The sequence below is a fragment of the Argopecten irradians genome, chromosome 7 (genome assembly GCF_041381155.1).
Source record: "Argopecten irradians isolate NY chromosome 7, Ai_NY, whole genome shotgun sequence".
NCBI classification, from domain to species: domain Eukaryota; kingdom Metazoa; phylum Mollusca; class Bivalvia; order Pectinida; family Pectinidae; genus Argopecten; species Argopecten irradians.
Window position 1 is genome coordinate 14615005 of NC_091140.1, and position 72089 is coordinate 14687093.

A 72089-nucleotide genomic window follows, 5' to 3' on the forward strand; every position below is an offset into this window, starting at 1 on the left:
AAGATTTCGGATATGCAATTCTTAGTGAATTTTGGTCAATATCGATCATTATTGAATACCAATAATGATAATCTATATGACCAAAAAATGTACCGTTGAAGATTGTTAAAATAACACATGTCGGTATACAGGTACATGTAGCTTTAAAAGGAAGAGAGACTTGTTTCAGCTATAGATGAATGAAATATCATTAATTCAATCTCTCATCTCAAGTGGTTTCCTTTTTTTTTTTTTTTAACCCCCCCCCCCCCCCCCCAATTTATGATTATGATATTTACATGTATTGAACTATGAAATACATTTCACACACATTTTCTATTCGTCATGCTGATTCTTGAAATCCATAGGCCTAGTGAATTTTTATTTATACAGAAACATATTCAAATGGATAATTATATGGCCATCATTTTTCGAATTCGTCTGTTTTTAGATCACATAACGAAAATTGAATATTCTCGAGGTCTGTTAATTTAGTAAGCTGTTAAAACAGACATAAGATTTCTAGTTAAAAGCTTGTACACAATTAAGGGCTTATACCAGAAACATATAACTTATACATGAATCCTCTAATCTACTTATGTATTTAGCCTGATTTCAGTTGCAATATTTCCTATTTTATATATAATTAAAACGTCGTCTTAACTGTATACTACATATATAATTGTAAAATTCTCGTAACCCCATTTCAGGAATACATATATGTCCACCTTTGTGCTATAAACCCCACTATCAAACACCTCACTGCCGTTGTCCCCGTGACGTCACATCCGGTTATTCCCCAAATCAGCGTGAGCGGCCGATTCCCTGATTAGCAGTCGATATACAGGTAAAAATCGGCACTTCGGAGGGCGGTATCTCGGTACTGAAATGGCCGATTTTGATGCGGTTTTCAACATTCTTGTCAGGAGATCAAAGAAAATAACATATCTAAATATTATTTTCCGTTCCGTGTACACTTTAATGGACTTAATACTAAATTTGTGCAGCGTATAGTATCAGTCGGCCACCCTAGCGACTTTGTAGTATTAAAATTGTTTAGTTAAACCAGGAAAACCATTTATCACGTAACAACAATATACTCCATAAGATGAAACAGCCATTTTGACAGTAATTAGTTACGTTACCATGTTAACACTTAGTGACGTTATAATGGTCACGTTTAACTTTTGGTTTAATTTATCCCTTTTCTTTGGCTTATTCTAGGTTTATTTTATATACTTGAATTGTGAATGTAAATGTGATAATATTCATATTATTTACAAGGATTTATTGCCCTCTACAAACAAAAGCTTTGGATTATTATCATCCAAGTTGGTACTGCTAGCTAGTTTACCTTGTACAGGATTAAATTCCTTGATAATTATCATTCTTTGTAAGCCTAAAGTAATTTAATATTTTCCAATGGACTGGTATTGCTACAGCTGCCCAATCTTAAGAATCAGGTGCTATCTGAGATGTGTTTAGAGGACAACAGTCTCACCCTGACCACAGAGCTGGCCCTATATTAGTTCTGTGTACTACAGAAATTTGACCTTAGTCATAACTGGTAAGTCATTAAGGCAAAATTGTGAGGATTTCATTAAGAATTGGAAAAAGAAGTTGAATAAGTAAGTTTCACAGTTACTTTAACTTGAACTGCAGTGGACCATATCAATAGTTTGAGGAATACTGGGTATTTGACTCAGCAGAGGTTGGTATCAATAGTCAGAAATAGACATAAATATATACTGGTCACAATATGTCAATAACATTTCAATAAAAAAAAATCCAACAATAAAAATATGACGGTGTTTTGCAATAATGTTTAATAGTTAAATGAAGTGCACATTTTAAAATGCTGACAAGAATTAAAGCAGTCTACATTCAAATTCACAACCTCCACAATCGTGCAATAGAAACATTATTTAAATGCATTTTCTGAAATACCATGGCCAGTATACAAATGAAATTATTAACAACTGGCAATTGAGTAGGTATATACTAGGTGTTGCTGATACTGTTATTCCGTAATTATCCAATGGCTTTACACTACATTTGTATAAACAAATAATGTGATCTTTATTCAATTGGTAGGTGCAGTTGTGTGTGACACTGGTAAAACAAATAGATGGTTTTGTTACTATGTATTTAATGGGAAGGAGTGTCTGTTCCAGGAATGAGGGGTATTCTATTCTGTTCCAGGAATGAGGGGTATTCTATTCTGTTCCAGGAATGAGGGGTATTCGATTAATAGCAGTTCGAGCTATTCAGGGTTTTGTTACCAAGATTATATATGGTTGGGGTATGGTCAGAACCATGAAATCAGTTATGACAAATGGGGGATATTCAGGAATGCGAATTCGAGTCAATCAGTTATGACAAATAGGGGATATTCAGGAATGCAAGTTCGAGTTAGAGGAGACTGTATAACTCATTTGATAAAATTGTTGCATCTTAAGTTGTTGGGGCTGGCTGCTGGAGGACTTATATTGCTTCAGCATTAAAGAGTTATGCTCGTTTTGTTTTGCCATGGATTACAATGGTTTGAAACAAGGGAAGACTTATATCATATGCATGGAAAAGATGGTTGAACCCTATTTTGATACTTTTGTTGAAAGTTTGTTGAAAGTTTACTTCAAAATGCTAACTTTTACTGAATTCATGAATGAATAATCAAAATGTTGCATTTGTTTTATTTCAGAAAATGAAACCACATTTCAGAAGACACCATGATGGAAGTTTGAACCTTTCAGATACCGTACAAGCTTCCATAGTGAAGAGGGAAAATAAGGAAAGAGGATGGACTGCCCCTATTTCTCCAGGAATGGTTGCAGCTGCTGCAGCAGCTGCTGTAAGAAAGCAGGGTGGTGACACAGAAAATGTCATAGATGTCCTTGGGGAATACACTCTCCAATTTGGTGCCTTGAAGTATGCATGATATGAAATCTTATAATCATTACAACTTTTGTCAGGCTAGTTATTGTGAATATAGATTCTTCCAGATCTCATAAAATTTCATTGGTTATTCAGTATTTAAAAGTATTATTCACAAACTAGCTTAACAAACTCCTGTTATATCCTTATATCTTATTAAACCTGCGGCAGAGCTGCACTTGTCTCTTATTAAACCTGCGGCAGAGCTGCAGGAGCTTTCTCTATCTTTATATATGTGTCAAAAAAGTAAAACTCGAGGACCTACCTGTAAACATTTATATTCCCGAAGAGCCATTAAGAAATGGCGAAAGTACTAGAGAAAGGTCATTGAGTTTTATTATATATGTATATAGACTAAGTAATCAATATAGTGTCTGTCTGTATGTCAACAGATGGTTAAGAGATATTAGAAAACTGATGGCATGGCCATACTTATAAAAATGATAGTTATGATGGCTGGCAGTGACAGTTTATAGATGTGCATAAGGAGGTAGAATTTTCTATGAGAAATCAAGGAAGATAAATATTTTTGTAACACTTCAATGAACATTGTAGATGCTAGAGATAAATATCTTAATGATGATTTTTTTTTATATTACAGAGGTTAGACTTTTCGGTGGGTGCTGGAGAATGCTCTCGGATATGCCGGCTACCTCGTGTCTGCATCTGAATCCGAGACATCTTCCAGCTCTCATAACAGCAAAAACAAGGAGGCCTTCATAAGGTATGTAGGCAGCTTTCCTGAGGACCGGGAGGCAACACAACAGAAGAGGCCAACACCATCAAGGTTATCTTCACTCGTGAAAGGACCTGCCCTGCCACCTCATGTGTTAGCCTCTAAAATTAAGAATGTTACAGCAGAGCGAAAGATTAAGCCTTGTAAGTCTTAATATCACTTTTATGAAAATTCTAATTTAACTTTGATATTTTTATAATTACTCTTCACAAAATTTAGGATTGCAGATATTAATTGTAATTGAATGCTTGTAGTTTTCAAGTGTGATTTAGCAGAATTTTGTTTTTGAACAACCAAAGTCAACCAAAAGATACACTGTATCATTAATGTAACTATTTGGTGTTTTTTGTTTTGCAGCAGTGATTGCTGAGATTGAGAGGAGGCAAGCTAAGAAGTTTGCAGGTAAGTGTCACTGTGAAAAGTTAATTTCATAATTTTATTTTGTTTTTAAGGTTTTAACAAGCATTTTAACAGAGTTTGATCAATAATTAAAACCTTAGTACAATAAATCCAGTAAGTCACATTATTGTTGGTAGAGACAAAGCTTATGTCAAACATTAAATGCTTATTTTTTTATAAATACTGGGTATATAAATTTCATAATTAATACAAATTACTTTCCAATGCACATGTTATGAAATCAGACTCTCAATATTAAGTAAGCAATTTCTGGGTCAAGTTCTTACTTAGCCTTTTGTTGAAAGACCAGTAAAGTTGTTTTTTTCTTTTTGGCTGAAATCCTTACTGGGTAATTATTATAATGTACAATTGTACATATAGTTACAGTATTCGCTGTAATTAGCATCCCTCCCATTTTCGGAGAAGAGGTAAGTTTTTAAGTTCAGTGGAAATGGAATTATGACAACTGATGAAGTGCATCCAATCAAACCAATATGATGCTGGAATAACATATATTTAGGAAAATTCTGTAGTCCACCAGCTAGATCTAAAATTGATTTTCATTATAGGTAATTTTTTAATTTTTTTAAAAAAAATTTTTGTGTGTGTATTTATTTGTATGATCTTTTATTTTGTCAGGCGGTTTTGTAAGTATAGATGTATGCGAAATATATGCTTACTTATGCTTATTTCATTGCTTTGTGGCTATTGAATATAATCCACTTCTTTCATAACATAATCACCTGCCTTAGCTTGCACTGTATTAAATATCAAGTGTATTCCCTGTAGTAAACATTCTTTTTTTCCATTTATTTATGCCCCTTTCCATTATAATATTCTAATTAATATATATTAGCATATTGCCAGAATATATATCTAACATGTATATAGTAATACAGATAATGTTGTCTTTTGTGGTGCTTCTTTACCACAGAAATTATTCATACATAATATATATATATATTCACATCATTCTTCACATTTCTGTGATAAGTATCAAATTTTATAATTTGGATGTGGGATTTTTGTTTTTAATGACTATATGCAATCTTTGTGGTGACTAAACCTTCCATAGCCTTTAACATTTAACTATGAATACTCTTCAGTCTTGCTAATAAATGTATAAATATCACCAGCTCTTAACCCTTTCAAGTTATATTTGCTAAATATATGGTGACAATTCAGGCTAATGCTTATAAGTTATACCTATATAACTGAAAACACTGTTTATTTAGAGTACACTCAGATTTCTGTGTTATACATGTATATCCATTACATAAAAAATCTATTCAAATTAATCCTTAAATATAGCATGATCATTTGTTAAATTAATGTGATATTGCGACAATCACAATAATATTATTGCCTATTTCAACTGTATCAATTCAAATGGGAAACATCAATGAATTTATCAATATGTTGTTTTTTTGTTTTTTTTTTTTATAAGGAATGTTGAACAATAAAGTAGTTTTATGTCCTATTTTGTGATGTTGTTATGCATCAGAAATGTTCATTTAAAAGTTGTTGCTATATTTTTTATCAGAAAACACTTGTTGGTAAAATGTTTGATTCAATACCAGATAAGACGAAATTGAAGATTGTTAATGGATAAATTTTCATATTTCTACTGCTGTTTTCAGGATCGACAGAGGGATCAAAAGGTACATCTACAGTTGAACCTCCCAAAGCATTATCAGTACCAGGTATTCTTTCTTCATCACATACTTATATTTATGTTTTACGTGTACAAATCATAAGTAAATTATTTTCGAATGTTTTCAATTTCAAAACGGAATAAAAAGAAATAAAGCAAAAACATGTTTGGCCTATGTCGTTACATGGATCTTGATCACGATCAAGCTTTGATGGCTAGCTTATGTCTCATGAAATCTCTTATGGGTGCATGTACATTGGTAGTTCAAGGGGATGAACATTCTTCTAAACAATGACTTGTCTTAAATTTCAGCACCATTTATACCTAGAATTAACGTTGGAGAAACCCAAAAGCCTCCTCACCCCAAGTCATCATCAGGTAAGAATTCCTATTTATCACAAACCAGGAAAAATTTGTTTCAGACAATACTAGATCATATGTGACATCAGAAAATTCATAGGAAACACCACATCATATAAAAAAATAAAATCTGTGTTCGACATGAAACCTTTCAATTGACATAACCTGATCCTTGCAACCTAAGACATTCATATACCGTGAATTAGGATATTTTGAATGTGGTCATATAAAAATGCATACCACCACATGGAATCAATGTTATAGAGAATTGTTTTTGTGAACACTATTTTGTCAAATGTACTGAAGTTTTTAACAAAAGAAAAGATATTAGACATATGAATGATATTAAATATGTGTGCATATATAAAAATATTTATTGTTTTTTATTTTAGCACCAGTTTCAAGGGGAATGGACTTTCAGACACCTCCACCACCAACATTAGCACCAGGTAAATATTCCTATCTAGCTTTTAATCAATTTTTAGAAATGTTATAGCATCCACACCTGCTCAGTTTTCTTGAAAGCTCACTACTTTTCAGAAGAAAAATATAAATTTTCATAGTATACATGGATTTGTTTAAATCCATGAAAGTAAAACCTATGAATATGCAAGTCAAAAATATTAGGTGAGAAGATTATTTAAAGAAAATCAAAATATTTGTAGAACCAGCACCAATACCACGGAAACTACAGCAGCTACCAAGAAAATCAACAGCACAAACATCATCATCAGGTAATCACAGCTTTGTTTGGCTCAACTGTGTGGGGAAAACACCATATTTATATTTGTACTTGCTAATCTTATATTAGTAACTCATATAAGTGAGCTTATGCCGGAATCCATCAACAATTCACAAAATTTTGAAAACTACGTGTGGTGATGTTACTGAAATTAATCTTTCTGTAGTAACATCTTCCTTAGGTACAGAAATGGTTGACCTGACACCCGACCCTCGCCATGGGGTGCTTAGGAGCCAGGCAAAAAGTGAACATATTGGTAAAGTTACCAATGGATATTGTTCATATTTTGCATATTCCATTCATAACAGTTTTCCTAAAAAAAAACACCCCAATTTAATTATTTTTGAACCAATTTTATTCCAGCTCCAGTGTCAAGGGATCATCAGTTACCTGAACCTTCCACACCTGCCTCAATATCCGGTAAATTTAAGTGCTGACTATTTAAGTATTGTTGCCCAATAATCTTCAGTTCTGTTATTTTAACTTCTAACATTGCGCTTGAGATTGTAATATTTGTTTTATCTCTTTCTGAAAAAAGTACATTTACGAACATGTCAGACTTAAGGGTAATACATTCAAGGACATGTCAGACATCAGGGTAATACATTCAAGGACATGTCAGACATCAGGGTAAAACATTCAAGGACATGTCGGACATCAGGGTAATACATTCAAGGACATGTCAGACATCAGGGTAATACATTCAAGGACATGTCAGACATCAGGGTAATACATTCAAGGACATGTCAGACATCAGGGTAATACATTAAAGGACATGTCAGACTTAATGGTAATACATTCAATGACATGTCAGACATCAGGGTAATATATTCAAGGACATGTCAGACTTAAGGGTAATACATTCAAGGACATGTCAGACATCAGGGTAATACACTCAAGGACATGTCAGACATCAGGGTAATACATTCAAGGACATGTCAGACTTAATGGTAATACATTCAATGACGTGTCAGACATCAGGGTAATATATTCAATGACATGTCAGACATCAGGGTAATATATTCAAGGACATGTCAGACTTAATGGTAATACATTCAATGACATGTCAGAAATCAGGGTAATACATTCAAGGACATGTCAGACATCAGGGTAATACATTCAAGGACATGTCAGACTTAAGTGTAAAACTTTCGAGGACATCTCAGACATCAGGGTAATACATTCAATGACATGTCAGACATCAGGGTAAAACTTTCAAGGACATGTCAGACATCAGGGTAATACATTCAAAGACATGTCAGACATCAGGGTAATACATTCAAGGACATGTCAGACATCAGGGTAAAACATTCAATGACATGTCAGACTTAATGGTAATACATTCAATGACATGTCAGACATCAGGGTAAAACATTCAAGGACATGTCAGACATCAGGGTAAAACATTCAAGGACATGTCAGACATCAGGGTAATACATTCAAGGACATGTCAGACATCAGGGTAATACATTCAAGGACATGTCAGACATCAGGGTAATACATTCAAGGACATGTCAGACATCAGGGTAATACATTCAAGGACATGTCAGACATCAGGGTAATACATTCAAGGACATGTCAGACATCAGGGTAATACATTCAAGGACATGTCAGACTTAAGGGTAAAACTTTCGAGGACATGTCAGACATCAGGGTAATACATTCAAGGACATGTCAGACATCAGGGTAATACATTCAAGGACATGTCAGGCATCAGGGTAATACATTCAAGGACATGTCAGACTTAAGGGTAAAACTTTCGAGGACATGTCAGACATCAGGTAATACACATGGCTATATAATTACCACATGGATACTTGACTACCACATGAATACTTGATTACCACATGGATACTTGATCAACACATGGATACTTGATCAGCTCATGGCTTATTGATTACCACATAACTTATTGATTTACACATGGATTCTTGATTTACACATGGATACTTGATTAACACATGGATACTTGATTACCACACAGTTACTTGATTACCACACAGTTAATTGATTACCACATTGATTCTTGATTACCACATGGATTTTTGATTTACACATGGATAACTGATTACCACACAACTACTTGATTACAAAATGGCTAATTGATTACCACATGGATACTTGATCAACACATGGATACCTGATTACCACATGGATACTTGATTACCATATGGATACTTGATTACCACATGGTTACTTGATTACCACATGGATACTTGATTACCACATGGCTCTTTGATTACCACATGGATACTTGATTACCACATGGATACTTGATCAACACAAGGATACCTGATTACCATATAGCTACTTGATTACCATATGGATACTTGATTACCACACAGTTACTTGATTATCACATGGATACTTGATTACCACATGGATACTTGATTACCACAAAACTACTTGATTACCACACGGTTACTTGATTACCACATGGATACTTGATTACCACACGGTTACTTGATTACCACATGGATACTTGATTACCACATGGCTCTTTGATTACCACATGGCTCTTTGATTACCACATGGATACTTGATTACCACATGGATACTTGATTACCACATGGATACTTGATTCCTACATGGATACTTGATTACCACATGGATACTTGATTACCACATGGATACTTGATTACCACATGGATACTTGATTACCACAAAACTACTTGATTACCACATGGATACTTGATTACCACATGGATACTTGATTACCACAAAGCTACTTGATTACCACATGGATACTTGATTCCTACATGACTCTTTGATTACCACATGGCTCTTTGATTACCACATGGATACTTGATTACCACATGAATACTTGATTACTACATGGATACTTGATTACCACAAAACTACTTGATCACCATATGGATACTTGATTACCACATGGATACTTGATTACCACATGGCTCTTTGATTACCACATGGATACTTGATTACTACATGGCTCTTTGATTACCACATGGCTCTTTGATTACCACATGGATACTTGATTACCACATGGCTCTTTGATTACCACAAAACTACTTGATTACCACATGAATACTTGATCAACACATGGCTTATTGATTACCACATGGATACTTGATTACCACATGGATACTTGATTACCACATGGCTCTTTGATTACCACATGGCTCTTTGATTACCACATGGATACTTGATCACCACATGGATACTTGATTACCACATGGATACTTGATTCCCACATGGATACTTGATTACCATACAGCTATTTGGAAATGTAAACGTATTGGGATCACTGTATTTAAAATGGCTACTCAGTAGCTATATTAGTTTTTCCATAATTTGAAAATTGTTGAAGCTATCTCATAAAACATTTTTTAACATGCAGCAAAGTTATTCACAACAAAACAAGGAGTAAAATAATTTGGGTCAAGAACCTCTCAAATCAAGGTCATAAGTTTAAAGGTCTGGTTTTAAAATTGCTTTTGTGATGAACATCTTATTGATCACTGAAGAAAATTTGTTAAGCAAAGACTTAATTGACCTTATGTCAGTGACAGTGGGAAAGAAGTTAAGGTCATCAAGTTGGAGGTCTTTTCTTTTACACATTATTCTTCTGATTTACAGTGTCTAAATCTTCACGAACCATTACTGAAGATGTACCTATTCCTCATCTTCTTGCTGGCTGGGAGCGTACCTTACCACAGGTTGATAAAGAATGGATCACCAAGGCATTGTTTAAGGAGAAAGGATATGGTTCCTTTGATGAGTCAAGAGTAGACCAGCTATGGTGGTACCCACCACAGGCAAGATTGGTCAACAATGTCCTGCCTAATGTGGATAGGTACTTTGCCCACTCTTTGTTCCTTTGGATGCCAGGGAAGCTGTGGAAGGCCAGACTCATTTGTCCATATCCTAGCTGCCACAACAAGGAGTTAGTCTCTGGAGGGATTCATCCCAGGGTTAGGAAGGTCCTTGGTGTTTCGTCTTTCTACCTCATAGCAGCAGAGGATTTACAGTGTCCTAAATGCCGGCGGAAGGTGGTGAGCTGGAGTCACAACATTGTTAACCAGTTGGACATTGGACATCGTCTCCAGTTTCCATGCATTCTTACTGGCAGAAATGGATGTGACATGCAGATTGTCCGCCTTCTTCGTAACCGCGGTCTTGGGAACAGCTGTGGCCAGATTCAGAAGAAGATTGAGGAGCAGCATAGTGATACCTGGTTACAGAAAACCATCCATTTTCTCACAGATTGCAAAGGATTCTCAGCTGCTGTGACATCAGGGTTTGTGACAACTCCATCTTTTGATGTTGTTCCATCCATGGAGCACATTCCAAAAAGTCGGTGGCTAATGAATGTGTACATTCAGGATGTGTTGCAGAGGATGGAGGAACTGAAAGCCAGCATAACCTCGCAGTTTGGCAGTATCCTGAAAATGGACTCCACTAAGAAGGTAGTTAAGAAGCTTTCTGGACCATCTGCAGGGACTGCTATGTGGTTTACCAACATCGGCAACGAATATAACCAAGTCATCATGTCTGTACTTACCACGCACGAAGGCTATGGCTTGGCAGATATGGCCGATGGTTTGGTGAAAAGATACAGTGATGCTGGGATGACACCACCTACCCTCCTGTATGTTGATCGGGACTGTTGTGGATCATCGTCGGTTAGGAGACTCTTCAGGAACTGGCCCAATCTCCAACTGAAGCTGGATATCTGGCATTTCATGAGGAGAATCTCAACTGGATGTACAACAGATTCACATATGCTGTATGCCATGTTCATGGGTCGCCTGAGTCATTGCATCTTTGAATGGGATCAGGATGATCTGGAAGCACTCAAGACTGCCAAGAGGAATGAGATGCTGGCTGAGCATATCAGCAATCCATCGGATTCAGATGTGATGAATCGCCTGAATAGAAAACAATTAGCTCTGCATTGCAGACGTACAACAAGAGGAGCTCAGGAGACCATCATCACTCTGATCACACAGCTGATTGAAGCATTCGGAGGTGACAATGGCAAAGACACACTTGGAGTCCCCCTGATCAACAGTGACCGAATGAGGGAAATATGGAGGATTCAAAAAAAGCATGTTCAGTGCATCCAGGACCCCTCTGGTTCCAGACTATATATTCAGACCGGAAAACAGCTAAAGTTTGGGGTAGAGCTACCAACCTACCGGTGTGCCAGAGGATCAACCTCCCTGGAGAACTTCCACCTGCATCTCAACAGGTTCATCCCAGGTAAGAAGTCACTAATTTCATCAGTATCTCATCAATTTGATATAAATGGAAAGCTACAATGTAATTGCAGTAGAATGAACCAACTAAGTTTGAAATAAGGTATATTGAAATACTGCTTGATTTGAATTAAGTTATACTCCCTGTTCTGATTTAGTAATGCCTTTTTTCCCATGATTATATTGGAATCCAGGTAATTTGAATACTTCAATATATTCTAGTTTAACCAAAGTGAGTGTATATTTCAAATGAGCTTTTGTGGAACCAATGTCATTGTCATTTTGCTAGCCTTGACAATGATTACATACAACACATTTATGTTACATTTTAAGCCTTATGTGGTATACAGTTGACATTTTACCTTTAAGCAACATATGATCTTTTATGTCAACAATTTGAAATGATAATTTTCCACTGCAATTTGAATTTTTTATTATGAAAAAAATGTTTTGTTGTAGGCACATTGGCTAGAGATACTTTGTACCAAGCCTACATCGTTGATGGTCTTGCAAGATGGAACCAAGATCGTGCTGAGGCGGCTACAATTAATATTGAAGAGCAGTCATCTCTGCAGCATCAACACTCCTACAGTGGATTGCTCCGCCACACTGCCAACAAGTTGTCAGAACAAATTATTGGTCGGCCCATGACTAACTACACTGGACCACGACAGTACACAGGTATTCAATCGAAACCATCAGCACATGTATATAAAGTTGAAAGTCAAACATAACATGTAATACCATTAAAGTTGGGTTGATGAATTAAAGCTGTGAAAACCATTCAAGTTCACTGACAAACAGGTATAATGCTTGATATGTGCTGTTAAAAAGTTCTTGTGTTTATGCCTTATAATGCATGTTTAGATGAAAACATACCTACATAAGTCACTTTACAAATACTAATGACACTGTAAAAATGTGAAAGGAAATTGTAGACCACAACTTCAACTTCACTGAATTGTCAGCATCTCTATATATAATGTGTAACGGTTGGCAGCTATTTGATAACTTGTATGGTTAATGATTACAGGTGAACTCATTGGCCTGGAGTATCTTTACAACCAGAAAGATGTCCAGATGCATGACTATAATGCTATCATAGATGAGTTAGAGTCAGGCATAGAGGAAGTAACAGAAGATGATGGAGATGATGAGGGTTTTGCTGATGATGGCACAGAAGGCATTGATGATTACACCATCCCTACTTCCACTGTCTATACCTGGAATGCCCCTGTTCAGTCCAGAGTTAGTGCCCAACCTGTTGCTGGTACTGACCCTTCCACTCATCATGAACCTGAGGCTGCTTCAGAACATCCTCCTCCAAGAAGGAAGGATATTCAGAAAAAGATATTGCCAATTCCTTCCACAGAGGAATACCAGTCTACAATTCATGAACCTGAGAGTGAGTGTAACATCATTGTTGTTTTTTGCATTTTACATAATTTTGCATTTCTTATTGTCATTAGTCATATCTGACACCCAATACAAAAAAAAATTAAAATGTTCAGTTTGACAATAATGTAATCATCTCAGAGTGTTATGACAATGTATATTGTTTTAAATCTTATTGCATTTTGGAATTTTCTTTTGATTCTTCAGATTCAGTGCATTAAATATATCTTATCAAGTGTGACTCTGTGAAATGTAGGGTGCAAATTATCTAGTTAATATGGGACAAAATAGTAACTCAAACAATGCACATTTAATTTACATATTTGCTCCTAATATCTCAAGTGATGTTTTTTTTAAATTGTATTATTATTTACCACCCAGTTATGGCCCCAGTAACACAGTCACCTCCACCACCAGACCAAGAGGATTCCAGTGACAAAGATGTAAGTAGCTTCACAGATGCACACTAAAATATCAGCTGTCAGATGCAAGGCAATGTGGTCTATTGTGTAATATACTAGATAACATGATATTTTGCATTTCACTATTGAATATAAATAACTTTAACAGAAATTATTTTGATGTATATATATTTTGCTAAACCGATGAGTAAAACGAAAGCAAAACTTATGATTTTCACATGTGAATCACAACGTAATAATGCATCATGAAGGATACAGGAAGGGAGGTTGATATCAGTTGAATATTTGAATACAAATATTCCGTAAATAGGTATTGGTTTGCAAATATTCGTTTCAGTTCTAATTCGGTTAATACTAATGCTTACTACTCAATAATTTGAATACCGGCAAACATCCATAGGATACATGTACTAAGACAGTAAGGCTAAAGCTTTTAGACTTGTGTGCCCAAAATCAACGGCACACTTTTCCTGATACTTTTGTAAACAATTCATTCTTCAAAGTTTGGTGGTAATCAAAACACTAAATTTTGATATGGTTTGGTAAGATCATTTAGTTTTTTGTTGTTAAGTTAATCATGTGTATATAATTTTTTACAGGAATCAGTTGGACCAGACAATATTCCTGGATATGATAGGATATGTGCCCTGGCTGACTGTTTGGTGGATTTGCGAGACCATTCCATTGCACTTGCCAACAGTGAAGCTGATGAAATTATCCAGCTGTGGGAGGCCCTGCCAGACTACGATAGGCAGAGAACCAAATTCCCAGCTAGGCACAGATCCGGCCGCCTTAGCGCAGCTGGATACAGGGATGGTCGAATGAAGGATCTATTTTGATAACGTATGCCACGTGTACTTTCAATTTTGTCCAAATTACTTTGTTATGTTTTAGGGCGAGATGACCTACGAACGCGAAAACAATATTCTGACGAAAAACTATCTATTTCGTCCCCAGAAATTCACTGTCAAGTTTCTGCAGACAAAAACTAATTGGCCTTTTCCAAACGTCATGACTCCTAAAGAGATCCTCTCAATTTCGCTTATCAAACGGGATGATGATTTAATGGTTTAAAGTGGGTCAATCTAGGAGGCGAAACAACTCGGACTGAGCGGGATTTGGGGCGAAACGACCTAGAAATATAGGTGGTAAACACACCCGCAAAAGCCTTTTAGACCGATAATGGTGTCGTCTTTAGAGCTATATTGTAAAATTACTACTCTATAATTACAGCATCCATCTCGCCTAGTCCGCGGCGCGGGGTCGGGGGCAAGTTGATGTATCGCTATAATACTAGCGTAGCTTCGTTGCAGGTTCCAAACTACGGCGGATAAGGGTGTTTGCGTTGAGCACGTCCTCTCTCATTGGGGTCAGGTCTGGAACTGGGGCTCTAGCAGGAGCTCCGACGTCACTTACGGTAGTGTTGATTCATTGGTATAGCCCAGGGATCAAAGGAGTCGCGAGGGTCTGCTGTCCGTTCCCATGAACCGGCTCCGGCTCACGGGTCTTCATTGTTTCGATGGGCCACCGTCGTCGAGGGCACTCTAGTGGAACAGACGGATGGCGTTCTCGTCTGTTAGCTCCAGCACGGCCGTCATGTTCAAGTTTTCCACGTTCTCAGCTACGAGCTGAGTGGTATACCTCAACAGGTGGGGAGCCCCGTGCTGAAATCCCGGCGACCTTCTCGGGACGATCCCTTGGAATGGTCCGGAGAGCTCGCACATCCATAGCAGCAAGGTCGTGGTGAAGTTGACCGACTCCGGCCGTTTTTCGGGTCTCAGGCTGGCCTTTCCACTATAGCCAGTATCCTGGACAGGCTGTTCTGTACATCAGCCAGTCCTGTCTCTAAAGCTGACAAACGTCTCTCTTGGTCCGACATCGGTTTCAGAGAGGCTTTGTTGTCGCGACGTCTCGGTTTCATCTCCCTCACGGAGACATAGGATTCATCATCTTGAAGGACGAGGACAATGAAGAAGACGACAGATGGCTCCCGAACTTGACCCTTCAGCTAGGAGAATGGTGCCTACCTGACTAGGTCCGATAGACCTTACTGGAGGATTCCGGCCTCGATCTCCCCCCTTCTCTCCTTCTTGTGCACACATCTGTACAGCTCAATGGCCTCTATGGCGGACTCAATGGTATATCATGCTTTTCCAGGCTAGCATGCCTGGCAGCATCCCGGTCTCTGCATCCTTGGGAGAAACGTCGGACAGTGTGCGCTCTGACCCATGTCTCGGGTAAATCACGATAGGCGCGAGTCGCGAGGGAGAGTATACGATCTCCCCAATCCTGGAGATCTTCACCCTCCTCTTGCTCAGCGGCGTCGAACTTAGCCTGTGCCGTCTCCGGCAAGTCGTCCGAACGGAAACGCTTATCGAACTGACAAACTATGCGAAGGTAGGTCATATCGCGGTCCATTTCTATCAGGGTATTATAATAATCCCCTGCCTTACCACTGACAGCCCAACATAGCGCGTCGCGGCACTCTCTCTCCGCCCAACCTGAAGCCTCCGCAAATCTGTTGAATTTTAATTTAAACAGAGCCCAGCTGGATTTCCCATTGAACTCCAGGGTCTTGGGTAGGGTTGAGGGACGAAAATTGCTACTAAGAGTCGATCGCCGACTCTTACGTAGGTCATTGTCGCTGTCGTCCAGAGGATATGTGTTGCCCCTCGCATAATGTCTAGGCCTGTCAAAATCATCACGCTCCCGTTTTATATATACTGGCCTGGATGGTCTCTGTGGTGATTTTGAACGACGATAGGAACGACCACTTCTCCGTGGCGATCCATCAGTTGAGCTATCCGAACCGGAAGCATCGTACCTCGACGCTCCTCTTCTATCATATGAGGGACCCTCATTCGACCTCCGTTCAGTTGATTGCCTACTCTCAGATAAATTAAGGTTCGGCATTACGCTAAAATCAGGCATTCCTATTGGCTGCAAATCAGCTTCGTCATCGCAGTAGGAAAGCCTGGGGTTGGGGGTGAAGTCCAGAAGTTGTATTAACTCCGGTGTAATGCGTAACTTACTGATTTGTTCCAGGGATGAAATTGTAATATTGCCATTGACTTCCCTAAATTTGACAATTAATTTTGCCACTCTCTTTCCCACCCTGGGAAGTCCATCAAGTTCATTCTCATGACAAAAGTTTATTGGATGATGACGCCATGATGGATTAATGAACGAATGGTACCAAGGGGGAATACTGTGTTACCAATATCAACACCAAGAAGACAGTGAAATTTCTATTGGTAACTTATACAGTTATACTAGTACAATTATACAACAATTGGGTGTAATGTATAATCGTGATCGATTACCTAATTTATTACCCAAAGTATAATGTGAAAATTGTTGCAAAATGTACTATAAATTAGTAAGCATAATAATAAACAAACACAATAATCAATACACAATAATACTAGATGTTTGTCAAAAAATCAGAAATCAATTAACACATGTTCCTAATCAGGCACCGACAACAATGTCAATGTAGAAAATTGAAGTCTGAAAATTACTAAGTCGTTACCGACAGAAGTACAAACAGTAGTGTATAATTATAAGTGTGATGTGTTATGCTGGAAGTTTTTTAACAAACAACTTTGATCTCTAATCGACATCGATAAGGATTGAATCAAAAGTTATTGTAAGTAGATGGAAATATCCAACAGTCATGAAAAATTGCCAAACTTCCAGCAAAAATATAAGTTTGTAAACACACTGACAACACAATATTGTTATGTCAGAAGTCACATACCTAAATATTCACAGAGTATGCAAGTGTGTGTTATAGGAATAATACCCACTTAGTAACCATAACTCTGATGATTATGTAAACAATAATCAATAGTGAGTAGTATAGTTTTGCGTGTTACTGGCTGGTTAACAATCAGGTTCAAATAATAATAATAATTTACATAAATGTAAGCTCAATGTTTTGTCGACGTCGACAAAAACATCAAGTATAAATTGTATCAACCGAGCCGGTTGTATAATAAAATAACCAAATTATTTAATTTGTAGACCAACCAGTAAACTATCAGTACCCCAGCTCAATAATATTACGACTTCGTAATACTAAAGCCAGCACACCGAGGTATGTTTACATAGAAAAATCAATTAACTACACCCGGAAACAGGAACAGCGGGCGGAAGTGCGCAAAGTGACGTCACAATGGACTCCCGCCAAATTTCCTGCTGCACGATTTTTTTTCTTACTCAAAAACACGAAACCGTGTATTTAGTATAAATGGTATAAAAAAGTGGTTGCAATAATTAAATTAACTATGTAGTAAGTTTATAATACAAAAATATCAACTCCAAAAGATCTCTTTTCCGTTGAAAATCAAAAAACATGTTTTCGTGTCCGCACGTGATTTTCCCTGGACCAGATTTCCTCGTCGCCAATATTGTAAAAACTGAATGTAAACGTTAACGACAGCAACCAACTTACCTAGTCCGCGGGGCAGGGTCGTGGGCTAGTTGGTGTTACTGTAGTCTTCGTAGAATATGTCGTGAGACACGGGCTCCAAATCCCGGCTGATAGGGTGTTGTGGTTTTTCACGTCCTTTCAGGTCGGGTCTAGCTTTGGAACTGGAGCTCTAGCGGGAGCCCCGACGTCATTTCCGGTGGTGTTTGGCCAGGGGTCTCCGGGACGCTTGACTTCCCTGGGCAATTTCACTACACAGGCAAAAATCGACATTTTCACCGCTAGTTTCTGTTTAATTCGTCCTGTTGAATTTCATGATACAGTAGATGAACAGAAATTATCAGTAGTAAAAAGGTGATGTTTTTCTGAATAAAATAGTTCCTTTAAGTCTTTAATAGGTGCCACAAAACTCCAACACGGTGGTCTCGAAATTAGGTATATTTTTGACGTTGATCAGGAATTTCCCCATAGAATGTTCTAGAAGGTTCTCGAAGCGTCTACATATGACGTCATTTCCGGAAATCCCAATATTGTGTATTGAGCCGGTTCGTGAATGTTGAAGCCGCCTTCGCTGTTCAAGTTAAGTATCCAATATAAGGTAAGTAGTTATGCATTTTATGTTTTGTAGACACTGGATCACTATCGTTGGATATAAGTATTATTGCATGTGTAATATTTGATGTTAAGAGTTTGTTGTTGTCTGATTTGATTGTTTTTGTAAGTCTGCAGTTCAGAGTGTTAGGCCTACTGTTAATTTTAAATATAACACGCGACTGACTGACAACAGAACCAAAGCGTTTCAAATCATAGCTTGAAAACTGTCAGTTGTACTTGCTCTGAGACAGATGCTGTTTCACTTTGAATATACGTTACTGCTTATATAGTGTTTGATTGTGTAATTAAATTGCTACATAAGCCATAGTTGACGCTTGTTTAGATTGTTTTTTTATTACTGTTTACAACTGCAGCCAGTCTAAAAATAGCACCGAGCTTCACCTGTGTGTAGTCCGCGATCCGTTGACGAGTCCAGCACTAGGCCTAATAATAATGCATTAGTGCTGTAGTTAACAATTTGAAGACTTTTAATGAATTTCACTGACAGTGTGTCAGGACATTTCGATTTCCTGACCATGTCTTGATGACATGGTTTTTTGTAGGGTCCTAAGTATTGATATTAAAACAATTCCTATGAGTAAATGCATGGGTAAAAAAGAACAGACATGGTTCCCAGAATTTTAAATATGTAAACAGAACAGGCCTGGCTTCAAGTTATTCTCACTTTTTTAATTCGACAGACAAAACGATTGATTACGGATATCGTCCAATTACTTCAATCGGTTAACAATTAAGGAATGTACATGTGGATATTAATGAGTGTGATTGACAACATACCAACAGTGTGCACGTGCATTCATATACGCCATGTGCAGACACCACAAATCATGTCTGATACAGATAACACAAAGTTTGTGCAATTTGTTTCGCATATCACATATATACATGTACATGTACATGTGTAGTGGACCATTGTATTGATAATATTACACCATCAATACTTAGTGTTAAGGAAATTCTTGTTAAATTATTTATTACAGTTTTATTTTACACAATGTATACTAGGTTTATTGCTTAATTAATTTATATTCATTATGTCCTTATGTGTCAGGAACCATTTAGCATTGCTTTGCCCTCAAGAAAATCTAAATAACTCTTTCAAGGGAGGCAATTCAAGATTTATCCCTCCACATACATAGACCATAATTGTACATGGTTTGTGAATGGTTAAGAAGTTCAGACATGATACCACTAGCCCTCCACCTCTGAAACTAATTGCGAGTTGAATCCCATGTGGGGCAGTAAGTTGTTAGGTACTGCTAGTCCATGGTTTATCTCCGGGTACTCTGGCTTTCCTTTAGCATCTAAACCTAGCACGTCAAAATGTGTGAAATGGAAGATGAGCAGTAACTGAACGAATAAAAGTTGTAAACATTGAATAAAACCCCAACAAAGATAAGAGACTACATGTAACGTTACATGTAGATATATACCAGTATCTATATGTACAATGTACACACAAGATGTTTCGTTTATACATGGCATATACAGTTACAGAAGTTAAACGAAAGTTTTAAAACTAAAAGTGAAGTACATGTATATAAAGATTATATACCGGACCCTATATAATTACATATGTGTATATATATATAAAAAAAAAACACTGATTCCATTATCTATTAACACAGCTACTGAACAAATTTGATTTTCTTTAAATTTCTTCCATAAATATTTTTTTAATATAGAAACATGTACACTGACTTGGTATTTTGAAAAAATAAAAGTTGCAAACATGGAATAAAACCCCAACAAAGATAAGAGACTTAGTTCTACATGTAACGTTACATGTAGAGATATATACCAGTATGTATATGTACAATGTATACATACACAAGATGTTTTGTTTATACATAGCATATACAGTACAGAAGTTGAACGAAAATTTTAAAACTAAAAGTGAAGTACATGTATATAAAGATTATATACCGGACCCTATATAATTATGTATGTGTATATAAAAAAAACCCAAAAAACACCGATTCCATTATCTATCAACACAGCTACTGAACAAATTTGATTTTCTTTACATTTCTTCCATAAATATTTTTTTTAATTTTATTTTTATTTAGAAACATGTACACTTGGTATTTTGAAGAAAAAAAATCTTGAATATTTAACATAAAGTTATTATTCTAGAACCGGAATAGTCTAAGCCCTTTCGTAAAATTATTGTACAAAACACACATGGCAAAAACCATGGCATAATGCTGAATGTTGAAACATAAAATACAATGTTTTTCTTACATTAATATTTGAAGCTACATGTAGATCACTGCTATACAAACATACAATGTACATTGTATTTGCACATAAATTTTGACTAAGAATGTCTCATTTAGCTATATTCTGGAAACAAATATAATTTTTTGCAAGCTTAAGTGCTGGCTGGTGCTCAAAATCTCCTGCAATTATGGAGTTATCTCCCCTGCTGACAAATTTTATAGAAAATACAAACAGATGTATACATGTACATGTATATCCATTGATTCAATGATTGGAAATTTTTAATAGAATTTTTGATGAAATGTGGGTAGTGGAGACATTTAAATAATTATTTATGAAAATGCATATTTCCAAAGTAAGAATTCAAAACTTGTGATGTCATATGCATGATATTTCCACTTCTTTGATGCCATTTTTAATTTTTTATAAATCAGAAAAAGCAAAAATATATATTGCAGAATAACAATGTAAGATTTTTGTATAAGGATTTGTGCTGATATTGGTGATGTCATTGAGTATTTATGACATCATAGATACTGTCCATATGATTATATACATGTATACTGTCAGTATGATGATGTTGTCTGATAACTACATGTATGTGATATGCTAGGATGAAGGGCTACTAAGTTTCATGGGTCACTTTGTTTAAATAAATGACCTTGACCTTAATTCAAGGCCACATGATTCAAATAGATTACCTAGAGGCCTTGACACCTGATATTACATGGGTCATAAAAAATACTCGAAAGTCGGCCCCTTCCCCATGGCAAAACCTTTTAATTTTTCCCAATTCAAGCCTTAAATTTCCCAAAATCAAAATTTCTTGAAAACTATGCAAAAATATTGCATGAACATAGAACTTTGGTCAAGACTTTAAATATTTGTGAACTGGCTTCAGAAAAGTACATAAACTACATCGGCCCCATTCCCCATGGCAAAACCTCTTAATTTTTCCCAATTCAAGCCTTAAATTTCCCAAAATCAAAATTTCTTGAAAACTATGCAAAAATATTGCATGAACTTAAAACTTTGGTTAAGACTTTAAATATTTGTGAACTGGCTTCAGAAAAGTACATAAACTACATTGAAAATAAAAAATCTTATTCGTTATTTTTCCCAAATTCAAAGCCTCAGGCCCCATTCCCAAAGCAGTGAGAAAAAGCCCTGTATATACTTTAACTGGAAATTCTTAACACTTGAATGCATATTCAGAATTGTCACTTTTGAGTGAATATGAAGCCATATGTCAGGATCAAATTGAAATATTATGTAATCATGACATTGGGATTTTTTCTTCATTTCATTGGAGAAGCTTATTACTATACATTTTTATTTAAAACCTTGTAACTTATTTTGTTCACCATAAAGGTGTGTTAATGTTGAGATTTAAAAGAATAGGACTATCTTCTGAAGATTAAGATGAGTCGTAAAAGAATCAAACTACCAGGTTTGATTTGGGAGCGCTAGTTTTATTTCACCTCCAATAGGTAAAAGAATATGCCTACCTTCCGAAGATAATATAAGTTGTAAATCGAACTACCTTCCGACATTTAGGATAAGTCGTAAGAGAATTAACGTAGACCGTCCCTTCTGTGACGTCATACGTTTGTTACGTCGCTATCCGAATCCCGGCAAACGTATTTTATTTCTCCGTACCCACCTATTACAACTCGCTTCTGAAATCGGCATTGGAGCAAGTATTTCGTCTAGAACCTTTTCGAGTGTTTACTTGAGTGTATAAATATAAAGGTGTGCCAATCGGTAAAAACTAACAAGGGTAGATGAATAACATAAAACGTTGAAAAGTGCTACAGATTCGCCTATTTTTTAACATTTTCAGACCAAAATTTAAGGGGTTGTAGGAAGCAAATCGGTCATAATTTGAAAAATAATGCGGTGAGGTATACTTTTTATTGGCTTTTCGTATTGCAAATAAGCCAGTCTTCATGGAAATTCTAAAAAATCGATTTTTCCTGAGATCATTTTTTCAGAAAAAAAAAGAAAATATTACTATTTTTATGCAATTTTTCACTAAAATTGGGTCCGGACTTAATTTTAAAATAACGATATTTCGTTTTATTGTGGAAAACCCAGCTTATTGGATATAGTAATGAATTCTATATCACCTACTGAAGGTATGAACATGTTACAGGTATATTATTTATATGTTAAGGGATGCTACAGGGAGGAAATATTATTTATTTAAAAATCCTTAAAATCCGGATTATTAAGTCATTTGTACATATCTTTAAGCAACCCTGGAAGAAAAATTAACCCGGTGACATATGATTTTTATGCGGTTTTTGTGATCAGGGTATACCTAAAATCAAAATATCAAAAAATGAACGAAATCCATGAGAGGAAACCAGAAGGGACGGTCTACCTTAACCTACCAGTTTTGAATTGGGAGTGCTAGTTTTATTCACCTGCAATAATTTTTTGTCAATAGTAATGCAGACCTGATTTTTGTATTCCTGGGTGTTAGGTCTGTAACATGCTGAAATGGAAGGCTACAGAGTTTGTTCAAATAAATGGACTCTACCTTAATTACGGCCACAGTGTCAAATGGATTAAAATCTTCAAATGACTACTCTATCAATAATTGACTGGCCTGGCCTGTAGCCATGTGCATGGTACATGCATTATGTTTGTAGCATGCTGGGATGAAGGGCTACTAATTGTAAGTTTGATCAAATGAATGACCTTGACCTTTATTCAAGGTCACAGTCACAAGGGTCAAATAGACTAAAATCGTAAAATGACATTAATCGTGCGATATTGTTTCCGAAGCTGAACCGCTCTTTTCGCGACAATCCTCCATACAGGTGTCGCCCACTATAGTAGTTTAATCGACAAAATAGATCCAAGATCTGTAACATGGTCCTTTGTGCGTTATACTTCATTCAATTTCCATACACATATGCACTGTATACATGTTCATTTGTATGCATATGTGGATACTTAAGCTTGCATTTCTTTCGGAGAATTGCCATGAGTTATCAATTCATGGTCCTAAGCGTCTCTCATTTCATTCGCAACACCCCTTAAGGTGTTGCTCCACTAGTATCATGACAAATGAAAATAAAATAATGGTAGAAGGGAGTATAAAACCATATAATATAATGAAAACTCTTCTTTATAGCTGCAAAAACATGTACAAAAAAGGATTATTTACACTTACAAACTCTTCACAAAACTTCTGCATATTAGATTTAACACAGTAATCAGGAACTTGTAGTCGATAAATTGCCGTTTTCAGCCGATAGCAGATATGTCATTAGACAGATGAGATTTCCAGCGATCGGATGTTTTGAATGTTCCAGCTTCGCGCATGCAAATAGGGATTTTTTACACTCGCCTAAAGATAATAATATGAAATAGTTACTAGGTCGTTTCTATATATTTACAGTTTGCACTGACATGGACTCAAGAACCATGCTTTCTAGTATTATCATTATCAGTGCATAATGATAGTACAACACGTGCGGCGATTCTATTGTTACGGGAATAGTCGCTGGCGTAGCAACATGGGGTCATCACCCCGTTTTTGGTGGGAACATATAAATGACTCGATTCCAATCACGTGTTCAATCGAATTCGTTGACGATGACGGGAGATAACAAAATATGGGTATTTTGATTAAAAAAATATTCAAATGTCACGAGAATAAATAATATTCATTTACGTGAAAAACTGTAAATATAAGGAATAGATTTCTATTTTGTTGAGGTTATGAGGTTATAATGATAATGGAGCCCGTGTAAATTTTATGTAACCCGGCTTCGCCGGGGTTACATAATTTACACGTGCTCCATTATCATTATACCCTCATAACCTCAACAAAATAAAAGTTTATTCCTTAATTATTTTCAGTTTTTCTCCATCTTGAACAAAATGGGTATACAAACTTTTAAACTTTGTTATTAACACAAAGTACACAACATTTACAATTATTTTTATTTCTATAATTCTTTTTATCTTTTATTACATAATTTTTAATGATTTAGTCCCTTTAAGCACTGCTGACACTGTTTGCAAACCTTTAGAAATTCTCTTTAATCTATCCCTATCGTCTTGTGTTTTCAGAGATATGTGGAAACTTGCTTAAGTAATGCCACTTTTTAAAAAGGGAGATCAACACTCCATTTCTCTCTATCGACCTATATCTCTTCTTTCAACTGTTGGAAAAGTATTTGAAAGGGTAGTTTATAAGCATATTTATAATTATTTCATTGAAAATTCGTTATTTTTCCAGTTCCAATCGGTTTTATGCAAGGACATTCAACAGTATTTCAATTGATAGAATTTTTTCATAATATTTGTATAAATCTGGAAGAAAAAAACATACACTTGTATGTTTTTTATGATATCTCAAAAGCTTTTGACCGGATATGGCACAAAAGTCTACTAATAAAATTACAATCATATGGTATTTCAGGCAATTTCCTATTATGGTTAGAAAATTATCTTAGTAATCGACAACAAAAAGTTGATATTTATTGATAATTCATTTTCAGTAATCGCATTATGGCTGGAGTCCCTCAAGGCTCAATACTTGGTCCACTTCTTTTTGTTATATTATCTTCATAAGCGATATTGCTGATGAGCTTGAATCTTCTACCCGTCTTTTAGCGGACGATACAGCTCTATCAAAATCATCATCATCATGCAGAGATATTGAATATGCACTTTACATCGATTTAGAAAAGATAAATAGGTGGGCAAAAAATGGCTTGTATCTTTTAGTCCCAATAAGACTGAATTGCTCTTCATTTTAAACTTGAATGACATTGATGCAGATTTAGATTTGATTTTTGATGATAACTTTCTAAATTTTTAGTCAATTCCATAGACACCTTGGGGTAACTCTTAATTCAAATGCCAATTTCAATGAGATCTATAAATCTGTTATGAAGAAAACAAATGGATTGCGTAAACTTAAATATATGCTAAATCGTGATACCCTTTTACACCTTTAGAAGTCATTTATACTACCCATTTTAGAATATGCTTGTCTAATGGAAGTAGCTAGAATAATAACGAGTTAGCCATCATTTGCAAAAATAATAATAATCTTTTTATAGTGAATCAGGTTTAGAATTATTAAGTACAAGTGATAGGAGAGCAAGAAGAAAACTTAAATTATTACATAAGATGAAAACTCATGATACTCCTAATTTTCTTTCGAATCTATTACCCCCCACAGTTGGTGAAAATAATCAATATACTCTAAGAAACAATATCGACTTTTGTAATTCAAACTATCGACTCTCCTCCACTCTCAAGTCTTTCCCAGCAAATAGTCTCTCATCGACCAATTTATTTTAACTATGGTGACAAAAAATTAAATATTTTTCACACCAGATTGTGGCACAAATGTAGTAATCTAAATGACGATCTTTTCTCTTCAAATTTAGTCGAAAATTCTCGTTGTACAAACTGTGGAAATCATTGTGAAAATGCTTATCATATTTCTTAGAATGTCCAAATTACATGTAGTTAGCTGCCCTTACAAGTTAAATTAGCGAAATTAATGAGCAAACCTCTGGAAATACACCTTAATTTGCTGCTTTAGGTGATGAAAAATAGGCTTTTGAGGTAAATTGTAAAATGTTTGAACATGTGCAATCGTATATTAGGTCCTGTGGATGATTCTAAACATACATATAAGCTTTAAACATACAAAAGCTTTTACTACACAATTATTATTAAATTTATTTAAAGTAGTATTATTTGAATTGTTTAATCCGTATAAGATATCTAAGTTATCATGTATAATATGTTAATTGTGTTATAATGTTAAGAGATGGCTGTTTAAGTTGGAATAACTTGTGCCTGATCCTTTTGTGTTTTACAATAAAATATGTTTAAAGTAAAGTATTTTCAAGCGGGAAGCCCCTGTTTTGAACCATGCATAAAATAAAATTAAATATGATCTGAAATTGTTACCATCCAATATGGAGAGTTTTAATTTAGTTTCATTTTTTAAACAATGAATATTACTAAAATGTGTTAGAGATGACAATTTTGGGCTCCTCCAGAAATGCGTCTTCACCGGAAATGCCAGCTCTACTTGAAACAAAATCCATGGCGCAGGTTCAGGCAAAATTATTGAAAAATCCACAGGATTGACCAGTGCAATAAATTTGCTTATTTTGCCATTGTGATAGAAATGTACGATCAGATTTTTTTAAGTGACACAATGAAGTTGATGTACCTTAACCAAAGCACAGGGAATGAGTTAATAAGAGGATATATATATACGGAAATCATCTTTTAAAAAATCTAGATATTAAGGTTCTGACGATGTTATTAATGTACATTATATACGCACTGATCATTATTTAGTAAATATTTTTAAGTAATCTTTTCCACATGTTTTGTTTTCTCTTTGTCCGCACTAAAGTTTGGACATAATGTCGATTTATATTTAAATTTTAGATAAAATATGAAACAGTCGGAACGATACATCTCCTAATTAGCACGGTGGTCGTGTAGACTAACTGCCAATATAGATAATGCACATTTACATGTACGCACATTCGCACATGAAGTTGACAATTCAGTTTAATTGAGATTTAAAAAAAAAATCTGGTAAGAAATGAATGATAATATGGTCACGATTAATCAAATTTACCGAAAAGACCCTCGTGTGGATATAGCGTCGACCTAAAAATGGCCGATGTTTTGTTTGATAATACAATCAAACCTATTCATATGACTACCTGTGTATAACGAACACCTGACTATAACAATCGATTTGCAAAAAGGCCATCTTTATTGTCTCACAAAATGTATACATTGTATGTGTCTAACGATCGATGCGTTTGGAACAGCAGTCACTCACTAGTATCTTTGATGTTTTTTAACGGAAATACGTTGAATTCAATTCAGCCTAACTACAGTTATATATCTAAAAAAATTCTTATTAAAAGCAAACATTTACCTTAAATATACATTGTAGGCCTATGTATATGTTTGTTTAATAATGTACATGTACACCCTGTATACATGTAGAATATATACATAATTAACGAGTGAAAATACCTCTCACTTCTTGTCATATTTCCATCAAATGCTCTAAAGCTTCATAGAAACTATGCTGTTTTCTTGCCAATGTAGATACGCTGTAAATGTATCGGCTATCACACTGAATCAGGCTATTATAACCGATAAACTACATATATACATGTATATCCATTAGCCGGATGAGATTTTCAGCAATCCCGATTTCGCAGTCAAAGATGCACGCGACTATTTCCGTTATAAACAGCCAATCCCGACGGATACAGTTTCGGGTTGCGTTTTGCGATATTTTAACGTTGATAAACATTGCCAATATTTCAAATAACATGTTGTAATTTTGAAAACTTTCTAATTCAGGTATAAGAACGTTTGTAGGAAGTAAAAAACCCTAATAAATCTATGGAAATGTAATGATTTAGTCCCTTTAATAATAATGTCTTTCTGTGGTCTGCTACCTTATAATGGCGTCCTCCTTTATGATATAATGTGCTGCGCATGTCACTACGACGGAAGTCGAAAATACGAAAAAGCGAAAATCCAATGTTCGCTTTTTCGCGTTTTCGCGTTTTTCTAAACACGAAAAAGCGAAAAAGAAGCAAAAAATCCACGAAAAGCGACAGAATGGATTTTCGCAAAAAAATATTTGCTTTTTCGCTATTTCGCGTTTTTTCTAACACAAAAAAGCGAAAAAGCCAAAAAATACCACGAAAAAGCGACGGAATGGATTTTCGCTTTTTCGCTTTTTCGTTTTTCGTTTTTTTGGCTTTTTCGCTTTTTCGCTTTGTATTTTTTCGCTTTTTCGCTTTTTCGCGTTGGAAAAAGTGCGAAAAAGCGAAAAAGTAAAATAGGATTTTCGCTTTTTCGCGTTTTTTCCAACGCGAAAAAACGAGAAAGCGAAAATGGCACAAATCAGCCACCATAGAAACGTGTGAATCCCTAGAAATATGGTCGTGCGAAAATTACTATTTAATTTTGTACAATAATCGTGTTTTTTTCTTAAAGCGAATGGCATTCTTAAAGAAAATTTTATTAAACAATGAAATTTAAGATATAAACACTCAACAGAAATAAAAAAAAAATATAGTTTCTTTTGGTTGTTTTTTTTTTAAATCAACTGCAAGTTGCTCTTTGTATAGCGTTATTTCTCCATCTTCATTTTTAATAAAAACAGTTTTTAGATTCTTGTGTCTTGTAACTTGATTGAACCATTATTATATTTGTAGTATTTTTAAATCTTTAATATTCATTTAAATAATTGATACGCCGCCGTAACATATACACCATATTGGAACAATATAGGTTTAGGTGAATGCCACAAAAAACTGAATTTAAATAATTGAAATATATGTATCATATAAGTCATTACATGGTCTTACGGAAATATTGAAATAGTCCAGGTACTGTTGTGAAAACACTTGTACTATGTTTACTTTGTAGTAAAATGTATAACTGTATTCAGTATAACTCGGTAAAATTAGCGCAACTGCACCTCCTTTATATAGTAAAATAAAAAATCATATATATTGATTTTTCTTACTTTTATACATTTTTACGATATCACGATTCTCAATGGGGATTAAGACATGGGGGAAAAGCAGAAATTCATCATTTAAATACATTGTATTCTTCTCTGTGTGTTAAATTAATGTTAAATACTTTATTTGGTATACAATCTTTGTTTAACCTTCAACTTTTCGTGAATTTAAAAATAATAATTATTTATAACTCAAAGTTGTATTTCTTGTAATTTTTCACTGTAACTATATGTCGTTTTAACATTTGATATTTGAATATGGACATATAACTTTATAATTTAGCTCCCCAAAACCATATGTCAGTCTATAAAAGAGCCGAAATCTAGGTATCATATATTCCTGGTTTTGAATAAAACGCCTCCAATCTCCGCCATATTCAGTACCTTCGGGTTTTGTCGGAATTCTAAAAAAAATGAAAAGGAAATCGTATCACGTGACTGACGTTCACACGTCCTGCACGTGGTGATCCAGGTAACAAGTGTAAGCGCACAAGTGTTTGTTTACGTTTTCCTTCTGGCTAATATGAGCAAATCGTACTGGTTTATGTCCACAAAGCGAGTATTTGAAACATCTTATTCAATCTAGTCCAATAAAAAGAGTCTAAATTTTGTCTGTAATCTTCTTCCTACCTGTTTCAAGTAAGTCCCTATAAAGGCAATGGCTGGTGGATTTCTTAGTCCGATAGATTTACTATCACATGTTTTGATTTATATTTCTATACTTATGCTTGAAGTTGTATGGTCTATTACGTTCGCTCTTTTTGTCATAGTACTATAATAGTTTTCAGTTTAGCAAATAGAATTATTGTTATTTGTTATAATTTCTTCATGCAATTTACCCTTAATGGCCTCGTACGAACCATTCTGATTTAAGCAACATGTCTAACTCCTGAAGCCATTTTTGACAGATATTCAGCTCAAGTTTAGGTCAGTTACTTTAGTATATGATGTTATCATTAAATTCTTAAAGTAAATACCATAGATTGAAGATATCTTAGGGTAATTCTTGACATTTTAGACCATAACATATACATGTAGTGCTGTCTTAGAATTTCGCACATTATGACGTAACCATTATGACGTCACTAATATTAACATCGTGACGGCAAGATATCGCCGTCAAAATGGCTGTTACATCTTATAGAATATATCGTTGTTGATAAATGGGTTTCCTGTCAAGGTTAAACAATGCAGTGGATATCATCAAATAAGTTAGGAATAATAGGTATAAGCCTTAAACTGTCTTCTTATGGAATCTGTAGTCTATACAGATATCATAGTATAATGGAATCTGTAGTCTATATAGATATCATAGCATAATGGAATCTGTAGTCTATACAGATATCATAGCATAATGGAATCTGTAGTCTATACGATATACAGATATATAGCATAATGGAATCTGTAGTCTATACAGATATCATAGCATAATGGAATCTGAGTCTATACAGATATCATAGCATAATGGAATCTGTAGTCTATAAGATATCATAGCATAATGGAATCTGTAGTCTATACAGATATCATAGCATAATGGAATCTGTAGTCTATACAGATATCATAGTATAATGGAATCTGTAGTCTATACAGATATCATAGCATAATGGAATCTGTAGTCTATACAGATATCATAGCATAATGGAATCTGTAGTCTATACAGATATCATAGCATAATGCTCTAGCTCTATGCAGGCACTTATCCCCTAATGGTATTGAAAGGTTAATAGTATTACCTAGTCTTATCTGCGTTTGGCTTGCATTGCTGCCATCAATGTATTCAACATGCCTGGTACATATTCTATTTCACACCTCTACGAAAATTTTTAAGCAGAGATCTCAAGGAAGATCAAATTATGGAAATTCACGTTAAAATTGCCCTCCAAAACACATAGGAGGATAGAGTCATGTAATCTGTCTGTGTCAAGTGGATTATATCTTTCTGTAAATCAAACGTTTAATGTGTGTTTATACTGTTTATTGATTCCTAATGCTTAACATAACGATGGGAAAGTGATAAATAACATCCACATGTCATTTTACTTGGCAACGATACATAGACAGGTAAGATTTGTGAGTGTAAAGCACCATTGTCATAAAATGTATGTAAGTGATTTAGCTAGGTTACAAATATGCAAATATTGATAAATACATGTGTTTCTTGTGTGCAATATCATACTACTTAAAGTAATGAATATGCTGGATCATAAACACACTATAGAGTTCAAAACACATAAACAAATGCACGATTGGTATTGATGATATATAGAAGTTACACAATTAACTAATGGTTGTTTGATATGAAATTTGTTTCACACGAATGAGTTATTTTTTATAGTTAGAAAAGACACGAGCTTTAGCAAGTTAGAGCTTTTAGGGTATTGTAACTAATCACAATGTACAACTGTATTTCTAATGAATTGTGGAAGGCGTTACTGCTGAGTACTTAATTGTTTGGTTTGTTCAGTTTCACGTCATATTAACAGTCAAGGACATGCCAGGTTTGATGATGGATAAAAACCCGAGTACCTTGTGAAAACGAACCGACCAGCGGTCATGATAAGTACCCGGCAGCTGTCCCACATGTGATTTGAACTCGTGACGAAGAGGTGGAGGAATTTGGTTAATATGTCGCAACATAACATGTTGATTAATAAAATGAAACAAAAATATATTGCATATAGGAATTACTAAATAAACAAACATGTGATTTAATTTTTATGGTCTTATTCGATTGAGCTTTAGGTAGCTTGTTAAGTACACACCCAAGGTGTATAAAATATTGCTATCTCTGACCCTTAGAACTCCGGACTTGAATCGATATGTGATTTTACTACCTTGGTCGCTGCGATCAGAGGACAAATATAATTGTGATATTTGGTGATGCTACACATTTGTCCGGAAAGGTAGGTCATTATAATGACTACTCTTTCACCAGAAAGTGTTCGTTTTGATCTTCCTTATCAGCACCCATTCATTTGTTGCCATAAGCCATTTAAATTTAATTACGATTATACCATCGCATGTTACACATGTACTTGCCTGATGTACATGTACCTGATACATTGTAAGATGGATAATGTAAAAATGTACAATATAATGTCTCTGAATGGCTTTAAGAATATGCAGAAATGGAGGGTAGAATGTTTTTACGCATTGATAATTTAGAAATATCTTCAAATTAGATATATATTTTGTTATTCATTGTTTCCCGCGAACATAATAATTATACATGTATCTAAAAAAACCTATATTTTACAACGACAGTAAGTCAATGAATGATATACTAAAATTGGACAACGTAGAGTTAATTTTGAGGAAGAGCAGTATTAAATATTAACTATATTTTCTTTCGTTGGGTGTACGGTAAATCTCGATAAAACAATGGACTACAATCAAAATCAAAATACAATGAGTGATTTATTTGCAAAATTTGTAGTAGTCAGAATGGTGTGCTTACAAAAACAAAACAGATGATTAAAAGCATATAAAGCCACAACAGCCAGAGGATCTTAAGAGCTAATTAGAAAAGGGTATTGATATCAACTTAAGTTTTTAAAACTCGTTAAACAAAAGATATAAATATACCTTGTTTTGTACGATACTACATGAAACTGTATTCTGTACAAGAGTGGAAATGACGTCGTTCAGGATATCATTACGTCACATGGTTGACTAACCGACATGACAAGTATGGAACATATGTAAACGCCCGCGTGTTTGTTATATGTTTACGTAACCATGATAATTTCACCAGCTTAGATCGCTTTACCATTTACATACATTGACAAGATCAATTTACAGGAAGATGTATCTGCACTTCCATAACGATATACAATGTAATAACGTCGACTTGGCGAGATGGTAAGGTGACTCGGCGAGAAAGTATGATGACTAAACAAGATATATTTTTTCATTTTCTTTGAAATCACCTGGACTTATCTTAAAGCTACCATATTGTGAACGCTAAGAAAAAATGATGACTGATCACATCAGAGACTATAAAAGCCATTCTGAGTGGCTGTCGTGTTTAAACCTTTACAATGTTGTAAAATTGAGCAGTATGATCTCACGAATGGCGGCAAGTAACTCTTTAAAACGTTTTTAATGTAAAGTCAAAAGAAACAAAAAGGTACATAATTACCTCGCCAGGTACACTTATTATCACGCCACGTCGACTGAGCTATCTCGCTATGTGATCACAGATAAGGTCACAATACGATATTTTAGTAAAGGTTTATCACTCGAGAAACAAATTTCAGTGACGTATAGACTTATTGACAAGCCTATCCGGTTCAAAGTATCGGTCAGTATGTGCGGCGACTACATGTTAAAACAAAATACCAGGAACAAATCAGTGAGATAGCAGGATTATCAGAACTCATCTATATCTATCTCCCCAACAAATGATAACCTTCAGGACTGCTGTATCAGTTTTACGTTCGTGACATAATTAGATTACTGAGTTTGTTTATTCAGACAAATGCAGTATAAACATTTCCCATCTTATTTCTGGTGAACTGTTTTGATGTCATGCGAAATAAAGTATAATATAGAATAACATTATTTTGTTTCAAATAAATTATAATGTTTTGTTTCTGGTGGGTATGTAAATAAAAATATGTAGATCATTGCATTAAAAATATATTTCACTGATATAATGCAGTACAAGTTAATAGTATTGAAATAGCATGTCTAAATTTCTGTTATTATTGTTAATGTTTGCATTTCAAATGTTTCAAATGTTGTGGTAACTTCACTAACGTGTCATTAAAATTTCACAGTATACCTGTAATGGGAAAGTCTGGCGACATTAATGGATGTCACAAAAGAAAGACAAAGAGACACACATGAAATCACAGAGGTAGCTCAATTACCATCAAACATCATCTCGTCTGTCTTAATATCTTATAATACACGACCTTGGTTATGTTCTATTGTGGTATTGGTGAGCAAATCTAAATATGTTATTATGGCTGGTAAAAATCATTGTAACAGTAATACTTTACGAAAATTCTTTTTTCAGTTCAGTGATTCTTTACCATGGCTTCATCAAAGAATCATCTAATAGTGGCTGCGATAGACTTCGGTACCACTTACTCGGGATATGCATTTTCCACCCGTGATGACCACAACAGAGATCCTCTGAACGTGAGTGCGAACAATTGGAACTCTGGATCCGGAGGACTGATATCCCAGAAAACATCTACATGCGTCTTGTTCAAACCCAATAGAGAATTCGACTCTTTTGGATATGAAGCGGAGAACAAATATGCTGACCTGGCTTTGGACAAAAAACATTCAGGCTGGCGTTATTTTCGACGTTTCAAAATGAAACTGTACGAGAACAAGGTAACCAATGCTCATTTTAGTCCTTTTGAATGTTTGTTATTTTTTTCAATATTTTGGAGCTAAACTATCATTTATGTAATAAGATAAAGAGACAAAAACGTTTCATCAATGCTTAATGTTTAAATTCCAAAGAAGCCAGTAATTATTTAGATCTCGATACAGCTAACAATACTATCGATTTAAAACGTAAGAATGATTTAATAGATAAATAGTAAAAACAACGGCTCTACTCAAAGCGAGGAAGAACAAAGGTTCAAAATGGCCGCCATATGTGCCCTTTAAGATGATTTATACCTAATTAGTTGATACTAAAATATTAAACTAGCATTATATAGAGTATGGCTTATAGTGTGAGGCAGAACGTTTTGGGTTTTTTTTATTATTTTTTTTTGTTCATTGATAATTGTTCTATAGTTATGCATATTCATTTTATGTTTCGCACAGTTGCTGAATCGAGCCTTCGAACTAGAAGATGATCAAGGTTCCAAAATGCCGGCTATGAAGGTATTTTCATCATCCATTTGGTATATGAGGACCCAATTGATGAAAACCTGCAGGAATCGATATTCTGATATAGAAGACTCCGACATTCTCTGGGTTCTAACTGTACCGGCGATATGGTCGGATGCATCGAAGCAATTTATGAGAGAAGCAGCTGTGGAGGTAATATAATTCAAGCATGTCATGCAGTTGTGTATGTAGCATCAGAATAAACACAAGGGAACCAAATTTATCTATTCCGGTAATGTATCTAAAATTCATTACCAAATTACGTCTCTAACCTCACACCCTATGTGTAGAAGAAGCAATCTGCCTTGAGCAAATAGTATAGGTGATCATTGTGACAAAAATAGAGGTAGAAGGTGAATGCCATTTCATATTAGTTATATAAAGATAACAGGAAAATCATTATTGTTATTGAAATCGTCCTTCTTCATATACACTGTCCACTTAATATCTGTTCAAAACAGGAAAAAACTCTATAATCTTGGTAAATATTTAAGATATTCCTTTTCGGCACGTTTGAAACGGGATGAGCGATTGTAGGTTTTCAAAGAACAATAGACACAGGCTATTTTCAATATATACACATTTATATACAAAACCATTTTAATGAATATAGACATAGTAGACAGAAGAATATCATCCTCACTCACTTGCACATCTTACAAATATATATCGAAAGAAATAGACATAATTTATACAATAATAAAACTAAACAAACAAGGATGGACTGTGTTCCCCAACTGTTCTATATGTCAAAGACGTTTATAAGAGTAGGCTGTGTTCCATTCAGTCTATATATACTATGTACCACTAATCGAATGGCACCGTTGAGCAGGCTGAAATCCACCCAATAAGCATATTTCACAGTTCTGTACCACCATAATGCTCGTCGGTATCCAGCATCAGCATCCCGAACTGTCTCACCATGACCACTGCTGCATAGTATTGGTTGCTACAGTATCAGTCACCACATACAGGTCAAGGTGACCCGTCACTCTATAAGACGGCCTTCCTCATCACACTTACGTACCCGGATGAAGAACTACAATCACAGATATAACTATAATCAACGACGATCAACTATCATTGTGTCTAATGACAACATCTTATCATGTTAATTATATCAACAACCAGGGTTCATGTATCAGCTACATCTATATATACAATCATCCATAACTATCACGATTGAACCCTATAAATATATACACCGAAATGTACGAAACATGACTCCTTAATGGTTCCAAGCCTAGCTAATACATATAAATGTAATAGTCACAGGCAATACACGCGCCTATCCTATATATAAAATAATATGAGTAAATAGCTACATGGGTATATCATTATATTTCTATTTCTAAAGTATTTAGATAACATCCTATACCCTTACTAACGATATATACATGACCTTGTAATAACACACCACCGCGCACCTGTACGTGTGTACACATACCGCTAATATTGCTAATATATTGCGATATTGTTTATCGACACAGCGCTACATGAAATCATAATTACAACAAGTAGTGACTACAAATATCATAATAACATCTTTCATGGGTTTAGGTACTCACCGCAAGCTGTGGTCTGCGTATGCGCTATCATATATGTAACCCGATATTATATATGTTGAGACGTCTTAATGGCTGTCTTTCTGCATGCGCACACGTCCCTTACGGATGTCGGTTATAAGTTTAGTAAAGTTTAGCGCGCGAAATATAAATTGTCTTTAGTGATATGTAACAACGTTCTAGATCTTGATAAATTTGTATGGTTTGTTTTCTTTTATTTTCGATGCTGAAATATCATGCATAACAGTCTCCCCTGACATTACTGTATATACTCCAACATCTAGTCCTTTGGTAAATATCCTGTTATATATATGTGTGTATATTTCTGCTGCTCGTAATGCTTTTGTATTGTTATATCGATATATATGTAAGTATATCGAGATATATGTAATGATATAGCTATGATACTATTACATATAATATCATATGTAATAATATGTATTGGATGTTGTATTGTTGCATCAGAATAATGATATAATCATCAATGATATGTCCATCTTTAGCTATTTATGATAGTATTTTCATCAATTGCATTATGTTTTATATATGTACTTGAAAGCCGTAAGTCTAAAATTTAATAAACAATCAATCAATCGTGAAATGTTGCCAAAAATATCAATTACGAGTTCACACATGTAGGTAATGTCTGTCAGACTTTCTAGTATCATATCAGTGACATGTTTATCGATACCATACGATCATATCATGTCATAAATACCGTAATACACTAGAATATCATGATTTCTAATAATAGTATTATTTTAAAAGGCGGGGATTAAGGACTGCAATCTGAAGCTTGCTCTGGAACCAGAGGCTGCATCATTATACTGCAAATATATTCCAAATGAGAAGGGAGATGAAGGCATGTCGTCGTTTTCTTGTGGATCAAAATACCTTGTCCTGGATGCAGGAGGTGAGATACTATTTTAATGACATATATATAGGTTTTCAAATGAAAGTATAATTCGATGCAGCTGCAGAAAAAAATGTACATTGATATACACCAGGTAACTGCGGTATTTCATGTACATGTAAGCATCATTCGAATAGCGAGTTGTTTCATAGAACGGACATATTATATCGGAAGTACTTGTAGGCGCTTCTTTAGCTGTAAATAACACGAATGCTAAACGATATTAATCGAAATTTTGGGGTTGAATTTGGCTTTCATTCAAACAATTTGGTTTGGAAATTTATCCATTTAAGATGGTTGTTTCATGAAGTAGATATTTTATTCTCTCTTCTGCCAAAGCTTTGAAGAATAAAATCAAACTTATCGTTTTTCTAAAATAAAAAACCAGCATTCGTCTGAGGTAAATCCGCCTCGTTAATAAATATCTTCAACAATTATTTTGTGTCTAACAATACCGCTGAAGGTGCCGTACACTTGACAACACACAGAGTACATGTAAAATGTTTTTGGCCAAAGCATTTTAGTCTCGTTCTAGTCTATATGTAGTTATTCTTCACTACTTTCAGTAATTTAAAGGCGTTTCGTATATAGAGAACTTTGCTTTTATTTTTCACTCCATATTTTCCCGTTCAAAAATAACCTAAATGTCAATATCTTTACTCTTGAAATAAATAACAATGTTTAATCAATGCATATTTAACACAAAAATCAATGTAATGTTGATGAGTGAGGTTATTTATGTTGTTATTTGTAAAGCTAATACAATTCATTATAATTCATTCGTAACTTCAAGTGGTAAAATGTTCAGAAACATATTTCAAATCCTTGAAGAGCTTGAGGCACTGTCATGATTCAAGCATCTGAATGAAACTCTCATGAGTTCTTTCCTGTAAGCTACATGTATTATAAAGTGACTTTTTTTCAAAGATGTTTTCTTTCATCTAAATATGCATAAAGCATAAAAGTAAGAGCTAGTACAGTGTGTTGTTGCAAACAAATATAAAACGTCACACTTGTTTGTAAATGCCTTTGAAAGATTTCGATAGTTTTTTCTTCAAAACGTATGGCATCACATATTATCGATAAAAAGAACATGTAAAATGCTTGCCTAGTTATGATAACGCTATTCTAATAATTATTATTCAGAATAAAACTGACATGATCAGAAATGTTATTCATGTAATGTTTTACAGGTGGTACCATCGATATCACAGTACATCAAGTACAGGAGGATGGGTCTCTAAAGGAGATACACAAAGCCAATGGTGGTGATTGGGGAGGTACGAAAGTAGATAACGCCTACCAGGCCTTACTGACCGGTATCATCGGAGATAAAGGATTTGCCAAATTCTGTAAAGAGAATAAAGGAGATATGATCGACTTGTTCAGAGATTTTGAAATCAAGAAACGCACTATTAAATCATTCCCTGATGATGATGATGCGAAAGTAAACTTCAAAATTCCAGCTTCTATGAACAAAAGGAGAGACATCCAAAAGACTGTCAAATCAAAGTTCAAGAAAGATTTTTCCGTTACCAGCGACAAGCTTAGGGTCGCTGGACATATCGCCAGAAATCTCTTCAACGACCCGGTAATGCACATCATCGATCATTTGAAAACAATAATGAGTGAGGATCAAGCTGTTGGAATCAAAGCCATCATGCTGGTTGGAGGTTTTTCGGAATCACCCGTTCTCCAGTCTAAGGTCCGAGAAGCCTTTCCTGATATACGAATGGTTGTTCCACCAGAAGCAGGGCTGGCGGTACTCAAAGGCGCGGTCATTTTCGGGCACGAACCGGAAACTATTACCACAAGAATTTCCAAATATACATATGGAATAGATACATCAGTAAAATTTGAAGAGGGTGTTCACGATCCTGCTAAACTGTTCACAACATCCTATGGGGAAGACAGGTGTGAGTGCATTTTTGCCATCCATGTCTGTATTGGAGACAGCATAGATATAGACAAGCCTCAAGCACGGGAAAGATATAAAGTTAACGAACCTGATCAAAAGGTGGCCACACTGAAAGTCTACGTATCTACACAGAAAGATCCCATGTACACAACAGATCCTGGCTGCCTCAAGATTGGAGAACTCCGCATAGATATGGCCGATACATCTAGAGGATTAGAAAGGGGAGTCGATGTACGGATGATATTTGGAAACACTGAACTCGAAGTGCAGGCCACCGATATATTTACCGGAGAAAGCGTCACAGCAGCATTTGACTTTTTGAAGTAATTCGATCAGGTTCAAATTCTCTTCAAAGCTATTGTTATTATTACGGAAATTTAGATAACCAGTATCATGTTTGCAAAACATAATAAGAAATGACATTTATATAAGGAAGTATAACTATTCGAACGTACACAACGTTTTCCCCGCATTTTTCTTCATAAACGTTTGTCATCATCAGTTGATTTATACAATGGACTATTGTAAATCCGTTAATGAATTAAACACATACAGATATAACAAATTTTGTAAGATGATATAATTCAATTTGATTTACGCTATACAAGCATTTCCTACTTAAAAAAATAATAACCGTGCTCAGCTGTGCGCTAGTCATTTTTATATGTTTTAATAATGGTTTGTTATCAAAAAATCATGGAGTGATAACATGATTATATGAACATTTTCTATTGTTTGCCTAACATTTTGATTTTATGTTATGAGGCGTCAGTCGGTCCATAAACATTTCCTTTAAATCACTTCTATTCATAGATTTCTGCACGGGTTATTACTATATTTGGCCAGAAGAATCCTGGAGAATGGGAACAGAGTTTGTATAAAATCATTACTCTGGGTTCTCTGGTGCAGGAGTTATTGGGCCAAGCAATCAAATTAGAAGAACGAGGAAATAAACGGGGGCCCTGCATTCAGAACATGTATTTCTTTGTACTAGTAGACTCCGATGAGCGGTATAGGCCCTCTGATTCTCATAATTGTAAATAGGTCATATACTTAAACAATTTGGGTTTTAATATGATGCTTTCTGTCAATAAAATCTGTTTAAAAACTCTTCGTTTCAAAAAGCACAAAATGCTAAGAAATTAAACAATGTATGATTTCAGATTACTCCGTGGGAGATATTGAATTACAAAGAAATCATAGCAGAATCAAACTTTGACACGAAAGCAATGTTTGAACAGAAGAAGTACCGAGATGAATTCTCTGTCATCATCACGAAAATAAGTTTATAAATGACATATTTCATGTAAAATAAAAATCACCATAGACCACGTACCTTGAACCAGTGACCATGGTCATTGCATTATCAGTTCATGGTTGTTTATAGTTAGTGCTCAACATTATGAAGTAAAAATTTCAGTTAAATGGTTTCTCTTATACGTATATATTTATATATATAAAAACATTTAAAAGTACATAGTTGAGGAATATAACAACTACATAATTAAACTGTATGTATATGATCAATAAACAGTGTTTATATGGTCCTAAAAGGGGAGTATAAAGAATTGTCATCCTATTTTAGGTATATCATTAAACGTTGTGTAATATATAAGGAAAGCGTTAACAACACAGTAGTTATAACATTTAGATCATTGAGGCATTATGCAAACATATCGCTATAGAACGCAAACACTATGAACACTGACTGAGTAAATCTTCATTCTTAACTATCTTAATTTTTTATGTATATACTGCAGATATATTTGCACATATATGGTGGTTGCGATGGGATTTGTTTCTCAATTACAGACAGTAACACTAATGTAATCGCAATTTCGTAAAAGCAATATAATATAAATATATATTTACATTTACTTGTCACTTGTACTATATAAACTTACGAAGGCAAAGTGAATTATAATATTATGTGGGTATAACTTACACCCAAAACGTGACTATTATGACGTCACTAATGTTGACCTGTTGACTTCAACTGATCATCGTCAAAATGACTATTCCATCTCGTGTATTAAATCGTCGTTGATAAACGGTTTTCCTGGTCTAGCTTAAACAATGTTTATGCAGACACCCAAAATGAGTTGATAATGTAATACAGGCATTAAACTATCTACTAATGACATCTATGGTCTAAATAGATGGCAACCAGAAGATAGTTTAATACTTAAGCATGTATTTTAGTTTTATTATGGAGAATCCAGAATAGAAATCAACTGTTTTATAAAATGTTATATCAAGTAATTATTAACGATGCACGGTCTGTCATAATTTGGGATATGAAGTGGGATATGAAATCTCACGGGCAATAAAGTCTTGGGAACGTACATGTAGTAGGGCCTATGGGATGGATAGCAATTTGAATGAATGTTTATTATCCGGGAAAACACTACTTTTATCCGCATTTTGTTGAATCGTCGTCGCATAAAATAGATGAATCAAACCCTTGTAGCTTGTTTGTCTTGGTAAACTTTTAACATCGATATTGAATTAGATTGCTGAAATAGAGTGAATCTTACAACATTTTATCAGATGCACAATTTGTATTTCGTCCTGGATTGAACAAGATTGATGATATTCGCATTATATTAAACAATTACAAAATATTTTAGCAATATCAAACGTCTAAATTGTTTTTTCGTTGATTTTCAAAAAGCGTGTAGATCGTATGAATTTATGGTTTAAATCATTAATGTTGGGAATATGAGGGAAATTCCTCAGATTGATTCATACCGTTTATGGGCATGTGAAATAACGTGTAAGTCTGAAGAGCAAATATGAATTTCCATGTTCAGGAGTATAATTCAAAAATAAATTTCAAAGTATCCAAATTCAACTATCAAACTTAGGCCGGAAAGTCATGTTTGTTCTATTCAAAAAATCTAATGATATGAAACTAAATATTGAAACTAATTCAATTATTATTATTCTAATACATATATATCGTCACCGTAAGATATTACATGTGCAATGACACCAACTACTCGTAGCTTCCATTAGAACTAAGTTGTTTCCAATGTATGTGCAAATGTTAATGCACTCTTAGGCTGAATTGTCCCTTTTATGACGCAACGTTAAACAGGCAGTAAAGCTTTGTATTTTAAGGATACAAAAAAAAAACACATCATGAGTAGACAAACAGCTATAAAGGCATTATGAATATTGTGAAAAAAGTCCATCATAAAACTACATGCTATATTGAACACGAAGAGTTTCCCATGCCACGTTCTGTTTGGGAAAGTACCAGCTGCATTGCCTTTAAAACATTATAAAAGGCATTAATTGAGTCTCGTTTGTTATTAAAAGGACAGCAACATCTTCAGAATGTGGTTACTCACTTTTATCTTAAGCGGTAAGACATTTTTTGGCTTATGTGCATATTTCTACATAATTTATCTAAATGTTATAGGAATATTGCTTTATGTAAGTTCCTCTGGTTGTTAGAATTAAATGAAGTTTTGTGACTTTAATTATTAATGTGAGATTAATTACACAAATAGTCTTTATCATATCTTATATAATTATATTATTATATTATATAATATCATTTCTTAAGCTTATAAATTAAATCGAAATAAATGTTATTGATATCGTCTAAGCATGAGAGAAAGATTTATTTTTTCATATTTCAATTTATAGAAATGTATAAGTTACAAAATCATCTTTTTTGTGCTAACTATTATTACATTAATTTTGTACTATTACATTTGTACGGCGGCGTATAAGGGCAACTATACAATTTCATTTATCTTGTACATACAAGTTAGTATCTTGTACGAACAAGTTATTATCTTGTGCGTACAGGTTAATATCTTGTACGTTCAACTTATAGTATCTTGTTCCTACAAGTTGAGTTGGATACTAACTTGTACGTACAAGTTAGTATCTTGTTCCTACAAGTTGAGTTGGATACTAACTTGTACGTACAAGATACTAACTTGTACGTACAAGATACTAACTTGTACGTACAAGATAGTAACTTGTACGTACAAGATACTAACTTGTACGTACAAGATAATAACTTGTACGTACAAGATAATAACTTGTACGTACAAGATTAATAAAATTTTGTAGTGGCCCTAATACGCCGCCGTTTATTTGTGATTGTAAATAAACAATATAAAATTTTTCGAGCTAATCATAAAAGGTTTTTTTTTTTAAATACAAACATAGATAAAAACATTACACTAATGTTTCATTTTGAAAGCATGGAAATATGTCGTATGCAACAACATAAAGCATACAACATGGTTGTTGTATGTGTTCAGATGGATGGTTTTGGACACAGGGACTTGGTACGAATAGAAAATAGAGATGTGTCGAACCATAGACTGTTAGTTGGAATATGCCAATCTTTCCAAGGGTGCAATGCGGTCCCCACAATTCCACATGAATGTGGGGACCGCAATGAATTCTGGGGGAGAATGTGGATATGTACCAAGTCCTCGTGAGTTTTGGAGATATGCTGTACAGTCACAGTGTAATTCGTGTATCGATAACATAACATAATGAAATGTTAGCCTTAAAGCATGTAATTACACTTACTGTTTTCATAGCGGTCAATGCACATGCTATTACATTGTAAACATGGACACGCAGCTAGTTGTACCTTTACGATTTTGCAATCTCTTTCAATATTCGTTTGAAAAGGTTATACCGTCTTTGCATATTACAGAGTGACATCTCGCAAACTTTTGAATGCTTAGTAAGCCTGTCGTCTGATAAGTAATTACGTTAACATATATAGGTCAATTAATTTACAAAAGACAAAAATGTTTGAAGTTTTTTATCTAAAATTATTAATTAATGTATATAAATATTAAAACTATTGTAGGTGTTTATACAGTGTAGCTTAACATTTCGATTGATAATGTTCCTCTGTTATCGTCACGGTAAGTCTTTGGTCTGTATGCTATTAACAGGATTTTTAAACAATGAAAAACACTGCAAATACGTATATTGGGACTTAAAATAATATCCCCTCTATCTTAAGGATGTCTTGCTTTACCGGATATATCCAATCCCCGTCATCCGAATCAAGAAACGACAGACCAAGTCTTCAAGGTACGTCACTAACCATTTTCATCCCTGTCGAATGGTAATTACATTTGTATATTTTGATGAAAGAAATACGCCCAAACTTGCTTAACAACCTCCTCTGTATTAAGTACACCTGTATCTGCTTAGTATAACCACTCGGGATCGGAAATTATAAATTACACTCACAATAAAATTCGACCCGGACCACTTTGATATAAAGACCATTTTGTGCTGGTAGCTCTGTGATCCTTATAGACAGCATTGACTGTAAGTAGTAAATTACTTCAGTAAAACATGTTACGTTCATTATTATCCTCATTATATTTGAATACAGAAGTACTGATTGTGGTTGCATCCAAAAGAAACTACTGATTTTATGTATTTCTATATGTTTTTTCGATATACATGTATAAAAATAAAGAAATGCAAATGATGATTATTGATATGTTATGCTTTGTCGGGAATATATTATGTTAAATTAGTTGAAAACATGATCATAACAGCTTAATACAAATACATGTTAGGAAATGCATCTATTTAAGATGTATAAGAATACATATTTTGTTATCTAATTGTATTCGAAGCATCATTTTGGCATTTACTATGTTACAACCCACTTGAAAAATTCATACACTTTGAAGAAATATTTCGAAGTGGGTTAAATATGGTGCAAGTAAACGCAGTTAGAAATATTTTCAAAGTACGTTGTAACAGACGTACTAAAACAATAGAACGAACTGGGTTGTGGGAATTAACACAATTTTTTTTTCTACAGAATTTTTTTTTTGTGATGATAAGTATATTTCCAACGGTAAACTATTAGTTTTGGCAACACGTTTTAATAATCTCGCCAAATTATCTTTTTCTATTAAAATTATAAATTAAGTCAAAGAACGTTTTGTTTAGGTATGCACCTAGGTGTTTTATATTTGGTGATATTGGAATGTTGGTGGTCTGCAGGCTACGTTTGGAATACAAAGTAAAATTGTTGGAGGAAGAGAGACAACTATAAGTCAGCACCCTTGGCAGGCCGCATTGAATGTGAATGGCAATTTCATCTGTGGCGCCATCATTCTAGCTTCCAACTTCGTTCTTACAGCTGCTCACTGCATAGGCGCTGACATAAGGTTTGTTTATGTACAAGGGCACCAATCTACGTCATCAAACGTCCATTATTTTGTATCGCCTCTTCGGCTTATGTTCCATATCATTATCTTTATCAACCGTTGATGTGAAAAAGACCAAACGCGGAGATGAAGTTATGTTTCATTTTATTTGGTTCACAAAATGTCTGATTTGTGAGTTTACGTCACCCGTTTCACACAGGTGAGCACCAATATGACGAACACTAGTATGAGATATGGACGGATTTATCTAACACATCACATCCTACATTATGTTGAATAGATAAGATGATACGTCCCTTCAGTGTGTTTGTCGGATTTTTTCACACTAACGTTCACGCTAACGGTGGCTAAAATGATAAAATGATACACTTACCGGGGAGGCGTTAAAGTTACAGTACATTCTCTCCTTCCCTCTAACTACAGCCAGTTGATGACGTAGATCGGTACTCATGGAATACCTTTAAGTATTCTTAAAATAGTTAGTTATTGCTTTTAAATAATATTTTGATCTCCTTGATGTTTATATACAATATCTGATTCTATCCGTGATACCAATCTCATTCAAAACGAGGTAAGTAAGTGTTATCTACATGTACCACACGATTATCCATTACACGTCTTCAGTTTTAGGTAGTGCTTAACGAAGATGAGTACCTCTATTTGCCGTGTAATCACGTTTACGCATTATTTAACAATCCAAGGATTGTTAGATTGCATTTATTGGGGATATAAATACAATCTGGATGGCAGATAAATATTCATAGCGCCCGTAACGCGCGGAATCACATGGTGTCAGTAAACAAGACTCACATTCATTTATGTAGATAATACTACACCAAGTCTAGGCTGCATTTATTGGCTCATAATGCATATCACGATTATCATTAGAGTAATAGGAGTCGCAGTGGCAAAATGTAAATATAAACTTATGTGTTCAAGTCTTAAAAACACGTTTATTGCGTCATTACTCACCTGTATCCGTTGACATGGGGTATTATGGTGTGCAATAAATTATTCTTGGGCGGCTCGACGGCACTGAATATGAGAACAATGATCTTCCGCGCTACTTACCAACTTATCAGCAAATTGCTTATCCTTCACTCATTATTGTTTTATTGTTTGATATTTATGTTTTCCATCGCATTGGATCATAAATATTACCTACAATGTCACTAGTGAGCTAGCATGTTTCAAGTAAAAAAAAATGTCCATTATACCACAGTCGGGCAAAACACACGAATGCTGTCCTGAAGTAACTTTAGCTGTTTACGGTAATTAAATATAATCAGTCACTAAACCAATTAGCACTTGTTGTTTTCTTCAGCTTAGCATTCAATATACGATGAGTGAAACGACTTGTTACATGTAACACATTGCCATTATATTATGAGCAGCTAGAGTATAATGGCAATTTTATCGTCGGGGACACGTGTGATAACACTATATTGTTTATTCGATTATTTTCTTAAGTTAAAATACAAATGAGATTAAAAAAAATATATTTCTATAATCTTTTTTGAAACATTACCTTGTCTAAGGTAGCTATTTTCAATTTCTCAACCAACATTTCAACATACGCTTACCGACCGTATATGAGGCACTAAATCAACACACGTGAGCTCAGTCTACACACCTGTATCACCTGACAATTGTGCATATACCACTAACACAAACTTATCTTCAACGAATAAAGGGTATTGTCTTAGCGCGATAAGATACTTTTGCATCTAAGCTGTCTTAACAAAGTAACGAATTATTACCAAATAATAATCCGTCCGTTTCAAACGTATAAACGCGTAACACCTACAAACTCGGAACAAGCTCATTCAAGTTATCTTTCTTTTACTTTGTTATGTTTCTTTCAATTTAAATGAAGTAGAGTTTCTTCCTCGAGTGCTTTTCTATGTCTGGTGTATATTGAAGTGATTTATTCCTTGCATTAATTTTAACTGGGTATTTTGGAGGTTAAGCTGACAATGAAAACTTCAGGTGAGTATACAATTAATTTTCTGTTTGGTAATATGTTATCGGGACAGGTGTAAATGAGACCAGCTTATGGTCAGTTTAGAATGAACGTACGATGACAAATGGTGGCCTTGGATACGACAGGACCATAATCAGAGAATATCTCGGAAATTATTTTCGAATCGTCATATCTACTAATTGTTTTAATCTCAAACCCATACTTTTTATCATTCAATGTCAGCTTTAGGGACCAGCGATCCCCCTGCTTAGACATAAACATCTTTTCGTATGCCGTTGTAATTCACCAAAATAAGTTGTTATGACAAAAATGCAGCTACATTGTACCTTAAAGCGTTGTACCTGTCATCCGCAAAATTATATTCCCATGATTATATCGTTGTTAATTCGCTGTGAAAGTACGAGTGTTTACTAATAGATAAATATACAAACATTCAAATTCATGTTTTTATTTCATTCACATGGAAAACAATATCTGAAGATACAATACACTCTTGTCGTTGTACAATCTAGGTATAAAGAGTATAGGAAAACCAAATAAAATTAAATCTTGTGTATCAGTTGAATGATAATATTTTTTTAATTCCAGTGCTTATTCTGTCCACGTGGGCAGTTCCATGATCACGGGGACAGGGGGTTCGACACACAACGTTATCGATGGAATTCTGGTAAATAAACTCTTTTCACACATTTACAATTCCTTACTGCGGAAAATGTGAATGCAAACTAAAAAATTAAGAAGATTTCTTAAATTAAAATTTAATCTATATTCTGTTTTAATCCCTTATTCCAATTTGAATTTATGTTATAAATGTGCCGGTACAAACTGTGAGTACAGAATATTGACTTTTATCTGATGTTTTGTCCTCCAGTTATAAGGTCACTATATTCAGATCATACATCTGAGGAGGAGGATAAATTTATTCGATATTTTTCATATTTTTTTTTTATAAAAAGATGACTATACCTAAATGTAATACCATCTTTTTAGGTTATTTTCACTAAATTTCCAAAACATCTCTTGATAGTCCTCTGGATTATTTATAACGATTCTTTCACTTGTATGCCGAAGACCAACTTACACAAAATGTTAGGTTATGTCGCGGCAAAAAGTTAGTTTACAGTAAGACTTTAAACTTTCTGCCTATTTTTTTAGTACAAATTTCGATTTTAGCACGAAGACTTTTATAACGGTATAATGCCAGACGGTATAGCATATCCAAACGACATAGCTGTATTGAAGCTCATAAATCCAATTAGCTTCAACTCAAACAAACAGCCAATCAATCTGACCAATGTGACAAACTCCGTCCTGGCAGGCTATCGTGAGGAGGATTGTGCAATAACTGGATGGGGGAGAATCGTAGGAGGCGGTAAGTAATCTACAGGTGCACCTGTCTATAACGTCCTTCAAGACCGACCAATACAATGGTCTATTTGAACAATAAACTGTCTTCCTAAGGCATTTATGGAACAATGTTAGGGGGCTTTGCAGACAATCTTCATAAATTCTTCATTATGAAATGATTGTCTGCAAATGTGGTCTTAACACACAGTGCAAATGTTGAAATTGATAACTTAGGACCTTGGAAGAAAATAAAATGACACGGAAAACATGTAAGAACTATTAAAGAACAATAGATCGTTTTACTTGTATGAAGGGAGATTAAATTGTCACAAAAATGGTTTTTACGTAGTGTTTGTTTATATTAGTGAATCACGATAATTTCGCATTTCTTAATATACTAAGATACAAAATATTACCAAATTAAAAGTTTTCAATATCATTTGTTATTAATAAATGCAATTGCAATCAAGTTAGCACACTCACTATTGGAGACGCATGTGATTTCTTCCAATTTAAATGACGAAATATTCATAATGCATTTTCATGGATGAATAAGCTTAGTTTTAAGCCGTCATTTTATTATTTATTTAATATTTTCAAAGTTTATTTCAGCACGGGGCAAACACATGGTATCTAAATTAGATCTTTCTATGTCACAATGAGTGTATATCAATATTGTTTAACAGTTTAGTGAATTCTATATATATATATAGGTTCTTTTTGTGATAATTTTAAGTGAGACTCTATGAAACGAATCTTAAAAGGTTTTTTTTTATGTTTACGAGCCTTGACGAGTAAAATAAAAAAAAAAGAAACTACGTTTTGACGAGTTGAGTTTCATAAAGTCTCATATTTAAAGAACACAAAAAGATATTTTTTGAAACATAACCATGACATCTTTCATTTTAAAAAAAATTCAACGCTTGAGTACGCGGAGGCAACCATGGTAGACCTCCGTTCGCCATTTTTCCGACTTTCTCACTTTATTTAATTTGCTATTGCCATACCGTGACGTGGATTTAAGAAGTATTCATTAAGAATTCTGTTTCTTATACTTTGCTTTTTTGCTGTCTAGGAGCCTTACCCGACATGCTTCAGGTCACGAATGTAAAGATACTTACCGATGACGATTGTCGACGTATACCTTTTATTAAGGATTACTTGAATGGCACTATTCACATCTGTGTGGATGGAGAAGACGAAAGCGGTGGATGTAACGTAAGGCATACTCTTCATTTGGACGTATTTCGAGTTATTTTTTTTTAAATATTTTATTATACACAGTGAAACCTGTCTATAAAGACATCCTATGTGGTTTATATACATTTTGTAAAGAGTTCATTTTGGTAAACTAATAAAAGGTCATAACAAATATAACATACACAATGTAATTTTATTGACAATAAAACACTATATAAAGTATATAAAAGCAAATGTTTGGAAATTGATCCTTACCTTACCAGTTTAAAAACCATGTTAAATTTGACCATGTTAAATTTGAGATAGCGCTTAAAGGTCTTATTTCGACCAATGCATACAGATATGGATTTCAGATAACTACTCAAATATACGAATGGTTATATGCCATGAACTAGGATGGTCCCACATGCCCCCCCCCCTCCTTACCTCCGAACCAATATTTTTCCGAATTTCTATGACCCACTGATCATAAATCACAATAAGTTGGGATGTACTTCCGGTTATGACGTCATCAAGATGACCGACATCTCGAATTTTACTAAAAATTGAAAAATAGCTTAAAGCTTACAATGCAAGTTAAAAATTATACATTTGAGTTTCTGAAACTGTCCCTTGCGTTTCTAAGGACAGGTAGTCGCCATTTTGTTCGAACTCTGCCTGGATACAATACGCCTACCGAACCCTATATAAAGCGAGTGAATCGACGAACGTGCGCTCAGTCATGTAGCGGTTGTCCACAGTGAATCACCTACTAAAACATCAACAAATCCCTTACCTGTAAATATGTGTTCGGCTTGTTTTAGCAAGCAAACATGTCAACCTCTCTAAGCTGTCATTTAGTTTCACAAACTGAACTTTCCACACACATGAATAGAAATCCTAATAATAATCCGTCCATATATCTCCATGTATACTATCGTATCCGATGCACTCGACTGGCCACGTGCACGTGACCACCTGTCCCGAACAAGTGCCACTTTCATGAATAAACTACATTGTACCAAAGGCACACACGTGTACATGTACGTGTAATATCCTATGTAAACTGAAGTGTTTTATCAGTTCGTTTTTTATATATTTTGGGATCTAGCTGACAATATTACTCCAATGAAACCTTTGTCAGGTGAGTGAAGTGTTTATTTTTAGTTTGACAATGTGATTTGCAATCAGAATTTCCAAGTTTGTTTACGCTATAATCAAAATTGATCTCGCACGTTGAACCTACTTGCCATTTTATTCTTATGACACGGCCTCAGGTTACACGTAAAATAATACAGTAAATCTAGAGCCGGTCAGGTGTTAGTTGTTACACCTTGAACAGCGAGCGCTCGACGGCTTGCACGTGTGCGTGGTTCACGCGCTTTATAGAGGGGTCGGTACCCGATGTTGTATGCAAGCAGAGTTAAAACAAAATGGCGACTGCTCGACCTTAGAAACGCAAAGGGTTGTCTCAGAAACGAATTTTGTAAAAACAATATTTGAAAAAAAACCTTATTATTTTTTAATCGCATTAACTTGCATTATCAACTTTTACATTGACATTTTCAACTGAAGTAGACAAATGAGGTATCAGAATGATCACAAAGGAACATTAAATACATATCAGAACAAATCAAATAATTTAACATATGCAGTTGGTTCTATGAAAAATTCCAATTTTAAGTTCAATAATGGCAATGTTTTAGCAAATTTTTCATATTTGGCTTTACACAACAAAAATGTTTCGAAACAGCAAACTATTATTTCTAATCAGTTATTTGACCTCTTACCAATCATTAAAATCAACAACAACAAAAAAACAATGTTAACATAGTATAATTTCCGGTTATGACGTCATCAAAATGGCCGACATTTCGAATTTCACTGAAAAGTGAAAAATAGTCATAATATTGACATTTTTCAACCGAAATAGACAAATGAAAAAATAGATTTAAAGTCCAAAAATGGTAATTTTTAGTAAATATTTGATATTTGGCTCGAAGAAGCAAAATATTTCCTAACAACAAACTATTATTCGTAATCAGTTATTTGACCTTTGATCAATTAGTAAAAACAAATAAAAACAAAAAAAGCGAAAAGAAAAAGATATAAAAAATGCAATAGAGAATTATTGTTATTGGTTTACAAAACGGTGCTGTTCTATCTTGTCATCCATGGCCATATCAGGAACAACAGGTTTAGGGATGTGGGATATCCTTAAGATTCTAAAATATCTAAATATATGCTGTTTAAGACTTCTCCGGCATAATGGAAATTACACCAGATACACATTCTGCGTATGGTGGAATTGATTCTCCTTTGCACATAGCTCCATAATTCGTATGAAGCACCATTCATCAACATCGTGGACTCTTGTGCGGCCATAGATGTCACAGGTGATATCCTCGAGGTCATTAATGAGGTCATAAATATTAATTGTTTTTCATTGGTCCGACTTTTCTCACTCCCTCCAAGGTGCTGGTTTTGTCAGAACTGATGTATGCGTGGAGACACCATTAAAGACTACAGGAAAAGGTTCTCGAAGAGTGGAACTTCACTGAAGACCTCATTAATGACCTAAAAGAATCCACCTGTGCCATCTATGGTCACTGAGGGCTCACATAAATGAGGAATTTTGTTTCATACGAATTAAGGAGAACCAACTCAACTCTTCACAGAATGTGGATTTGGTGGTTTTTTCCATAATGCCGGGAAAGTCTGGAACATATACGATATGGGAATCATAAGGATGAAATAGGGAGAGCTCCCTGTAATGTAATATTAAATCAGCTCATCGACATCGAAGACGATACTCTGTCTAGAAAGCACGTATAATGATAATGATTATCATTAAGAACTAGTATGATAAATATATCACACTTTAGTACCCATATGGTATTTCCTTACGTTATCTACACGGAATAAACAATGGATTTGCTCATCAAAGACACAAAACGTTTCGAAAAGGGTCATGATATTAATGGAAACACAGGCTTACCCCAGTTTTAATTTGATACCCTTTTAACGTTGTGCTGGAATAAATTATTTTGAGACGCTACTAGTCTACAAAATTTCGAACATGAAAATTGATTATGTTAGGTATTTTTTAAGTCCCACATAGAAATTCAGCCAACATTAAATTCAAATTTGTTAAGATATAAATCGTCAATAGCCAATGTTATATTCAGGAAATTCTAAGACACCAGGAATCATTTGGAAAACATAACAATCATCCTTGTATACGCACCCGGTGATGTTTGTAAACAAAATGATGGTTTAAAAATAATTCTTTTTTTCATTTCTATATACTTTTGCTGTTACTGACTGTTAAGAGGTCAAATAACTGATTACGAATAACAGTTCTTCGAGTCGTATATAAAATATTTGCTCAAAAATTACTATTTTTTATTTGTTGTCCTATTGTGGTAATTTTTTATTGTGACTATTTTTCACTTTTCAGTGAAATTCGAGATGACGGCCATTTATAGTTTAATGTTTCGGAACATTTTTGCTGCGTTAAACCTACTATGAAAAAAATAACTAAAAAATTACCATTTTTGAGCTTAAAATCAGATTTTTGCATTTCCTGTGTAGAAGTCACTACATATAATGGTTAATTTGGTCCTGGTATGTATTTGCCGTTCTATTGTGGCCATTTTGATACCACATATGTCTACTTCGATTGAAAAAAATGTAAATGTTATAACTATTTTTCAATTTTTAGTGAAATTCGAGATTTCGGCCATCTTGATGACGTCATAACCGAAAGTTCATCCCAATTTATGCAATGTTAACATTTTGATTTATGATCAGTGGGCCATAAGGATTCAGTAAAATATTGGCCCGAAGGTTTGGGGGATGGTGCATGTGGGACCCTCCTAGCCCATGGCCTATTACAGTTATGAAAACTATAAATTTTAATAAAACGTTTGATTTTTGTAAAGCTAACTGACATTCTTGGCCTACATTGTCTCTTGGTGCTTATGTCCTAATTGTTTTGTTGCCTGTTTGTATAATTGTTTTCTTATTTATTCATTTATTTATTTTGTTTTCCCTTGTATGTATCTTTGTTTTTCAAATATTGTCCGTTACAATATACATATATACTGTCCTTGTGTTTGGATTGATGATATACTTTCTCACATATATGTAGGTATATAATAAATTCTTATCAACATTAATAAACTCATCCTACAGAAGTTTTCCCATTATGTTTTTCTAATATTCATGTCTCATTAGATTGCCTCTTTATAAGATTTTAAAAGATAATAATAATCAACCATTCAATTTAAAATTACATAATTTCACATCAGAGGACTGACAACAGACATTACATTTTTTTGTCTTTTTGTGTTATTGTGTTGCTTTTGTATTTATTGTTATATATTTTGAAAATGAATAAAAAAATAAATTTAAAAAATAATTCGGTATCATGAGAAAAAGCCTTTATAAAAGTGGATAATTTTGTAGAGTTGGTCTCACTCGAAGGTTTTACTGTAAAGTATTTCAAACAAAAGTGCAGATACAACCAAAGATCAAAATTTATATTTTGTTAATCTATATACTGTACTGGAAATGGGAAACACAAACTCAAACAACAGTTATCTTTTTCAAATTCCGATTTTTTTTCAGGGTGACAGTGGTGGTCCATTAGCGTGTAAAGTTGGTGATGGATATGAACTCGCCGGCGTAACGTCTTTTTTAATGGGTAGTTGTTTAACTAGTTACCCTACTGTTTATGCTGAGACGCACCACTTCCGATCTTGGATAAAAGAGGCAATGATCAACCTGTCCTTGTAATCTTACGGGAAATAAATGCTATTGAGATATTTCTGTGTTATGTTACATATGGTATCACAAAATAATTCAATTTCAGTTGTAAAAACCATTTTCATTGGCTTTAAGATTTACATTATAAGTCCAAAAAGGAATAAATGACACATTTGTAACGTTGCTTTCGATTGGCTGAGATTACGACATAATGATATCATAGACAAAAGAGTCCAAAACGAATTTTGTATAATTGAAGGGATTTTTTTTAGTAAATTAAATTATAAAGATTACATTGAATAGATGTTTTATGTTATGGACACATAAAACACAAATCTGAATGTATTTCATCATAAACTGATCATCTTCTGAATGTCTTTTCCTTCGTTTTCTGCCCGACAGCTATCATTCATTTATGTTGGAATTTTGACAATAACTTTTTCATCAGCACCAGAAAGTGGTTTAATAGTGCGTTTCTTGAACTCAAAATATCTTAACAACTCGATCACATCGTCTTTGTGCTTTCTACAAAAAGATCCAAATCCATCGTCACAGATGATATCCGACAGCAAAGTCTGGTAGGCGTTATCGACATTCGTACCTCCCAAATCACCACCGTTGGCGCTGTGCATCTCCTTTAACGACTCGTATCTCTGTACTTCGTGAGCCGTAATGTCTATGGTGCCACCTGCAAAACACCACATACACAACATCGATATATGTATTATTAGGGTTTTTCACCAAATGGTGAAAAGACCTATTGTTTTTGTTAAGTTCCTTATTATTCTTATTTTATTCTTCTTGTTGTTTTTGTGAACGCGCTATCGGTCGAACGGTAAGACATAGGATTAAAATGATTTCAGTGTAATTAAACCATGTATCTGCTGAAGGTGTTCCAGGCACAAAATTAAGTAGGTCTAAAAATTCAATATGGCCGCCATGACGTAAAACCTAAAAACACAAAAACTGCTATAACTCAAAAAGTATGAAAGCTATTTCAAATCTGAAGGTATTTATTTTATTGTAGGGAATGGACATAACTTTTTTTTCCGTAAAATGTTTATACAAAATATGTCTCGTTAAAAAGCTCGCTACAGGTCAAATTTTACCAAATGTTACTATTTTTAGATTTTTTTTTATTATTCAGTTTCCGTCAAACTTTTTTTTTCTTTTTTGCATTACGTCGGTGCAGTATGCCATTCTAAAAAATTTGATGTCTTCAAACTTAAAACGGGTGCACTAATTATTTTTTATGACGTAATTAATATTTAACTTAGAATTTTTGCAATTTTCGACAATTACATTTCAAACATCTCCTCAGATTCCACCAGTCAGATCAAGTCCAAACTCACACAAGATATTCCACTTATCACCAAAAGGTTAACAAAATAAATCTTCCTGCTTAAATAGCGACACGATAGTGAATGATGGAATCAATCATTTAGAAATACAAAAAACTAACTACCTCTACAGCTGCCTCTCTCATAAACTGTTTAGAGGCATCCGACCATAATGCAGAGATCCCTAACCTAGGGATCTCCGCATTAAAATTGTGGAAGCTAGACTAGGAAAACCGTTTATAAACGACGTTATACTCAACCATTTTGATGGTGATCAACTGACGTTACCATAGCAACATTAGTGACGTCACAAATGTCACGTTTTTGGTGTCACTTATTATTGCATAGCCTTAGGCTTGTTAAGTTGTTTTAGTTTATATAGTAATTGTGACATTCTAATGTAAATAGTTCATTACTACTGGTCTTGAAACGGCATCTAACTGTAGAAATGACAAAACTGTTGTGATTAACAAATATAAAAAAATAAACTTATGTAATCCAAAAGTAATTGGAAATAGCTTTGATTTCTGTTCTTTTTGTACTTGATTTTAATTATGTATTTACAGGTGCGCCTGGTCTAGATAAAGTGAGATTCTGAAAGGTTATTAATTACTTACATGTTGAAGTAATTATATATGTGCCCGACACAATGCTGAATCGATGAACGAAACATACACTGCTAAATAACGGGATTTCTCGGGTTTTTGGGGTTTTTTTTCGTTGGCAGGCATTGACAGATGCAGTTTGAAAATTGCACTGGAACCCGAGGCTGCAAACATATTCCGATGGAAAATAGAGAAACAGGCATTACCTTGTTTTCTTTCGGATGCAAATACCTACTTCTGGATGCAGGGGGAAACATATGTTCAATCATGAGTAAGGAAAGCATGCTAAAAAGGCAAATGCACAAACCATTCATAAAATGTATGAATTGTCTTTGAAGATAAAAAACGAATATATCCTATTATTTTAAATGAATGTTCATTGTTTGCTTTTGAAAATCCTCTATATCCCAGGGGTTCAACTATCATTGCCATAATATGCACACCTGGACTATGTCATCGTAAAATATTTTAGGAGGGGAAAGACTGACCAATCACAGGCCTACAGTCTTCTCTTGAAGATTATTTAGACAGCGACATCAAACTGCAAACTTCAAAATTCTTTCAATGTACATTAAAGGACCAATCGACCTATTGCATCTGTTGTCGCACATAGAGCCTTTATATTTGCTATGGCATAGTCCAAAGATGGATAGTGATAATAACCCCAGGAGAATCAAAATTTCCTTTTCTAAACCTGACTAGTTTCATGTTCATTCATATAAATTGAACACGAATTTAAAATATGTCACCACATAACTGACTTTTAACCTATAACCCACATTTACAGCCTCCATTTTCAAGAACTTCACCCTGCAATAGTGTTTCATATACAATCTATCGGTAGATGTTGTTATGACGTGTGGTATTGTATTTAACATGAAATCCGAATGGGAACCCGTCACAGCTAAACAAAAGCACTACAGACCATAAAGTATTACTGACATATTCAATATTTTACATAGGTAAGTTCAACGGATAAAAGTCATGTCGTGTGATATAGTATTCATTAATGTCATAAATGGTCGATCAATTTTAAGGATAATAAGGGCGCAGCCCTTCGAAGGGCACGAAGTGCGAAGCACTTCTAAGGTAACGCATACAAGATAATAAAATATAGGAAAAAACTCAATCTTCTAAGTTCAATCCTACACACTGACAGTTTCAGTTTGCGGCCGCCATTATTTACCCACTGTAAAAAATCCCATCAGCGTGATTGCGATGCTTTGAAGTCAGCTAATTATATAATCGAGTGGTTCAAACGCTTTTATGATCCGACGAACGTAATCTTCATCCGGCAGAAGCTCCGTGCTATTGTTTTTTATTTGCAATCGTCCAAGTGATTTGGAAAAAATCAGACTTTCGCCTCACTAACGACACTTAGTCCCAAACATAAATATAAACTTGACGTTTCGACCTAATATCAAAATTTTGAATAGTAAACTACAAAATGTTAATTTTAATAAATATATTTGTATTTTTAAAATAATCAAATAAAGAAATGTTGAATGTTTAATGTTCAAATGTTCTGGGACGGATTGAAATTCCAAAACATTAAAAAACAGACATTTCGGACTTACATCAAAATTGTTCAAACACATATAATACAGTGTATTGATTTCAATGAATATATTTGTATTATTAAAATAACAAATTGAATCGATTAATAAATTCGAATCAAACTTAATTTAGAGTGTAGAATGTTTTTAGCTGTGGGGCGAAACGTCTGGACTCAACGGCCAGTTTTGTGGCGAAACGTCTGACGTTCATGTCGTCTGCTACACCAGTCTTGTGCTGTACGCTATTCTACTTATTATCAAGATTTTGAGTAGACTAGTGATGTTTTCTAAACACAAGTTTGTGATTAGAGAGCCAAGTTTATCTCCAAAGCGTTCTTCATTGCCCACTGGAAACTTTAATAACCATGATCGGATTAATTTTCCTTTTTTTTTTTTAAATTAGCTCGTTCTAGTACAATTAATATTGATCGTAACAGTTACCCATCTGATCTTACAGATTTTTTCCACTCTTAGTGTACCATTGGTCAAAATCCTTCGCTGAAGCGCTTTATACAACAAATCAAATTTATCAACCCTGCAGGTATCGCGTTAAGAATTGTACCTGATGCCCGACCGTTAAAGGCGACTGAATTTAGGATCTTATCTTTTCTTTCTTCTTAACTTACTTTTTGTTGACCACTTCGATTCATATCGTATTACAGTGATAACAAACACTCCATCTTCTATTTCTCGCCATGCTGTATTCGAAATACCGGAAGTACAATAATTGTAAACAAGGTCACATGATATTTACGGAACTGGTGATGTTATATGCGGAACGAAATAATGCTACTATTTCTAGATTATCAACATCCCGTTTTCTTAAAAAAAAAAGAAATAAAAACGTCTAACCAGCAGATATTGATCCCGACTAGATTAATAGATTTACTAAAATAATGTCTCTAATTTCAATTGAATTAATAAGTGAAAATGTTTTTATTTAAGTTAAAACGTGAAATGAGTTCTATGATACTAGCACGAACGTTCAATTATTTATAAGAGTTCAAATAAACAGGAAAGAACGTATTTACAGTTTGTTATTTGAAAAACGAATCAATGCCGAACGTAGTCTTTGAAAACTGTATGCAGGTGCCTGGCGTAGACGGACTGAACGACGTGGTGCTGGAATTGGTTTTTCTCTTATCATGATTTTTTCTTCAGCTGTAGACTTGTCTTTTGGATTGCCTGTATCGTTTTCTGCCATAGGCTGAATGTTTGGCTGAGATGAGATAGTTATGTCAACACCTTTTGCTGAATTGGATATGGGTGTTGGCGCTGGTGCCAAGTTTTTAGAAAATCGTATTGGTGACTTATCGCGACAATATGCTTCAACTTTTGTTGGACTGTTCCACCATCTTGAGATTTTACGATGTATGTATGCGATCCAAGTTCATTGATCACCTTTCCCAGAATCCAACGTTCACCAGATTTCCTATCAAATTAGATGTTCTGACCGATTCTCAAACGTGTCTGATCCTGCGCCCTTTTATCATGATAACGCTTGCTAGTTTGACGTCTGTGTTCACGTTTCTTTAGTTTTAACTCGCGTTTTCGGAATGGTAAAATATATGCTTGTAATAATGACAGTGGATTTCAGGGCGTGGCTGTCTTGATAGGCAATAATATTAAACATTGTGTTGTGAGAAGTGAGGGATTGGATGGTCGGTTATTATATGTTAAATTAGAAATAGATAACAAAGTATTACATGTGATTAACGTTTATGCACCTAATGTATTGAATGATCAAACGTGTCTGATCGTGCGCCCTTTTATCATGATAACGCTTGCTAGTTTGACGTCTGTGTTCACGTTTCTTTAGTTTTAACTCGCGTTTCCGATCTATATTTGGCACAAGTGTTTGTGTTTGTCTCCCAAACATCATTTGTGCTGGACTTTGTCCTGTTTCTTGTCGAGGAGTATCCCTTTGCTCCATGAGTGCCTAGTACTGCTCAGTCTTGTCCTTGTTACACTTCATCATCATATGTTTCATAATTTTGACTGCGAACTCTGCTTTGCCATTCGCTCTCTGATGATTCGGAGGAAAGGAGTAAGTATGACAGATTTCCCATTTCTTTGTGAAATTGTGAAATTCTGATGAGGTAATAAGGAGTAACTGTTCTGTCTCCATTCCAAAGGCGCTATTATCCGGTACGGAAATAGCGGACGGCACGAGATTTGTCAAAGTAAGACTACTACCTACACTGCCTTCCATTCCATATACAGTTAAGCTTGACAACTCTTATTATCGTGTTGTTCATAACAACCAAAAGAGAATGTGCTCGCTTTGTCACTCAATCGAGCATTTATTTCGAGGCTGTCCCCAGTTCTGTTGTTATAAATGCAAAGGGCAAGGTCATTACGCGCGTAACTGTAAAACTGAGCCATGTACACGGTGTGGTGATATTCGAGTAGATTGTCCATGTGAACTTACTGCACCCGCATCGGTAGCCCTGTGTGACATTTGTTGTTCGTTTGATTGTCGTTGTGACAAAAAGTTACGCAAGAGGAGGTCACAATTTATTACACATTCACAAGTTAAACACGGCAAAACTTCTATTCAAAAATATCAAAAGTATGGGTTATCTTTTTTTATCTTTTTGGTAATGATCCATTTCACATCTTTAAATTATAATGCATTGAAAGATATTTTAAAATTGCAAAAGTTTTTTGCTTGGTTTCAGGAGAGGAATTGTAACATTGTACTTCTGCAAGAGACTCATTGGAATGATACATTTATAAGTCAAATTAACGATAAATGGAATGGTAAAATATATGCTTGTAATAATGACAGTGGATTTCAGGGCGTGGCTGTCTTGATAGGCAATGATATTAAACATTGTGTTGTGAGAAGTGAGGGATTGGATGGTCGGTTTTTATATGTTAAATTAGAAACAGATAACAAAGTATTACATGTGATTAACGTTTATGCACCTAATGTATTGAATGATAGGCTAAACTTTTTTCGCCTAGTTAATACAAAGTTGGAAAGTGTGGACGGTTATATTATTATGGGTGGTGATTATAACACTACTCTATGTTCTTTAGATAGAAGTGGAACTACTTACCATGTTGAAAACAAATGTGTTAAATTGCTAAAAGAGTTAATTGACAAACATGATTTGGTTGATGTGTGGAGGAGCCGAAATAAACAATGTTTGGTTTTTCCACGTAAACAAATTAGAAATGGAGTGATGTCTCAAAGCAGGATAGATTAATTTATTGTTTCACGTGTACTTCTTAATCATATTCAAAATGTGTATTACAATGACACGTCTTTAAGTGATCATGGTATGGTGTCTCTAAAAGCTGAATTGGATGACGTAGAGAATGGCCCAGGACTTTGGGTTCTTAATAATAAATTTCTTTTTGAAGAAGAGTATGTCCTAAAAATTAAAAAGATGATTTCTGAATTCTGACTACAATAAAATTCAGAATGAATTGTGTGATTTATCTGTTAAACTTGGAGATTTGGAGAAATTTGAAAATGAGAAATGTCAGGGGGTTATCTTAAGGTCTAAATCTAAATGGACTATCGATAGTGACAGAAATACAGCATATTTTTAAGACTAGAAAAGCGCAATCAAGGTTTAAAGAAAATAAGTCAACTAAACACTGATAGTAGTGTTTTGTTAACCACAAGTGATTCTTTATTACATGAAATTTATTTATTCTATAGAAATCTATATTCTTGTGTACAGGTTCATGAGGATGAAACGGACGATTTTTTTACTATGTATTGATAAGAAGTCATCTTCGAGTGATCGGAATTTTTGTGACCGTTCTTTAGATAGTGAGGATATAAAGTCTGCCTGCATTGACTGGAATGTCTCGTAATAAAAGTCCCGGAAAAGACGGCCTTACTGCTGAATTCTATGTCAGGTTTTATGATGATTTTGAGAGTGTATATAATAATAAGGGCGAAAAAAATAATCTTAAAAACTGGAAGCCTATTAGTCTCCTGAATGTTGACTATGAAATTCCTGCTAGGGTTATGTCTCATAGGTTAAAACGAGTTTTACCTTCGATTGTCTCCCCTTATCAGAGTTGTTGTGTATTGGGTAGGGACATTGCTGATAATTTATCGAATGTCAGAGATGTCATAGACCTGGTTGAAAGGGATATATTTTAAGAATTGATCAAGAAAAGGCTTTTGACAGAGTTGACCATAAATATCTGTTTAAGGTACTGGAAAAATTTTGATTTGGTGAGAAATTCATCAGCTGGATAAAAATATTTTATTCTGATATTTACAGTAGTGTAAAATGCAACGGATTTTTAACCAAATTGTTTTCAATCAAAAATTCAGTAAGGCAAGGTTGTCCGATTTCTGCGTTACTCTATGTCCTGGTTGCTGAGCCTCTTGGGCAAACAATTATTAAAAATGATGATATTTGTGGTATACCTATCCCTATGTCTTACATGGTTTCGAAAAAAAATCAACACGCGGATGATACCACGTTGACGCTTTCTGATAAGAAATCGATACCGGAAGTTTTCAAAGTTTAAGATACCTACAGTCGATCTTCTGGTGCAAAAGTTAACAAATTAAAGACTGAATTATTATGTATTGGTAATGCTGAAATATCGGAAAATGAATCTAGGGTGTTTCAGTTTAAATTGTTAAAAGATGTAATAGTAATTCTTGGTGTACATTTGGGTCCTAATAAGTTATTGTGTAATGAACTAAATTGGAAACAAAAGATTGATTCCATTAAGAAGCTTTTACAGTTATGGTCACAAAGAAATTTGACGATTCATGGTAGGGCGACAGTTATATCGTCGTTAATGTTATCTAAATGTTGGTATACGCTTGCAGTAACGAGTATACCGGATGTTATCAAAACTAAACTAAAGAATATGTGTATTGATTTTTTGTGGGGATATAAATCACATCTCGTGTCATATAAAACACTAATTGGCGATAAACGAATGGGTGGTTTGCAGGTCCCTGATATAGATTTAAAGCAAAACGCCTTTGGAATAAAATTCGTTTTCAGACTATTGTATTATAATGAAAATATGCATACACTCTGGATTGATACATGTAAATATTTCATATTCGATATAGATGGCATGAAACTTGGTTCATTGTTGTATGTTAGGCCTGTACTATAATTATAATAGTAGGCAATTAGCAACCATTCCCATATTTTATCAAGAAATGCTGTCTGCGTGGTCAGAGTGCCGTGATATTTTAGATTTTGATTTTAATGTTCGTCAAACTTATTGTCAGCCCGTGTTTTGCAATCCCTTGGTTACGGAAAATGATAAACAATTATATAACAAAATCTTTATAAATGCAGGATTAATACAGTTAAAACATTTCATTTACGAATGTGTTCCGGGATTCCTGTCCAAATCAGCCATCACTGAGATAATCCATGATTTCAATCCAAATATGAGAGAGTGGATATTCTGGCCACATATTCGTCCATAAAAGAAAGTCAAGTGCCACAATCATGGATTAAAACTGTTGAGAATCAATGTAATCCAATTTCGAATAACGGTATACAACACTTTCCTCTCATGATAAACGACACAGGCACGCGTTTTGTTTCGTCGTCTACACGTGAAATCTACAAGGCACTCGTGCGACGTGCTTTCACTGAGCCCGTGTCAATCGGGTACTGGTCCGGTGTGTTTCCTACTTTTGATTTAAAGCGCGCTTTTCAAATTATACACGCAAGCTATTTCCCAAGTAATTGTGTCGAAGTACATTTCAAAGTTTCTCACAAATTAATGTCATTTTCACTGGAGATAAACTTTCTCGTTATAATATGTGTACTACTGACCTGTGTCCTGTTTGTAAAGAACGATCTGAGGATATTCTTCACCTTTTTGTACAATGTTCTAAATTAAAAAAAAAAAATCATGATTAATTTGTTACTCTCATAGAAGATCTTTTTGCGAAGGCAGATGTTTTAATCCTCAATTCCATAAAATACGAAACTTTAATTCTTTTTGGACTTATTGAAAAACCAAATTTATTAATTTTTATTTTGTCAACTTTATGTTGGCTGTCGCTAGGTTCTATATCTGCGACGTAATTTAAAGTGAATAGTCGGGCAAAGAAAACCAGTTTAAATGCGTTATGGCCTTCCAAAAGTTCTCACATATTAATACGACGGTCAAGTTCTGCTTACGTTTCCCAGTTCTGACCATTGAAATAAAGAAAAGTTGAAAGCATTGAAAGTGAGGCTGCGTGGAAATGTAACCACGGACATAGTCAGCCGGGAGGACGTTTTAGGATTCCTATACTTTAAATTAATTTCTATGTAAGCAGACAGATTTTGACGAGAAAGTTTATTTTTCTATTTCATAAGAAATTATACTGGATACATTCACACAATTTTTACCGATTTTAGCCATCCTTGCCCGACTGTTCACTTTAAGTATGTGTGGTGAAGGTTTCATAGATATTAAGTCTTTCTTTAAATCTACACTTAAGAGCTATACAAAATACAGCTTTTCTTATTATCTGTCAAATCTGAACGCTCAATTATTTACAAAATATTTTGAAAATCTTAATCCTTTTGTGAGTGTATTGGGGTCTGAATTAAATGTAATTCTGTGATAACTTTTGTTTTTTACGTAATTAGTCCAAGTTTCATTTTTATGTAAGAGAGGGGAGATTGTATATTCATTTGTTTCTATTTAACTTATCATATTACTTATATATATTTCTTTCCAGCTATATTCTGACTATTCTTTGCTGCTGTAATGATTACATTGTTTCAATTTCAATGGCGTGAAAGTGTGTGCATGTGAATATACTTACAAAGAATTTACATGCAATATGTGTGTATTTTGTTTTGAATGTTTAAATGTATGTTACATATTCGTAAGTTCGAGGTTCAGATAGGGCACGGAAATTTTTCAATGAATTGTCATCCGTTGTTGAATTAAGTTTCTTTGATATATTTCATATAAATATACATTATGCCTATGCTTTCGTTTTTGTATCAATTATTTTGAAATATATCACTGATTGTAGATGGGGTTTTTTCTACGATTAACTTGATTGTGTATTTCTTTATGTGTTTACAATATATTACTTATTGTCCTAATGATAATAACTATAACTTAGGTTAATGAAATGATATTTCTATTATATAAGTAAAGTTATCAATCATTTAAGAGTTTATGGTGGTCCTACATCAGGCTAAGATGTGTGTGTACACTATAATACAACCCGTTTCGTTACCAACCACTGTTTTTTCCAAAACTCGGAAGACAGACATCAATAAGTTGTATATAGGTGAATCACCTTTGTTTGATTTTAAGAACTTTACATTTGTTTCACTATGGCTACTTCTGACGATATATTTAGATGACGTTTTACTAAGAGTTACCTCCCATGCATTTTCAAAAGTGGGGAGCTACAAAATTCACTGGTAAAAATGAACTATTCGCCATGGACAATGAGACTCGTAGCACACATTTCAATTAATCAACAAACAAAGAAATATAAAAAAAAAATGTTATCTTTCTTCTCAAATAATTTTAGGAAAAAGCGTCATTTTGTATGTGCATCTTGTTGCAACGGTAAAGACTATATTTAATTTATCCTAAATGTCCATGATATATGATAAATTAAATTGTTAGATGTATTTACTTAATGCAATTTCTAAACACGCGTGCTGGGTGTATGGAATGGGATAATCAGTAATATGTACGAAGTCTTAAAAAACAAAGTCTTAAAATCAAACAAAGGCGATTCACCCATGTACAACTCATTCATGTGCATGAGACAATACACAAACTGATTAATTATATCCCCAAAATGATGTTTATTCTGGGTTGATATGTGCTACAGGACCCATTGCTCATGAAATCGACACCTTAATGAATGGTTACCTTTTACGAATGACTCGTGTAGCTCAAACTTATTCTCATTGGTTTTAGAATATAAGCATTGTCAGACAAAATCACAATATATTATGCATTTGTTTTGTACATTCACATATCTAGAGTTAACATTGTCTTTTGAATAATGTCATGCGCATACAAAATAAGCCTCTTATGCTGGTTGACTTTAAGGAAAAGTGTTTCATATGCACATACTGCAAATATATTTGCCCATGCACAAATAACACCTAGTAGATAGCCTTTACCATATTAACTCATAACTGCATTATTTAAGAACAATACCAATGTTAGAAATATTAGAAATATAGAGTGGTATCACTTACTTTGTTGATGTAAATTGAAATGTTCAGTCAGTGTATTTGGAGTGTATGATATGGTATCAAAGACGAATATACTGCGATAACATGTATACAAGTTTCCTATTCTCCGGAGACCATATAGGGATTGGATTGCGCTTTTATGTTAACCATGCTTGTATGGAGCAATTCCTCTAAGAATATATTCTATGGGGTTAGCGCCCCATATTGAATATATTCTTAGAGGAATTGCTCCATACAAGCATGGTTAACATAAAAGCGAAATCCAATCCCTATATTTACACTCATACGACTTTTTTATTTATATTTTATGCTATAAAATCGTCATTTGAATTTGACGTAATTATTCAATAAAAGTCGGTCAAAAGTGGGAGGAGCTTACTCAATTGAACAGCGAAAGATTACGTATGGTAGAATTATTAATCCGCGACGACAATAAAGTTCAATATTTCATTGTAAAATAAACATGACAAACAAAGTAAATTTCAGAGAAAATTTTATTTCATCAGATCAGAACTTTAAATATGTATTAAATTTTGCTAAAAGTTAATATATAGCGTAATAACATAAAGAATTTGTACTCGACCACATGTGTGAACTCGGTGACCGTTTTTGTGCAGCGAGGCGAAGCTAACGCACGCTTATATGAATTACACACTGGAGTTTGTCGAAGTTGTCAAAACACCGATGTTTGAGTAGCTCAACGTGTTTGAGATTGTCGTCTGACTTGACGATATTACATCCTTGGGAGCCTTGTGATTATATAATCTACGCTTAGATCCATCGCCATCTACAGACGGAACATTTTCACTTGTGTTCGATGGGTACAATGTATTTGTGGTGACGCGTAACTGTCAATACGTGGATTACTAGCGGTGCATGTTTTATAATACACATGATTAACTTCTCAAAGAACAAAGACAAGAGGATATGTTTATAACTGACATCTGTCAGAGGGTCTCACGCCCGTCCACCCCAAAGACGCGATCGTAGGATGAACACAGACACAGGTGTATATACGTTGTTTGTACTACCACTAAAGAATTTATGACTGTATAGCTAACCTAGTTGTTTGTTAAGATAGTAAAAAATATACATTGTAGTTTTATTTTAAATACAAGCATTAATTTGTGAATACGAATTTTTTTTTATTCAGTATGTTTTTCAAGAATATATGATCACTATTACATCATGCGTCTCGGTAACATTTTTCTGCATACAGTTGCAGCACATATGCACAATTAAAACATAGTTGTGAATGTCATCTATTGTTGTTTCTTTAATTTAACTCCTGAATTATCGGACGATTACATGTACCTGTAACAGTCCTATATGTTACCTTTTACTGCCTTTATATATGACTCTAATTTAAGACAGTCACTTATACGACAGTAAAAGGTAACTTATGGGAGAGTTACACAATAAGAGCTGAGTATATGTCTCCGGGCATAATCCCATAATTATGTTGAACACACAACACACAATCTACTGGAATATTCCATTATTTTTTAATCCAAATTACGAAAAAAATCCCACTCAATGAATATGAAGAGAATTAAATCCTTTACAGATGCGGAAATAAACACATCCACAAAATTTCTGTATATATCACTGATCGAGTTTTTTCTCCTTATTATGAATTCACCATTTATCACTTATCTACAGCATTATATAACTCCAATTCCCGCATTCTGAAACCTTTTTGTTTTTGTACATCACTTTTGATTTTAAATTTCCAAATCATCTACACTGTAGTTTTACATTACACTTATTTTGATAGTGTTTCAACAATATTTCAGAATTTCACCTAAATCCCATTGGCTTGTTGAATGAAATTCCACATGTTATGAAGATACAAAATGATTTAGTATTTTCCCAATATATCCAGGATTGTTCCTAGAGAGGTCGAAATGTTTAAATCCTCCGAATTCAATGAAAGTTCTGGGGGCACTGTTTTGAACTTGCCTGGAAATCACTGTTATATGCGATCATTTTAGCAAGAAACTTTCAAACAAACACCTGAATTGCAAGTCTAGTTTCATATGTCATTTCTTTACCACATCAAACATAGGAAAGAAATGTCCGTTTTATATCGCTTAAATTGAGAAAGTAATATCCCTCCATCACTGTCGATAAACATGGTGAAAGTGAATTTACAGACAGTTGTCCAACCCAAAAGCATGCTTCATGCATTCCGTTCAAGAATGCTATTCATCACATGTAACACCTCCATAACATACCGTATAGCCGGATAGCTTCGCGGGGATGATATTTTAGCGAGACATTGCAAAATCACGAAAATTTGATTCGCGAAATATTGAGAAATTGTTCAATTATATATATATTCTGAAAGCCAAATCGTAAATTATTAATCAATATTTTATTTTGTTTATACTTTTAACCGCGAAAATTTTGACCTGAGTAAATTAATCGGCTGTTAGGTACTAACATTACACTAGCTGCAATATTGTAGCTCAAAGGACTTTTAGACAGATAATGGTGTGTCTTTAGAAAGACGGCCGAAAGGTATAAATGGCCGGGTACGTATATTCGTTCTAACATTACACTTGATACATTTTTTACGACATGGTAATATTAATGATACTTAAACATTCACGGTTAAAGAATTTAAGCATTAAATGTCTTCCTATGGAATCAATGGTCAATATAAATGTATGCCAGAGCTTTGCAGGCAATCTTTATATTGCTTGTCCGCAACACTCTGGCATCTATATCGACCATTAATTATATAGAAAGATAGTAATACATTTACACTATTAACTCATTTTTGGAGTATCAGCATTAACATTGTTAAAGTTAGGTAAGGTTGACCGTTTACCAACGAAGATTTAATCCACAAGATGAAATAGCCATTTTGATGATGATCAGTTGACGTTACCATGACATGTCAACATTGGTGACATCATAATGATCTCGCTTTAGGTGTCAGATTTACTCCGTAGACTGATCATGACTTCACTTTGCCGTTGTAAGTTTATATAGTAGAAGTGGAAACTGAATGTAAATACATACATTGTGGTTGACTATGTGGCTTTGTAGTTGGGCGACGCTCTCTATCAGTTGTCTTCAAAGGAAATTTTTGCTGCACTTTGATTGGTACAGATTTTTTCCTCTGAACTGCCTTCAGTTTTACTATGAGAGAGTCAATGTGTGTAGAGATTGTACAGCGATACCGCTTATTATTTAGAAAAACTTGTAAAACTTTGATCTCCCACACGGCTCGTCTGTATAAAGTCTAAGTCATGTCTAATTCAGGCTATATTTAGTACGTTATTATCAGTATATGAATCCATAAACGACATAACTGAGGTTTTCTTTACAACATTAATATGCATTTAACGGGTCGCGAAATGCCACTAGAGTAGTTTTAACGAATAAAAACTACGATATGTCTTTGAACGTTCATACGTTTCGCCTCGCCCCATACAAGTTCATTTTAGACCCTATATTTTTCCGTATTAGGTCACTAACAAACTGTGTTACTAATAATATTGTCTTGCCAAGACCACATAATACTATGGATGTAGATTTCTAAAACATACAGGTATCTTTTAATACATTACCTTTCAACGACTTAGGTAATACGTTTTTATCTTATCTATATTCATAGAAAAAAATTCTGCATGTTTATCGTAATTAAGAGGATAGTATTAGAAAATTGTTTAATATCATTTTTAATTTTGCATTAGTATATTAATGAAAATGACGTAATGTAAAAACCAAAACCATCTTTAAACCCATACCAGCAGGTAGGCCTTACGACTTAAAAAAGGAAAGCTTTAGATACATTGTAAAATACAGATGAGCTGCTCCCCCAGAATAACGTACATGTAACGCCCACAATGCTGAAGTCTATATATCGATTTCTTACTGTCACTTCAGATGACACATACTTTAGAGAATTTGATAAGAAAGATGTTAAAATATCATGATTTTAGCCAGGTAGGACGAAGACTCCAATCCATACCTTGATTCTCTATTTATTGTTTGTGGGATCGTACTCATTTTTTCAATATTGGATACTGAAAATTACAACTGTTGGTACAATTTACGTATTACTAGGCATACTTTGATACCACATATACGGCCATTATTCACCCATTGACTTGAAGTGTCGAGCAGAACATCTTTCATGACGTTATACCAGAAACAATCAGTGAGGCCAGGAATATGACGTGACGTCAAGATCTCTAGAACGATGGAATAAAATGGCTGCCTGGATTTTCGCAGCACATTTGGCGTCGACATAAATGTAGATTTTTGTAGTTGTGTGATAATACGTATCTTAAATTTGTGTAAAATTTAACAATTGCAAAATAATTTGCTTTCAAAAATTAACATACATTGTAAACTCATATGAAATGAACATTCATTTAAGATCCTATATTTAGAAATACAAATATTAAAGGATTCCTATGTAAAATGCTATCCTATATGCCTTGTAATTGAGATTTCAAATATAGAAAATAACGTAATCCTGACTTTAGTGTCGCTATCCTCCGTGATATCATTATCATGATGACAAAGTACATTTACATGTTGACACTGATTCATTTTCACACCGTGACGTTATTTAACTCTTAAGTGTCAAATAAACATCGTAACCTGCAAATCTTTTGAATAACAAAACAAGTCGTTTGATTGCGGTTAAAAGAGTGACATGACACCGAGATGAATAGCGATGATATGTTGGGATAAAACAGATATGGAAATAGAAGGACGAAGTTAAAATCTATGAGTATCTTTGATATGTTGCTGAGTGTGCATGAAGATTAATTCGTTTTTCTTGTGTACTTATGTTCATATCTCCAAAAAGTAATAAATTGACAGAGAGTGGAACAAATGAGTTAAGCTGTCGAAATAGAATGCTTCTTTGGTCAATATATGAATTACAATTAAAATAGAAATGCTGTGGATCTTCAACTGGGAAGCCGCAATGACATTTTCGATCTGTTACAATATTTGCTCTGATTAAATGACTACGT

The 72089-nt window shown here is 34.3% G+C and overlaps 2 protein-coding genes across 2 annotated transcripts; both read left to right on the forward strand.

Annotated features, from left to right (window-relative positions):
- The first annotated feature begins 32501 nt into the window (after positions 1-32501).
- On the forward strand, positions 32502-40485 carry LOC138327631 (heat shock 70 kDa protein 12A-like). Its single transcript, XM_069273893.1, has 5 exons — positions 32502-32579; positions 34700-35025; positions 35470-35688; positions 37869-38013; positions 39207-40485. The coding sequence occupies exons 2-5, from the start codon at positions 34717-34719 to the stop codon at positions 40256-40258; spliced, it is 1725 nt and encodes a 574-aa protein (XP_069129994.1). The 5' UTR covers positions 32502-32579; positions 34700-34716; the 3' UTR covers positions 40259-40485.
- Positions 40486-40513: 28 nt separating this feature from the next.
- LOC138327632 (chymotrypsin-1-like) lies at positions 40514-55455 on the forward strand. The gene is made up of 7 exons (XM_069273894.1): positions 40514-43301; positions 44943-45013; positions 45950-46116; positions 48689-48767; positions 49274-49472; positions 50523-50665; positions 55259-55455. Exons 1-7 carry the CDS (start codon positions 43274-43276, stop codon positions 55424-55426), a joined length of 855 nt encoding a protein of 284 aa, XP_069129995.1. The 5' UTR covers positions 40514-43273; the 3' UTR covers positions 55427-55455.
- The last annotated feature ends 16634 nt before the right edge of the window (positions 55456-72089 follow it).

What these genes read in the sequence shown, in the direction of transcription:
- LOC138327632 (XM_069273894.1), top strand. Translation starts at nt 43,274, where the DNA reads ATGTGGTTACTCACTTTTATCTTAAGCG. An exon ending in ACTCACTTTTATCTTAAGCG is followed by an intron (nt 43,302 to 44,942) that starts GTAAGACATTTT and finishes CTCTATCTTAAG; the next exon opens with GATGTCTTGCTTTACCGGAT. An exon ending in TGCATAGGCGCTGACATAAG is followed by an intron (nt 46,117 to 48,688) that starts GTTTGTTTATGT and finishes TTTTAATTCCAG; the next exon opens with TGCTTATTCTGTCCACGTGG.
- LOC138327631 (XM_069273893.1), top strand. Translation starts at nt 34,717, where the DNA reads ATGGCTTCATCAAAGAATCATCTAATAGTGGCTGCGATAGACTTCGGT. An exon ending in TGAAACTGTACGAGAACAAG is followed by an intron (nt 35,026 to 35,469) that starts GTAACCAATGCT and finishes TGTTTCGCACAG; the next exon opens with TTGCTGAATCGAGCCTTCGA. An exon ending in TGAGAGAAGCAGCTGTGGAG is followed by an intron (nt 35,689 to 37,868) that starts GTAATATAATTC and finishes TTATTTTAAAAG; the next exon opens with GCGGGGATTAAGGACTGCAA.